The sequence below is a fragment of the Prunus dulcis genome, chromosome 6 (genome assembly GCF_902201215.1).
Source record: "Prunus dulcis chromosome 6, ALMONDv2, whole genome shotgun sequence".
Lineage (NCBI taxonomy): Eukaryota > Viridiplantae > Streptophyta > Magnoliopsida > Rosales > Rosaceae > Prunus > Prunus dulcis.
In genome coordinates, this window is record NC_047655.1 from 6,137,836 (window position 1) to 6,198,783 (window position 60,948).

Below are 60,948 nucleotides of genomic sequence, written 5' to 3' on the forward strand. Positions count from 1 at the left end.
AAATAAGCATTGATATTATCCTCAACTTAGTTACCTACGTTCAATGTATTAGGTGAGATGGAGATCCGATTAATGCACCCATTCATGTACGCATGGTAAGATTTTAATTCAGAAGATCTCGATACAATTAGTAGTGAATTACTCACTTTTAACTTGTAGCTCAATATGATATTTTTTAGAATGTCAAATTATGTATATCCACGTCTATAGCTTGTATCGATTCAAACTACTCCAGCCCTATATTTCAAAAAGGTAATGTCCTATTGTGTGTATTTTCAGATTTAAATTCCAAAAAAGAAAACATCATTAATGATTTTTTAAAAAAAAAACATGGCTGAAAACATAGATGGTACCAACCTTTACTATTTTTTATTTTTTTTTTGCATGGATAGAAACATCATTAATGATGAGCTTACCACTTTCGTGGCATTTGTATATATCATTAGCAAACTTTAATTAATGTATTTTAATACTTTAATTTCTAATTTTATTCAACATCAATGGCCATATATAATTATATATGCTTATTAATTTATATATGTTTCCTTTTTAGTAATTAAATCAAATTCGTGGGGTCTCATTTGTGCGAATGAGAGATCCTATAACGAAGTAACATGGATGCAATGATGTGTGCTGACCAAAAGCTGAGGCTCCGATGCTTTCTTTTTATATCATAAATCATATGGGACCTCATCTCTATCTTTTACCTTCCAAAGCAATTACAAACCATGTTTCTCGGTACACTTTCTTTTTCTCTGCCTTTTTTCTGTTTGTGTTGATCATCAATAGCCTTGAGCTTGAGGTATAATTAAGTTTTATATCATATGTTTTTTCCTTTTAACACATGGTACGTCCATATTTAAGTGCATTTTGCTCAAATAGGATTTCTCAATCATTATTTTGAAAACTTTGAAATCGTTGAGAATATAGGAACAAAAGTCTTTGCATTATAAGATCTCAGGCCCCTGTACTTATTATCAATGGATTTTGAATTGAATGTTTTAGCTCAATCATAATATTAGGAGGAAATAGTGCAATCTGTGTGTCAAGTGACACTGATATAAGATCTTGTGTGTCTCATTCACTAAAACTGTCGGTCTAAATTATAAATTGAAATAAAATCGCGTGTTATATACACCACATTAGTAGGCCTAGGCTACGTTGAGAAATCTTTAATTATGCCTGAATCTATATGTGTGAATTCAATATCCATCACAACCTTGCTAGTCTTTTTTTAATTGGAAGTGCAAAACTTTCCAAACACTTATTGAAGAAGGAACTATTTGGGGCTGGGGTGATTATGGAGTGTGTGAGAGGCGTGGTTTCGTAGTGGAAAGAATCCATAGAAACCTCCTTTTCAGTGTAAAATGTCAGTGGAAAGAATCGAAACCTCTTTCAAAGTAAAATGTGTAGTCTTCTTCTTGTTGTATACAGAGATGGAAGAGTGAAGTAAATCCCACGCAGAATATAAAGACATGGAGTAAGTCCCAAGTCAACACTTCCACTTCACTGAATGCAAACAAATTAATAAAATATTGAAAAGAGAGAAGGTGGGTATGATCCAATAGCCTTGATCCCACATGGGCTAGCGTGCGGGTCCAAGAATATGGGATTTTCCAACTGCTTAAGAATGAACTAGTACATATTTTAGACGCTTCTTAGTTTTTTTTTTTATTTTATTGTCTAAGATTGTTTAGCAATCTTTTCATTCATTAGGTGAGCAAATTTATGTATGGAAGTGAAGTAAGCACGTGCTTGGATAAAGTAGCTGGCTTATGAGAAAGTGAATTTGGAATTAGAGTAGACTGAGCTGGTCTAAAGAAAACGAAAGAAAAAAAATCACTATAAAAAAAAGTGGCAACAGTTATCATTTTGTCACAAACTTTGGTGACTGTTATGGGGGTTATTAAAGGTTTTAGTCACCTTTTTTGACTTTTTTGGTGACTAAAAAGGCTTTTAGTCACATTTTGTACTTTTTTTAGTGACTAAAGCCTTTAATAATCCACACAATAGTTACCAAAGTTAGTGACAAAATGTTAACTGTTGTCACTTTTTTTTGTAGTGAATTCATAATTCTCGTATCATTCATCGCCATTCTCATAAAAGAACAAAGAAATTTATTTAGGATCGTTCATGTATACAGTTGATGATTGTGAATACATATAAAATCACTCTAAGATTCGTACGCATTAATCCGGAACAATTGTGATTAGCATTCACATACATAAAACAAATTATATAATATCTTTAATTGGAAAGGGGCATGTATTGTGTACTTATGGCTTGTAGATAGCATATAAAACCTCAATTTTCGTATAGTTAGTGACATCATATGATAAAAATTCAAGTAACAAAGTTCGAAAGCAACTCCTTCCAATGTGGCATTTTTCTCCTAGTCAAATAAGAAATCAATAACTACTATTGCACCAACCAATTCCATATGGAAAAAAGGTAGGTCACCCTTCGGGTGACAACCCAATTATTCCTACAAACAATGACAAATATTCGTACACACTATAACTTCTACTTGGAAGCTTTAAACATAAAAGTGGCAAGAGGGGTCAAGTTAGGGAAAATGGGAGCAACTAGAATAATTTTTAGGGTTTGGGCAAGAATTAGGAATTGGAAGGTTTTCATTTGAAGTCACAAGGCATGCATTAGGCACCAATACCATGTGCCTCCTCACATCACTCTTTATCACGTGGGGCAACTTTGCCACCACACATACCCACACTGTCTTCCTTTAATCATCTTCGAATTTGTTTTCCCTTCCTGTCCCAATCTTTTGACGTTTTTACCAGTATGCTAGTGACTCGTTGTACTTCCTACTTCTCTAATCAAAATGGTTTGTTTTTTTTAAAATTTTATTTTATACAAAGCAATATTGAGGAAGGAGAGGGTTAAACCTAGGATCTCGAATGCAAAGATAAATGCTCTTAACTATTTGAATTACAAGCCTTTTACAATTACTGTTTCTGTCTTAGGAGGTCTTAGGTGAGGCCGTTGTATAAGACAACTCACTCACACGGGTGGGATAAGGTGGAGTTCAAATGCAAGGGGTCTCACTCCATTGTGAGTGAGTTGCGGCATAAGACAATCTCATTTAAGAATTTTTTATTTGTTAGACCCATACGCAATAGGTTTTTAAGTTTTATAAACTAACATTTGTTTGAAACACGCTCGTTAATTATCCATTATCTTTATGAGTTGTATCAATATTGATTTGCAAAATACATTTTGACTTGCCAATGAAGCTTGTTAGGCAAAAACTTAAACACCACCCTTGATTTTCTTACCACTCTTATTTTCATGTTAGACAAATCGTGACTACTTGTACACCAACCTAACTCTGATGTCCCCTCAAGCTGGAAGCAACTTTCTTTTAGACCAAATCAGACTCGGTTGTCTCTAATAAAATTCAAAATTTTCAAATTTAAACAAACTAAAATGAATCCCTTGTCTCTTTTTCTTGTTGATTGGGAAGCAAACGCAAAATTATAGAGCACTTCACTGAAATATTTGAATGGCCCATTAGATTGAATTGAGTGGAGCCCAGCTTTTTGGTCATTAACAAGAAACCCACTCTTAGTTTAAATGCAGATTAACAGTAATTAAAATAGGTTAGTAGCAAGGGGGGTATTGTTCGTAATATCTGGTAAAGGAAGGGGCAGTAATTTAAACAAGGGGTTCCGTTTCAAAATTATTTCAAAAGATCAGTGAGGTGAGGCCTTTTTGTCGATTCATAACGGTCGGAAATTACTCTCTCTGTAAACGAATCTTTTTTGTTTGACGGCGTTAACTGGACGCGTCGATGCCGTCCTCAGAATTTCAAATGCCCCGTAACGTCTCTTAAAAATTAGTCCAAATATATTATTTTAAATTTATTTTATTTTATTTTATTTTTAAGCTCTTATATCCAAATCCAAACTGAAAACAAAACCCACAAACACACACACTCCTCGTTAGTCTTTCTTTTCTTGTTTCTCACACCTCACTTTCTCTCAGCTCCCTCTCTCTGATTAAAATACAATACAATTGACACAGAAACAGTCTCACACACTCTCTCTCTACTCTACGACTTTCTCTCTCTACGAACCTCCATCGCCATTGCTTCAAGAATCTCTCTGTACTTGTAGGCAGGCCGGCAATTCGATTTGACTGTAAGTTTCTTTTTTTGAATATATATTTTTTTTATTGGTTCTGAATTTTGTTTGGTGTTTTGATCTTCTTCGGTATGAATCGCGCACATTCCGATTTTGATCGTTCATTTGCGATCCATTTCCGATTCATCGCCGCACGTCTGTGTGAATTCAGAATTGCATTGCTCAAATTTGTCTCGTTCGTTGACTCACAGATAATTAGTTACTAAACTAATATGTACTAATCTTGATTTTCTATAATTATATAGATATATGTATGTATATAGGCTGTTACTGATGAGTGAAGGTTTTTTAGATTCAGAGAGCAAGAGAGCTATGGATTCATCACAGTCACAACAGAGAAGAGGAGGTTTGGTATCGCTATCCCCGTCACAGACACCGCGGTCGAGCGACAAGTCGGTGCGAGATCTGCGATCCGGGGATTCGAATTCGATAAACAGGCATGAAAAGGACAAGGGTGTCAATGTGCAGGTGCTTGTGCGTTGCAGGTGAGTCGGAATCCGAGTTGGGTGTGTGGCCGAGTTCAGTTAAGTGTTGTTGTCTGAGTGAATGATCAGCTCATGAATTGGTTTGCCTTTGTAGGCCTTTGAGTGAAGATGAAATGAGGGTACATACGCCCGTGGTGATTTCTTGTCATGAGAGTAGAAGGGAAGTGTCTGCAATTCAGAATATAGCTAACAAGCAGATTGATAGAACCTTTGCGTTTGACAAGGTTTGTTGATTAGAATGCTAAAAGTCAAACTCTTGTGTTTCATCTTGTTCTACTTTAAAAGTGGCACTAAGGTCTTATTAGATTAAAGGAATTCATGGGTTTTAATCTGTTTTGGCTCCTGAAGTTCCAAAATTTGAATAATGATTTTTCCTCAATTTTAGTGAAGTAAAATTGAAATATGTTGCTGTTGTTGTGCTACCTGTTGTTACTTTCTTTGCACTGGGAAATGATCAGAAAGCTGGATAATGTTGTTTAGGTCTTTGGTCCCGCATCCCAACAGAAGGAATTGTATGACCAGGCTGTGTCTCCTATTGTAAATGAAGTACTTGAGGGCTATAACTGTACTATATTTGCCTATGGTCAGACAGGGACGGGAAAAACATACACAATGGAAGGAGGAGCAAGAAAGAAGGTTTGGTGTTTTCGACTTTCAAATAGACTTCAGCCTATGTATCATTTTATGATTTTCTCCGCATAGCTTGCTGACTGAATTTTGTGATTTTTGTAGAACGGGGAGTTTCCAAGTGATGCCGGTGTTATCCCACGAGCTGTTAAACAAATTTTTGACATATTAGAAGCTCAGGTTGCTGAGTATAGCATGAAAGTCACATTTCTAGAGCTGTACAATGAGGAGATAAGTGACCTTCTGGCCCCAGACGAGAGCACGAAATTTATAGATGACAAATCTAAGAAACCCATTGCTCTGATGGAAGATGGGAAGGGGGGTGTCTTTGTAAGAGGCTTGGAAGAAGAGATAGTGTGCACAGCAAATGAAATTTATAAAATCTTGGAGAAGGGATCTGCAAAAAGACGTACAGCTGAGACTCTTCTCAACAAACAAAGCAGTCGTTCACACTCTATATTTTCCATCACTATCCACATCAAGGAATGCACTCCAGAGGGTGAGGAAATGATTAAGTGTGGGAAGCTAAATCTTGTTGACCTTGCTGGTTCTGAGAACATTTCACGCTCAGGTGCAAGAGAGGTAAGGCACAGAAGTAGTTTATAATCAATATAATGATGGTGTTGTCTTACTACATGATCTTACTGCCATATTTCCAAAAAAGTTTGTGTTTTGAGTTTATTTTATCCTTACAGTGCGTTAAGAGTCACATATCAAAAAGCAAATGTAATTTTTATAATGGATTATGGTAGGACATTTTCTTATCTGCATCTGATTGAAAAGAAATTTTCACTTGCAGGGTAGAGCAAGGGAAGCAGGGGAGATAAATAAAAGCTTGCTTACTCTTGGCCGTGTCATTAATGCTCTAGTTGAACACTCTGGTCATGTTCCATATAGGTATAATTTAATAAATATCCCTTCGTGTTTTTCTTCCTGTATTTGCGAACCCCAGAAAGTAAATTTTTAATCACAATGATATTGTTTGGAATATCAGGGATAGTAAACTAACAAGATTGTTGAGGGACTCCTTAGGAGGGAAAACAAAGACATGCATAATTGCCACGGTATCACCCTCCATCCATTGTTTGGAAGAAACACTCAGCACCCTAGACTATGCACACCGTGCCAAAAACATAAAGAATAAACCAGAGGTCAGAAGTTTGCCCACTCTCTGTTCTCACAAATCATAAAGGGGAATTGTCTTTCTTCCTGACCCTTGTTATGGTTTGTTGTTGCTCATTGTTTCAGGTCAATCAAAAAATGATGAAATCTGCTCTGATCAAGGATTTATATTCTGAGATTGATCGACTTAAGCAAGGTTGTTAACTGATTTCATCGTTGCTCCTCTCTCTCCTCAGAAGCTTTTTCTAGTGGATAATATTATTTAATGATTTTTTGATAGTTAGTTTATTGCAAGCTAAATTGTATGACGTGTTTCTTATGTTTATTCAGAGGTATATGCTGCAAGAGAGAAGAATGGAATCTATATACCACGAGACCGTTATCTTAATGAAGAAGCAGAGAAGAAGGTCTGATTGTTGCCATTTAACTGAATGACGCAATTCTTTTCCTACATAAGTTCATACAATACACTGGTTACTGTCCTCATTCCCCTCTTTTTACCCTAGGCAATGGCTGAAAAAATAGAGCGGATGGAACTTGATTCTGAATCCAAAGACAAGGTATTTCCATGAAGATTGCATTCCTTTCTTTGTAAGTATTACAGACTACAGCGTAGGAACTAATATAATTGTTATGTGGTGGTGACCTAAGCGCAGCAACTGATGGAGCTTCAGGAACTTTACAGTTCTCAGCAACTTTTGACTGTAGACTTGAGTGATAAACTTGAAAAAACTGAGGTAATACATTTGGGAAATCAAATTACATAGTCTCCCATTGTTCTTTCTGCTTTCATCCTGATAAAATTCAACACTTTATACTTCAGAAAAAGCTTGAGGAGACTGGAAATGCACTGTTTGATCTCGAGGAAAAACATCGGCAGGCAAATGCAACCATTAAAGAGAAGGAATTTCTGATTGCAAACCTCCTCAGATCGGGTGAGCAAAGTACCTGCTACAACGAATTTTGTCATACATTCTACATATTCAGATCAGATATTGATACTTGCCATTTCATTTTACCTTCAGTTTATATAGTCGACATTTGATGGATCAAATAGCTTTTCCTAAGGACTTCCATTTTTAACTTGTTCGTCTTCTAGTTTGTGCACACATAAAGTCTCATGCTTTCCAGATGGTACAATTTGATGCCTCTGAATCTTCTTTACAATAATATGCACTGTTAAATTTCAGAGAAATCACTGGTTGAGCATGCATTTGAGCTTCGAGGAGAGCTAGAGAATGCTGCATCAGATGTGTCCAGTTTATTTGCCAAGATTGGTTTGTCTCATTATTTTGGATATTTTTATTGGGTCTTCCTCAAAACTTCTGGTGCTTTATTGCTAACCATGGCTGGTTTTCCAGAGCGCAAGGATAAAATTGAAGATGGAAATCGGATACTAGTTCAGAAATTCCAGTCCGAATTAACTCAACAGCTTGAAATCTTACATAAGACTGTCGCAGTTGCAGTGACACAACAGGAGCAGCAATTGAAAGGTATGGAGGAGGATATGCAGTCCTTTGTATCAACCAAGGCAGAGGTAAGATCTAGACAAGAAGATGATTGTCTTTGAGCATTCTTGACATTTGATTCTCAGTCTATAACTCCATACAACCTAATTATTTGCCATGCTTTTGAAGGCTACTGAAGAACTTCGAGGAAGACTAGGAAAGCTTAAAAATATGTATGGTTCTGGTATTAAAGCTCTGGATGGTATAGCTGGGGACCTTGAAGGAAATTCTCAGTCAACTTTTTGTCATCTAAATTCTGAAGTTTCTAGCCATTCTTCTGCTCTGGAAGATGTAAGTATTAGTTTAGTGTTTTTCAGTCTACACTGTTCTTTTACTCTTTCTGTACTTAACTTTGTTCATATGATTTAGCTCTTCAAAGGAATTGCTTCAGAAGCTGATGAATTACTCAATGATCTTCAAGGTAATCTTCACAACCAAGCAGAGAAGCTAAGTGCATATGCACAACAACAGCGTGAGGTTCGTAATATATTGTTGCTTTCATGGTTATTTGTTTTATTTTCTTCAAGAGTAAAATTCAAAAATCACTTTTTGGAGTAAAAAATTTGGTCATCAATTTTCTACAGGCTCATGCCAGAGCAGTTGAAACTGCACGGTCAACTTCTAAAGTTACTGTGGACTTCTTCAAGACTCTAGACTTGCATGCATCCAATCTGACCCAAATCGTGGAAGAAGCACAAACTGTCAACAATAAGAAATTGTCTGAACTTGAAGAGAAGTTTGAGGTGGTTGCAGTGTACTTTCTAAATTAAATGGGCCATTAAAAACCTTATTAACAAAATTTAGTGCTTGTTTTTTTAATTTATATGTAGGAGTGTGCTGCTAATGAAGAAAGGCAGTTGCTAGAAAAGGTGGCAGAGTTGCTGGCAAGTTCAAACGCTAGGAAGAAAAAACTGGTATGTCTTGTTCTTAAGCTGCAGCCAATTACTTATTCCTTGTTCCTAAGGTTTTATGTCAGTAACAACTTTTTTATTTAGGCTCAATTAGTAACATTCTTTATCTATTAAATAGGTCCAAACAGCAGTAAATGATCTTCGAGAGAGTACAACAAGCAGAACCAGCAAACTACAGCAAGAAATGTCAACCATGCAAGATTCAACATCTTCTATCAAAGCAAAATGGACAGTTCACATGGAAAAAACAGAATCCCATTACCTTGAAGATACATTTGCTGTGGAAAGTGGAAAGAAAGACATGGAAGAGGTTCTACAGAATTGGTACATATTCTGGATATTAGGAATTTAAACTTTGATCTGGCCATGATTCTGCTACCTGAATTTTTCTAGCCCATTACTTACACAAAAACAACTTTTGCAGTTTGAAGCAGGCAACAATGGGTGCAGAACAATGGAAGAATGCTCAGGGTTCCTTGCTCAGTCTAGAAAAGAGTAATGTTGCTTCTGTGGACTCTATTGTTAGGTATGCTCATTCCTTATAAGAAAGAAATATTGCAGGTTTTAATTGAAGATTATTCATTCATTTTTTTTCTCTTCAACTAGGAGGGGAACGGAAGCCAATCAAGCTCTACGTGATAGGTTTTCCTCTGCTGTATCAGCTGCACTAGAAGATGTAGACGCCGCAGACAAGAATCTCCTGTCTTCTATTGATCGTGAGTGTCAAGTTTCACATATTGATTTCACGTTTGTCTTGCTAGGTTATATATTGGATTGCATGTTCACTGAAACAAATACTTGCAGATTCATTACAACTTGACCATGAGGCATGTGGAAATCTTAACTCAATGATCATTCCATGTTGTGGGGATTTAAGGGAACTGAAGGGAGGTCACTACCACAATATTGTCGAGATCACAGAGAATGCAGGAAAATTTCTTCTGGATGAATATGTGGTAAGACTGCTAGAGTGGTTTTGTACAATATAAGTGTTTTTTACTCGATGACATTATGTTCTTTATTGAGTTCTTTGATTCTGCAACACTCAGGTGGACGAACCATCATGTTCCACACCAAGAAAGAGGTCGTTCAATCTTCCAAGCATTGCATCCATTGAAGAACTCAGAACTCCTGCCTTTGAAGAATTGTTGAGATCATTCTGGGATGGAAGATCTGCAAAGCAGCAGGCAAATGGAGACTTAAAACACATCGCAGCGGCATACGAGGCTGCCCAGTCCATTAGAGACTCCAGAGTTCCTCTCACTGCTATTAACTGAAGAGGGGGGGAATCAAAGATTTAGAGGTCAGAGAAACACGTGTGTACATAACATGTATGGCGTATATATGTACTCTTGTAGTCACTGTGCTACGCTACCTTATTCGTTAATTGTTTCTGGAGACAGTAGATGAAAAATGATTGTGGATGGAGAAATCTATATAGTTAGGCCTCCTGGGGAAACTTCAAAACTTGAGTTCATTGAATTTCCCACTTTGTAACGAACTGCAATTGGATTATTGATGAGGAGTTACCGAGTGTTTTGGTTTGAGTGCTTTTGAAGCTTCTTCTTTACAGCCGTAGTTCTTGTCAATCATGATACCTTCGATTTGCACCCAAAAGGATGCATCCAGCAGATTTATTATTTTTGTGTGGATTAGATTAATTAGAATAATTAGGCTATCAGTTGTATTTAAAAATAAAAATACCTTCTATAAATTATCACAAAGTCAATAACCTTAAACAGATCCAAACAGAAAACCAATCTATTCTGGTGCGAGTGAAAACCAATCTATTCATTAAACCAATATGACTCGGATATCATTCAGACCAAAAGCCACACCTTTTTGGGCGGATGGAATTAAGAACGGCGGTGAGGATACACTTTGGGTTAAAATGGTTAGAGTGGTGAGCAAAATATTTCCAAAAAAAAAGGCTTATAAAATATCAAGTTTAGGAACTAAATGTTGAAAAATAAAAGAGGCTAAAGAAAAATAACCAGAAGGTTGAAAAAACAATAGGAAAGGCTGAGAGACTTCAACTTGATTATTGTCCTTGATAGACTTGAATGAAAAATTACACCTTAAATAGAAACACCAAAGTTACTGCCGCAAGTAACTCACCCACAACTTTAAGATTTTGTGGAACTACATCCCACGATTAAAGGCAGGAAGAAAGACAAACTAACCATGACTCCTATAAAAGGTAAATTACTCAAATAGTTCTCAAACTTGCACGCGATTTACATTTTGGTCCCTAAATTAAATTATTAGTCCAAATGGTACATAAACTCTATTTTAATCGCTCATTTGATCCAACCGTTACATTTTCTGTTAAATGTAACCAAATTTTAAGGGTAAATACGACTTTTCATAATTAACAAATAAAATAGGGTTAAAATAAATACAAAATTAGAAAATAATTGAAGAAAAAGAGAGGAAAAAATCATGAGACCCAAACCCCTTCCCTTCGATTTCTTCTCCCCTATTCCAATTACTGAGTTTTTATTTTATTTTTATTATTTTTTTATTTTAACGTACGAAATGACCAGTTTACCCTCATATTTAACAACAATATTGATAGAATGTAACGGTTGGATCAAATGAGCGATTAAAATAGAATTTATGTACCATTTGGACTAATATTTTAATTTAGAGACTAAAATGTAAATCGCGTACAAGTTTAAGGACCATTTGAGTAATTTACCGCTCTTATAAACTAGGGATGGGAAAGGTACGACACATTTTATCGAAGTTTAGAAAAAGGAAAGTTTTTGTGGAATTCATGATAACACGGACTTGAGCTTTCTCGAGGAAACCAGTTGGAGGGAGGTTCGAGCGCCCTTTTACTCAGAGATGCCGAAGATGATGATACGGACTACAACTGCTGCTACTTCTTCTTCTTCTTGTTATTGCTGGAGCAGCAGAGGTATGAATTGTCTTCACTCTAACTCCACTTTTCTCCTTTTCGTCAACAATTACTTTGCTTTCTTTCACTCTCAACCTTCGAAACCGATCAAATCTACAAGAACCCAACTAGAGCAGCCAAAAAGAGACTTACCCAAAATCACAAATGTTGAGGATGCTTTCAATGTGTTCGATAGAATGCTTCAAATGCGCCCTCTGCCTTCTGTTGTCCGTTTCAATAAAATCTTAGGTCAAGTTGCAAAATTGAAACATTACTCGGCCGTCATCTCATTGTATAACCAAATGGGTGTGTCGAGGATTGGACATGATGTTTATACCCTAACCATACTCATAAATTGTTATTGTCATCTAAACCAAATGGGGTTTAGTTTATCTGTATTGGGGAAATTCTTCAAACTTGGTCTTGAACCAGATGTCTTTACCTTCACCACTCTAATCAACGGCTTTCTTCTCGAGAATAGAGTGGCGGAGGCAGCAGGAATTTTCAACAAAATGATTGCGGGAGGTAATCTTCAGCCTGATGTGGTTACTTATGGCACACTAGTAAAGGGCTTTTGCATGAAAGGTAACAACAGTGCTGCTATTCAGTTGCTTAGGAAGATGGAGGAAGGAGCTTGCAAGCCTGACCTAGTTGTCTATAACACAATCATCGACAGTCTTTGTAAGGATAAACTAGTTGATGATGCACTGAACCTCTTCTCAGAAATGATGAGCAAGGGTATTGCCCCAAATGTCATTACCTATACATCCTTGATTCATGGAGTTTGCAAATTAGGCGAGTGGAAAGAAGCTACAAGGTTGTTGAATGAAATGGTGAGTAAAAACATCTTTCCAGATGTGTGCACATTCACTGTCTTGGTAGACACACTTTGTAAGGAGGGGATGGTTGGGGAAGCAGAAGGCGTGGTCGAAATGATGATTGAAAGGGATATTCAACCTAATACTGTTACGTACAATTCACTTATGGATGGTTTCTGTTTGCGAGGAGAAATGAGCAAGGCTAGAAAAGTTTTTAAACTAATGCTTAGCAAGGGATCGATGGTTGATGCTATTTGTTATAGCACATTGATAAATGGATATTGTAGGCACCAAATGATGGATGAGGCCATGATGCTACTTCGGGAAATGTCTCATAAGGGACTGATTCCAGATATCATTACTTATAACACTCTTGTGGATGGTTGTTGCAAAGTGGGGAAATTAGGTGTTGCACAAAAGTTGTTCTCTGAGATGCAAGCTTGTGGCCAACTTCCAAATGTTCAAACTTATGCTATTCTACTGGATGGCCTGTGTAAAAACCAACAACTTTCTACAGCAATCCAACTGTTTAAAGAGATGGAAGGCAAGAAGTTGGATGTAGATATTGTGATTTACACTATTCTTATTAAAGGTTTGTGCGTAGCTGAAAAAATTGAATCTGCAAGGGAACTCTTTTGTGGTTTATCATCCAGAGGGCTTCAACCGGATGTAAGGACATATACCATAATGATTAATGGACTCTGTATTGGGGGCCGAACAAGTGAAGCAGAAAAGCTGCTTTTCGAAATGGAAGAGAAAGGTTGTTCTCCAAATGGTTGGACCTACAACGTAATTATTCGAGGGTATATCAATAACAATGAGACAGTAAGGGCAATGGAACTTATTCAACAAATGGTGGAGAAGGGTTTCTCAGCAGATGCATGGACTACAGAACTGATAGTTGATCTATTGTGTAAAGATAAAGTAGATCCTGCATTGTTGCCATTGATGCAAAAAGAGAATTATGAACTTAATTTGCCTCAGTTAAAGTTGAACAGATCTTCTGACCATCCCAAAAAACATTGAAGCTCTTCCACCTCTGGCAACCATGGATGTGTTATATTTGTTATCTCTTAATCCATGATATCCTGTGATCATGATAGAGAAATTTCAATGTTACTCGTTTAAGGTTGTTAAATTTATTAGAGAGAAGCAGGGTATGTGGACTGATATAATCAGATTTTTCAGCTGACCAAGACTTTGTAGTTTCGGCAAAAACCAACCAGCCTTTGATTAAGGGGCCTTCTACAATTTGTTTCCAATTTTTTTTATTTGTAATAATTTTGTGGAGGACATGGTGAAATTTGCTACCCTTGATTGGGTCTGAATGCTCATTTGGGAGTGATTTAAGATGAGGCAAAATTATTTATGAGTAGAAGCACCCCAGACGTGCTTATTGAAGTGATTATTGACCCGTCCAAAATCACAACCAAAACGCGCCCTTTGGCCCTTTGGTGTTGAAGCGAAGCTACATTGTGTTTCATTTTGAGTCTAGCTTTTCTGGTCAGGAGCCTCTGTGAAGTTGAGACTTGGTTTAATTGATTTGCCTATGGTTCTTTTATTCATCAGTCGATCAAATTTTTAGATAAAGCCAAATTTTTACCAAAGCTTCTATTTCTATTAGCCAAAAAGCAAAGAATGGTTGGGAAACCTTGGAAATGGAGACAATATTGTTGATGGGCCAGGACATGGTTTTTGTCATCATGGAATTATTCATTTAGCCGTTAATAAATACGAGGTTCTCTAATGAAGCGAGTTTTTGATCATTTCGCAAAATGAAAAGAAACCAAAGAAACCCCAGGGAGATATTATGCCTGCAATCTAAACCATATGCATAAACAACCCAAATATTGGATCGGCCATATTGCTCAATGTACATTATGAACTACTTTTCTATTTCCTTTTTTTAGCATAATCTACATATAAAGACCAAAAATATTTATTTATGGAAGGCAGAACTGTATATCGATATCCACCTGTATCAACCCCCACCATGATGAGCCTCAAACAAGACTAAATTTCTGTTCTGCATTTCCTGATAGAATCAATATATATGCAAAAATACTGCACCTTCAATGTATAACACACTCCTTGACTTGGAACGACAAGGCGATCTGATGCCTGCAAAACATATCAATTTTCTACTCTGTCAGAAACCCACAGGACGGATGCCAAAGTACAGCAAATGTATACATGAAACCTCAGAATATATTATATTTAAACATTTCAAGGTTCCAGGGTGCCAGTTTCGGTATTTGAAGTTATCAACCTCATGCTTCTTGACTGAAAGGATTTGAATTTAAACTATCTAATGTAATCCTTCCATCTATCAGAAAGATGTACATTTTCGTTTTTTACCCCCAATATAGAGCATATCACTTGATTACATGGAAAGACAAAAATCAAAAGAAATTAGGGTAACATCTTCTATTGATGTAACTGTTAAACTCAAGATCCCTATTGCAGATTATTTCTTACAGAGGAGAAAAGACAACTTTATATGACAATGAACTTTCAACTTATATTGCATAACACACTTTGATCATATTTTAAATATATATAAAAAACCATAAAGACGTGTGAAAAAATTAATAATACAGAAGGGACGGAAAGGGTAAATCGCTAAAATCAATCGAACCCAAAATACGTGGGGAAAAAACATGACTAGAAGTGACCAATTAGCTGATTTTTACAATGCTACTACCAGGAAGCCACAGTTCCATTATATGTCATGTGATCTGACACAAGTACGCAAGAATATGAAAAATAAACAATTCAATTTAAGTGTAAATTTCCAACACCAAAACACAAAGGAGAGCAACTGCATATCGGAGAGTGAATAATGCTATTGAAAACTACCTGAAGAAAACCTCATAGTAAGCTTGCACTCAAGAGCCCAACTGTCCTTTCTCTCCCAAACGTTTCATCATCAAAATCTTCATTCGTGGAATTTTCCTGACATAGCAATTTGTTTTCTCGCATTGGATTTAAGCCCAGACCCTCCTCCCAAAGAATTGGATCATCTTGGTGCATTTCATCTTGTTCAGACCCGTGATTGGTATCAACATTATCATCCACATCTTGTCTCACATCATCCAAACATGATGATGGCTCGACATTGAGATCAGAGCACAAATCATATCCAGCTTGTTCCCCAGTCCCATGATAAGCCACTGTTACTGCTCCTTGGTCAGGTTGCTCGGCAGAATCCTTTTTCTGCCTCTTCCATTTCTTTGTAGATGAAGTACCGTCATCCTCAAAATCTTCTTCTTCTCTTTCTCTATGCAAATAGACCCATAATTTTCTTTCACCATCAAATTGCACACAAGGATCACGTTCATAATGCAAACGGTCCAGGGCTCCACTAACAACTTGATTAACTTGTGCATCAGACACGTCTTCAACAATGTACTGAGAATCTCTTATCAAAGTACAAACATCTGCTCTGGTGCCAATACTTCCAGGCAATCTTGCAGCTGCATCTCTCACAAGACAAAGAATTGTAACATGTGGTGGTCGATCACGTTTCAGCATAAAGTGATCTCGAGCTTTTGATGTTGGCTTACCGCCACACCTTCTTAATGGGGCAACAATGGATTTTTTACCATCAGCTGCTGTGTAAGAGAAGGCCCTGTCTGGAATTGAATACCTGAGAACTTCCTCCTTACGGAAATAAGCTCTCACTTCTTCAGAACTTGGGTTAATGGTGTTAAGACTCTTTTGAGCTCTTAGGTCCCTGAACCGTTCTTTCTCATCCAGGTTGAGCTGCATCAACTCCAAGGGCGGTTCCGGAAGAATTCCGATTTGTTGAAGGGTCTCTTGCCCACATTTGAGCCAATTAGCAAACGAATCAACCAACTTGACAAGCATTTTGTGAGGAAGACCCCATGCTTCGGGAGATGTCACCTCATCACTGGTGTCATGATCGGATGAACCATGAAAAACTGGACCAGTCCATGACCAGCTTTTTGTAGCTTTTTCATAGGCGGCCAGTGTCTTCCAACCCTTTGCTCCTAAAGGTGCTGTTTTTGAAGAAAATATCTTTAGAACTCCTCTCACCAGATCCTGAAGTGGCTCTTGTGTCTCAAGAATACAAGGATCTCCTGGATTCGATCTAACACGGTTCACAATCTCCTGAACTGTTAGAGAAGGCATATTCACTTCTCCAGCAAGCTCTGAGTTATTGGCATCCACCTTTTGACGAGAAAGAACCCCATTTACACAACCCTCATGATTTTTGTTCTGCTCATCTATAGGTCCCCCAACATCAAAAGCATCTTCCGAAAGTGGAGTGATCATTGCCAAGCGAACAGCTGAAAGAAGATGTACAATCGAGAATGAGAAGCCAGTATGAACCGTAGGTGTAATTGGAATAAATGGTTTTTTCTGGGGCTTGGTTTCTGGCTCCATATCTGTCGCTCCCATTTCTGTAATTGGTGGATCAGAAATTTCTACATCTGAGCTGACATTGTCATTCTCCACCTTCCTCTTTGCCCTTTTTTTCGAGGAATTGGAATCAACAATACGTTGCAAATGGTTACACTGTAAGTCACCATCATCATCTCCTCTACCAGTGTCTGAATCCTCCTTACCTTTCCGCTTCTTTGTCATCAAATTGCAACCTAATAGTGGGACCTCAATTCGTTCATGGCGATCACTCACATATGCTTCAGTGTTCTGACCTTTCTTCCTGAATCTACCATGTCCACTACCATTAGCTAGTGATCGCATTTCAAGTGAGTCATCCTCCTCATCAACAAAATAACGAGACTCTGGTACAGAATGATCATGGCCAACTTCTCTTTTCTGCTTTCCCGTAGTAGGGTAGGTCTTCCATGAAGGTATGTGCAACCTTTCACCAGCCTCCCCTTCAAATTGGGCATTCTTGCCCAATTTGTAGATTTGTTTCCGTTCATCATAATCATCATCCTCATCATGAAACTTACCCAAGCCCGAGATATAGCGTTCTTCCAAAACTCTGGTCGAAGAGTTATGCATGGGACTATTGTCTCGCATCTTACCCTTTTGTTTTGCTTTGGCAGTATAGTTTTCTAGACTATGCATATGTCCATGTTCAACAAAACCACCCATCTTGTTGGAGGGGTAATTGATCCCATCAAGGGCCCGTAAACTATCTTTCGCCTCTTTCTTCACATATTTGCCCCTTTTTGCATCTAGAGCAGGCTTCAACAAAGAAGACGGTGAAGCCTCCATAACACCACTGGGATAAGCCAGCTTACTCCTCAACAAAGGGTTGCTATCCTCATCATCTTCAAATTGCTCTGATGAGTCTGATTCTGTATCTTCATTTTTAACAAACATTCTATTACTTTTCAATGCCGCCATGTCTGATCCTCCATTTTGTACTCGATTCCCTCTTATCTTCTCTTGAAATGGTTTTGCTTTAAATTCAGAAGATAAAAATCTATCATTCATCTGTGGTGGGGAAGCTCTATATGATTTGTAATTTAAATCAGGAGACTCCCTCCCAATCTTCCATTTCTTGCTCCTAACATTCCAGTCATCCGCTCTTAAGGGCGAATCCATAGGAAAAGTCTCCCCTTCATTCCTGTTATGCCAGAATAGTTCTGCGCGATCTGACGAGTCAGCTCGATCTCCTCTTAGTGGTGGTTGTGGAAGTCTGCTTTTCAAGGACTTCATCTGATCCCCAACTGTAAATTGCTGAACATTTTCTGGATACTTGGCCTTTTTACCAAAATCATAAGGGGTCCTCAAGTTAGGAGGCTTTGCTGTTATTACCTTTGACTCTGACAAAAGGTTTGCATTGCGGTTCCTACCATAGGCATGTACATCAGTCTTTGAGGAGACAGGCACACCCAGCAAGGTGTCAGTGATTAATTCATCACCTCTTAATAGGTCCAGCTTCTTTCCCACTTTGAAAACACCAGACTTGTCCATCAAGCTACTACGAGACACACTTCTATCTCGCTGGACACCAATTCCATATGTTGTGCCTTCAACATCATCACCACTTATCAACTGATCCCTCATTCTGAGTGTTGCCCTGGAATCATACCCTCCGGCCTTAATCTGCTGAGGAAGAGCGACTGCCGAACTGTATGGTCCAGAATGGCTTGCTAGCTCTTTTGCTGAAGAAGTCTTCGACCCAGCCATCTTCAGTATACCTTTTGGGTTCTGCTTCCCATATTTTGCCAGTTCCATAGCTGATGACCGCCCCCTTGATGCAAAATCCACATTTGTACCCACCCCGTATGGAGAATAACGAGCGATTTTCTGTGCAACTTTCCTGTCCTTGATCTTGTTGATCTGTAAGCCTTCACCCGACTCTCTTTCTGAGGAGTCAGTCTCCATATCTTCCATCTTCTCACCCATCAAACTCTTCTGGATTCTCATAATATTCAACACCCGGAGCCTCTCCTCAATACTATATCCCTTGCAATTAAGCCAAGCATCCCTTATCTGACAGAGATTACTAACCATATTATTCTGATGCTTCCTCAAAATATTGTAGTGTTGCCGCTTCTGAAAGAAATTCAAACCCTCCCGGTAAAGAGCAACTCTCGGCTCGCACAAACCTCCCTTCAACATATCAAACAACTTCTTAACAGGGCTCCCAAAATGGAAATTACAACCTGTAAAAAGCTCTTTCAAGGTAATCATAAAGGTCTCCTGGTCCAAATCAGGCAGATACTTAGTGAGGCCAAACTGCTCCTCCTCACTCAAGCACTCATTCCATACATCCACTGACAATATATCTTCAAGACTTGGAATATCATACAGCTCAAAAGGAATGCTGCAAGTCTGACTCCCAACTTGGCAAAACTCCACACCAGTTTCCCCCAATTCCAACAAATCAAAGTCATCGGACCCCGCCCCAGAGTCCGCATCATCAAATTCATCATCATCATCAGATTCAGCAGCAGAGCTACGCTGTTGTAGCTCATCCTCGTCACTAGACATACTCTTCCTACTACCGGGAGAAAACTCTGAATCAAACCTCGAAACCTTGAAGTTGTTCTTCTCAATCGCCATGAATTCTAACAACCAAAACCCAACCCGCCAAAAGCAAACAGATTCACAAATTTTACACTAGAACCACCTCCAAATTCACCGAATCCCCAAATTTCAAACCATCACCGAATAAAAAACCCTAATTCAAACAACAAAAACGAAAACCTCAAAATTTGTGACTACCAAAACGAAAAAAATATAAAAATCGAAGCAAAAGCAACGAGATTCGCAAACGAAACTAAAACTTAACATAATATAAACAAAATTACAAGGACTGAGATTTGAACGAAGAATAGTAGAATACCTGGAACAAGCTTCAATGGCGAAATTGACCAGCAGAGCACGAAGTCTGAGACATGAAGGGCTCGAGAATTTGAAGGTTCGTAGAGCGAGCGAGGGAAAGAGGAAAGAGAGATTGTGTTTGGGTGAAGATGAGAGAAACCCTAAGGCTAGAGGTAAAAGACGAAGCGGTTATTTTATGTAAATATATAATAAAATTATTATAGATGTATGTGTGTGTGTAGGAGAGGTCGCAGTGGGGATGAAGAAGACGATGGTGACGTGGAGGAAAGTGCGCCGTCTGATTTTGCGAGGAAGAAGATGGAGAGCGAAAAGACGAAAAGGGGCACCGAGCGGGAAAGAGAAAAGCGTAAGCGTGTGTGTGCAGCGCAGAGGTAGAGAAAAGAAAGAGAAGACGAAGGAAAGCAACAGCAGCCAACAGAGGGAGAGCGAGTTCACTCAGTGAGTCAAGTAACCGTTGCGACTTGCGAGTCATGGTCTTCTTTCATGCCTGGCTTGAGGGGCGGGCCCAAGTTTTGTAAAATTCCCGGGCGGGCCCCTTTTTTTTGCATCCGTGACCCACTTGCCTCTTACGACGTCGTCTGGTTATCGTTTTTTCTTTTAAATTCGCAGATGGATAAACTCATAAAACTGCACGCAGGGACCCTGCCGCTGTAAATGTGAACCCGGCGTGGTAACATAATTAACGAGCCACGCACATATACATTCGAATATTTTAAAAGTATAATTGTAGTTATATTTTTAAAATGTATTAATATTTTAAAGAATATAGTCGTTATAATAATAAGAGAATGGTAGATAATGAAGAAGATGAACCAAATTCATATGTGGATCAATCAAAGAAGAATTTAAAATTTTAAAATTTGGTGGGCTAAATTTACCTTATATATGCACTAGAGAATGGAATATAAAAGTGCAGCTACTGTAGCGTACCAATACGTTCTTTTATTTATTTAATTTTTTTTGAGTTTTTAGGTCTAATAGCCCCCAAATTTTGACTCGATTCGTATTTTGGTCCCTCAATTTCTAAAATCATTCTCGTGGTCCTTCAACATCAATTTCATTAGGACAAATGGTCATGTCATCAATTTTGTTATCTTTTCTGTTAAATGCAGGGGTAAAATGGTATTTTTGTATTATAAATAAATCTATCTCTCTCGCCTCTCTCTCTATCCAGATTTCTTCACAGGATTTATTGTCCCCCCCAACCCATATTCCTCCTCTCCCTCTATCAGGAACAAGGAAGCTTACCTGCATATTCAAGATTCAAATTAGAGGAAGAGAGAGCAAAGAGGGCAACCCACAACCGCCTTTCATCCAACGCGCCCTCCTCTTCGATTTTCCCTTCCCCTATGACCATTGGCCTCCAACCCCCAACGAACCCAAAATCCAAAACCCCAACCCAAATTCCCTCCTCCTCCCCTCTCCTCGATACCCTCTTTTGTGGGTTTCAAAACCCAAATTATGCTATTCTTCCTTGACCTTTGTACAAAAATTGAAGAGGGGCGATGGGTGGAGGGTGGCTGTGGGGGAAGAAATCGGGATAAAGGGAGAAGAGAGAGAGAGAGAGAGAGAGAGAGAGAGATTTATTTTTATTTTTATTTATTTTGGTTTTTTAATACAAAATAACTTTTTTTAATACAAAAATACCATTTTGTTCCTGTATTTAACATAAAAAGTTAACAAAATTGACAACATAACCATTTGTCCTAACGAAATTGAAGTTGAAGGATCATGGGAATGATTTTGGAAATTAAGGAACCAAAATGCGAATCGGGTCAAATTTCAGGGGCCATTAGACCTAAAAACCCTTTTTTTTCACTTAAAAGAAAATATTAGCAATAGACTATTCATTAAAAAAAATTATATAAATATAAATAAAAAGAAGTTGGCATTAGGCTAAAAAAGTAATAACAAGACGGAAATACTTTTCATTTTAGAGTGAACTTTAGAGAGACGTCCTACACAAGAATGTCCTGGAATAGTCAAAGAGAATTCAATTTATTAGTTTGTCTCATCTTCTTTTCCTTGATTGTACTGTTGGATGAACGATGAACCTGTGAGTCTTTGGATGTGAGCGTGGCATGATTATTATTAGTAGGCATGGTGGGCTAAATTAAATTTTAGGCTGATAAAATAACAACTCACCTGAGCTATGAGCAAAACAAAGAGATCACTTAACCAATAGTTCTTCTCTAACACCCTAAGCATAACCAACTTTACACAGCAAGAATCCAAATTTTGGAGGATTCTAGTATTTAAAGTACGCATCATGTGCTTATGCATGGAGATTAGTAAGACTATAAATTATGGTTGAGACATACCAAACTTCAAACCCATATTCCTCAAACATAACCCCTAAAATACTTAAAACCTTTATCATTGTGACTAAGTAGGAAAAAGGTTTCATCCCATATTGCCTTGTGTGCTTAATTAACAAAAACTGATGGCTTTCATACTCCTGTCTGTCTATCCAAACTCGCGAATTAATAGTGACATTATGATAGGCAACTGAGAAACAGTTGATACAAATATGAATATGAGGGCTTCTGATATGTAGTTGGAACAACTGAATTGGATTTCGTGGACGGATGAGCGAATGGACCACCCACAGGACACTTACTGGACACATGCATGCAACTTTTACCTTCCTCAACATATCTTCTACCTATACATATCTCACTTCGCATGCCGATGAATATTTGATTAAGCAAGAACATGAGAATAGAATGAAAGACACTAAGAACCACTAGCATCAATGCCATATGCATAAGCACTCAAAAGAAAGAAGAAGAAAAACTGGTTTTGATGCTTTACCCTAGCTGGGAATACTTTTTGGGAAGCATTGGTGCAACCTTCTCTGTAAACTGATGAGCACAAAAAGTCAGAAAAGGCCAAAAGAAGAACCTGATGTACACAAATCGTACATCTCATGTTTAAAGACATGATTAAGAACAACATCAAAACCTGAATAACAGGCCGGTATATAGATGTTTCTAGATACATGCCTTGTTCAAGCAAGATAGGTGCAGACCCATAACCTTGTTGTGATACATTTGAACCCTTCCTACTCCAGCCTTGATGAATGAGATCAACCCCCGCAGAATGGAAGATGCAGGCCACGATAACATGTTAATAACTAATAGAAATGTCAGACACACAACATGTTGAAAACTGAAAAAAAAAAAATAAAAATAAACTTGAGTCCAGAAGAATGTATCTTATAAAACGAGCAGCCTGTCGAGAGAAAGTCTTAAAACTAGAAAAGCACCCCTAAGAAAGTCTAAATAGAAACTCCAACTTGAGGAACTTGAGGACTCGTTGTGGCTTCAAACACCCCAAAGCAAATGATTTCGAAAACCCCACCTCATAACAAACTGACTCATATTTGTGGAAGGATGGGCAAGGACATCTTTCTTCTTTATCTTATGTATCTTCAGTTACAAACAACAAAGCATTTCAATCATATAAGATAAAGGTGAAAGTGATCTAAACAATAAGGTCGCTCTATGCAATATTTGGGGTGATGAAAAAACACTGATTTATTGTTTGCAAAATTCACCATTGTATACCCCATGGGAAACATCAGCAAGATAAATGACAAGATATATTCAGCAACCTTTAAAATGCATCAAACAAGCTCAATAATCAGCAAATACCATATCAATCTATTGTGCCTATCATGAAAAACAAAAAACTTTATTAGGACCTTAGAAGTAAAAATCCTCTGTCATCGGATTTCTGATGTGAATTTTATGCTTCTCATATACATAAAAAGTAGTTCATCAACTAACTATGCAAATAGAGCTCATTTCCTAAGGAGTTCGTGCAATCACATATGTTACATGAACTTAGGTATGGGAGTCAGGCGAGGGTTGATGCCCAAGTATATCAGGGTTGTCTTTCTTCGAAGGTCTTCTATGCATCTGCAATTCCTAGTGCTCCTTACCACTTACTTGTGTCATGTCTTATTGACACATGTATAAGCAACAAGATGAAGTGAAGAGTCCAAAGTAACCTTGCAACATTCATATCACTCATATTTAATTATTTATTAAACCATCACTTACAGAGAAATGCCTTTAAATTAAACGACTCTTAATATTGGATTAAGTCAATCATTACCTTAATTGTTGTTATTATACTGCTTTTTATATACTTAAATAATTCTAACTTTTAATGTTGTGTAATGTTTTATGGGTTCGGATCCTCTGCTCTAGTAGGATCTGCTTGACTTTTATTATTTACATGTTCGAGCCCAATATGTAGTCCTTAGTATTCTAAAAATGGATTTTAGCCTCCAAACCCTAAATTCAAGTGACAACGTGATTGGATAATATCAACTACTTGATAGAGTTTGAATGAAGTACATGAACTTGAGCCCCACATTGGAAAAGAAGACAAAGTATCTACTCCTTATAAGTGGGAGTCTTCCTACATGTGCCGTATGGAATGTGGGCCTAGTGGAGTGACACTTGGGCCTCACCTTTTGATTGGTTTTGGATTATATACACATAATAAGACATATTTAATAATTAATATAATTAAATATTTGTATAAAAAAATAAAAATTAAAGTGCACAAAATCATTTAAAATAATTAATTACTATTTATTAATTAATTTATGAAATTAGTAAAATATTTAAATACTAATTATTCACTCAAGAAATAATAATTAAAACATAATTACAAATTAAAGTAATTAAAAAAGGCAATAAGTTAAAACCATTTTGTGTAGTCTAGCCGCGCGGCTATACTTTTAAAATATGCAAATATATTTCACGAGTATAGCCGTCCGGCTATACGTTTAAAATATTGGTATATTTAAAGAGTATAGCCGCTCGGCTATACTCTTTAAATTTTAATATGTAAGAGCTATCACAATTTTACAAACAATCACACCAATTTATGAAAGATTGTGATATAATTGTAATTTGCTTGAATATAAATCCAATTAAAATAGGCAAGAGAATTATAAGTTAGCTTTAAAATAAGTAAATATAATAAATTATAATTTATTAAGTAATTTATGAAATTAATTAAAATACCTAAAAACTAATTATTCATTAAATAATTGATAATTAATATAATTAAATAAGGCTAAGATATTACTTAAGTGCAATATTAAACTAAACAAACTAATTTTGTATTAAAAAAAATAAAAAATAAACAAAATCATTTAAAATAATGAATTACTATTTATTGAGTAAATTATGAATTTAGTACAATATTTAAATAATAATTAAAACATAATTACAAATTTAAATTAATTAAAAAAGGAAATAAATAAAAACCATTTTGTGCAGTATAGCCATGCGGCTATACTTTTAAATATTCAAATATATTTTGAGGGTATAGCCTCACGCCATTATGTTTAAAATATTTGTATATTTAAACCGTATAACCGCGGGGCTATATGGGTTAAATATTAATATATGTTAACAATATAGACGCACAACTATACGTTTAAAATATACAAATATATTTTACGCATATAATTGCCCTGCTATACTCTTTAAATATTAATATGTAATTCAATATCACAATTTTACAAAAAATAACACCAATTTATGAAAGATTGTGATAGAATTTTAATATGCCTAAATATAAATTGAATTAAAATAGGCAAAAGAATTATAAGGTATCTTTAAGATATGTAAATATAATAAATTATAATTTATTAAGTTCTTTATGAAATTAATTAAAATACTTAAAAACTAATTATTAATTAAATAAAGAATAATTAATATAGTTAAATAAGGCTAAGATATTACTTAAGTGCAAATATTAAACTAAACAAACTAATTTTGTATAAAAATAAATAAAAACTAAAGTACACAAAATCATTTAAAATAATTAATTTCTATTTATTAAGTAATTTATTAAATTAGTAGAATATTTAAATACTAATTATTCACTCAATAAATAGTAATTAAAACATAATTACAAATTAAAGTAATTAAAAAAGACAACAAGTAAAAACCATTTTGTGAGGCTATACTCTAAAAATATGCAAGTATATTTCACAAGTATAGCCACCCGGCTTGACTCTTTACATATTAATATGTAATTCACTATCGCAATTTTACAAACAATGACACCAATTTATGAAAGATTGTGAGAAAATTTTAATTTGCCTGAATATAACGAACTGAACCTTCAATTACTAATTGATATTGACTTCCTATTATTAGACAAAGAGCTAACAAAACGAACTGAACCTTCAATTACTCTTCCCTCCTTGCAACACCCATTTGACCCTTTCAGCTCTGTCTTCTCCCCACAACCCACCAGCGCCTTCTTTCTCTGTCTTTCCCTTTACTCAGATCTTAAGGGACATGTAAATCTTTGAAGGTAATAATTTCATCTTGGCAATGAACCTCTCAGAAAATGATGACCAGCAAGACCCAAACAAATGGATGCTTCAAAGAATTGATATTGACCCCATGGTGGATGTGCCTTTAAATAGCAATGACACAGGAGGCATTGCAAGCAAAAGTTCCAATGAGACTACATTGAAGAGGAACAACAGCAGTGTAAGGAAGAGAAATGGGGCTCAAGGAAGCAGCCATGGTGGCATGGGACTTAGGGTGGAACCAGGAGGGAAAGAAGGGATTAAGAGCCTGCGATTTCTCGATAGGACTGCTACGGGGAAAGAAGGGGAGGCATGGAAGCAGATTGAGAGGCGGTTTAATCAATATGGAGTTGATGGTAGGCTCTCTAAGGACAAATTTGGAGCCTGCATTGGTAATTGAGTCTTTTGCTTATTTACCCCTTTGTAAGTTGTTTTTTGTGTATTATGAAATGGAACATGGAACACAATGTATGTGAGGTTTTAGATGCTTTTGTTTCGTAGGAATGGGAGGAGATTCGAAGGACTTTGCCAGCGAATTGTATGATGCATTGGCCAGGAGGAGAAAAATATGTGCAGAAGACGGCATAACTCTTGAAGAATTGAGGTTGTTTTGGGAAGACATGACAAATGAAGATATGGAAGCTAGGCTTCAGATATTCTTTGACATGTAAGGAAAACTCCTCTTTCTTAAGCTCACATGCTTCAACACAAACTAGAATAAGCAAAGCTGATGATTTTGTTAGGTGTGACAAGAATGGTGATGGGATGCTCTCAGAGGAAGAGGTAACAGAGGTGAGCACAGAGACCCCGTTACATGTTATTTATCGTTTGTTTTCCATGTTTGTGAATCAGATTTCTAAAATTTCTTATGGAAAAGGTTATAGTTTTGAGTGCCTCCGCGAACAAGCTGGCGAAATTTAAGCAGCAAGCAGAGTCATATGCAGCTTTGATCATGGAAGAGCTTGACCCTGACCACCTTGGATATATAGAGGTGAAGATAATAGCTTGTTCATGGCTTTAGCTATTGCTTCTCACCTTCATCATCTTCTTATATTCTATTTTCACAGATGTGGCAGTTAGAAACTCTACTGAGGGAAATGGTTGTGTCCGAAGAAAATCAAAAGTTGGGCAAGAGAACCCAAACCCTCACAAGAGCCATGATCCCCAGAAGATACAGAACTCCTGTTAGCAAATTCCTATCTACAACGGCAGAACATCTACATGAAAACTGGAAGAAAATATGGATTGTCACATTGTGGTTAGCAGTAAACATAGGCCTCTTTACTTGGAAATACAAGCAATACCAGCAGAAGGGATTATACAAAATCATGGGTCAATGCCTCTGCTTTGCAAAGGGTTCTGCTGAGACTCTAAAGTTCAACATGGCTCTTGTTCTCATTCCAGTTTGTAGGGGAACTCTTACCAAACTGCGATCGACATTTCTCAGCCACTTAATCCCTTTTGATAACAATATCAATTTCCATAAGTTGATTGCACTTGGAATAACAATTGGGACAAGTATACATGTAGTCTTGCACATAACTTGTGACTTCCCAAGATTGATATCATACCCACAAGATCAATTCTTCGACATTGCGGGGAAATATTTCTTTTATAGGCAGCCAACTTACATGGACTTGGTTAACAGTATTGTAGGCATAAGCGGGATTGTGATGGTTATTCTTATGGCTTTTTCCTTTGTGCTTGCAACGAACGCAATGAGAAAAAATGTCAAGTTACCATGGCCGCTCAACCTTTTGTCAGGGTTCAATTCCTTCTGGTATGCACATCATTTGCTGGCAATGGTATATATGCTATTTGTTATACATGGTTACTTCCTAATTTTCACGGATGACTGGCGCAAGAAGACGGTATGTATGCTACTTGATTGTGATCAATAAACTAGAGAATTGTAAATAGACCTGTCATCTGTGACATCATTGTAAAATATTTTATACTTTTTTTTTTTGCAGACATGGATGTATATCATGGCTCCAGTATTACTGTACACAACTGAGAGACTTGTTATACTCATTAACGAAATTAATCACCCTGTCTATGTTATTAAGGTCAGTACAAGAAACTTTTATCTTTCACTAAAATATCTCGAAAACTTGATCAAATTCATCATGTTCCTGTCATACTTCAGGCAGTAATATATACAGGAAATGTTCTGGCTCTGTACATGAGCAAACCTCCTGGATTCAGGTACAAAAGTGGAATGTACCTCTTTGTGAAGTGTCCTGATATATCAAGTTTTGAATGGTAAGAAATTATATAGTTCCTGATCATGATCAGAAATTGTAATATCTTTATACTCAAACACTTCACTCAACACAGGCATCCCTTCACCATCACTTCTGCCCCGGGAGACGACTACTTGAGTGTCCACATTCGAAGCTTGGGAGACTGGACGACGGAGCTTAGAAACAGATTTGAAAAGGTGGTATATTTACATCAGTAGTATTGTGTCTAAACCATAATACTTATCAGACCTTATGTTCTAATTTATGGTTTCTAATATCATAGTTGTGGGAGCAAATTTCCTCACGAGAATATTCGGTTTGAAAGATTCCCTTTTCTTCTTCGCCGTCTCTTTCTCCCTGCAAAATAAAACAAATAAGAGGACCACACTTGGTGGGTGTTGGCCAAAGACCCTCCGATGCCTAAGTCAGTTCAATCGATCCGTAGAGAAACAATAGCTAAAATAGGGTACATGATGTGTTTAATGTGTAAACCGAGCAGCCGGAGCCTTATGTAAAAGAGAGAGAGAGAAATGAGGTGGCTAGGGTTTGAGAGGAATTTTCTGTAAATATTTTAGATGTACCTCAACCCTTGTGTGTGGCCATGCTTTTATAGAGCCTCGTAGGGTTAGGGTTTGGAGAAAAATAATCCTTGTTGGGAAAGGAATTATTTTTCTGATTTTAGGAGATTTAAATCAATTAGGGATTTAATGCGAATCAAATCTCTAATCAAGGCAAGAATTCCCAAATCAAATAATCCCCAAATGGAAGGAAATATTCGACCTAGGGTTTGCTTAAAATTAGTTTCCCACAATAGTCATACTAGTCTATTTTCTTAGGCTACTTGATAAATCATTTCTTTTACATTGTCTTGAACACACTTTTCCTTTTATCTCTTCTGCATATTTAATCAAAAATTTGCAGGCCTGCAGTGAGCTTCAAAGTACACAAACTAGAAGGGGAAATCTTGTTAGGATGGAAACTAAAGCGAATTCAAACTTTCAGCATGATCAAGCAGGGTGAGCAGAATCTTAGCTAAAACAGCTTCACAGTTTTACTGTAGCATCATATATCAGTAAATCCTTTTTTTTTTCTTTTCTGGACAGATATCCAAGGATCCTCATAAAGGGACCTTATGGAGCCCCTGCTCAAAACTACAGGAAGTTTGACATCTTGTTGCTCATAGGTCTGGGAATTGGAGCAACTCCCTTCATCAGCATTATAAAAGATATCATAAACCAAATAAACCACAGATTTGCTTCTCCTCCTGTGAGCCAAGAACCAAAAGACTTAAATTTGTTGGAAATGTGATGTAAATGGTAACTAACACTTCAAATTAGTTCATTCATGCAGGATTCAGTACACAGCAATTCAGAAAAATCCACGGAACCCCAATTAAAGGGCCATCCAAGGGCGGCTCATAGAAAGAGTCCAGAAAGAGCGTATTTTTATTGGGTAACAAGGGAACAAGCTTCCTTTGAATGGTTTAAAGGTGTCATGGATGACATTTCAGAGTGTGACCACAATGTGAGTTTCAAACTTAAAGTCAGATATTCAACTTTACCTGATCACTTGTTCATTCTTTCTGTAACATGAACCACATTTACTAACATATGCTGCAGCATATGATAGAAATGCACAACTACTTGACCAGCGTGTACGAAGAAGGAGACGCTCGGTCTGCTCTTATCGCCATGGTGCAGAAACTACAACATGCTAAGAATGGAGTTGATGTTGTCTCCGAAAGCCGGGTACTCACTAGGCCACATTACCACACAAAGCATTGTTAATGGAGTCACACTAGTTCTGTATCTCATTTCTGAGTTTAACTGTGGCAGATAAGAACACATTTTGCTAGGCCTAATTGGAGAAAGGTGTTTTCAGACTTGGCTGCCAAACACCAATCTTCTAGAATAGGTAAGGCTAATTCTGTTGAAGTCTTTGAAGCTACAAAGTTTGGGACATTTTAAGCATAAGAGATGGTTATGTTTCTCTTGTTTGTTGCAGGTGTCTTCTACTGTGGAAGTCCAACACTTACCAAAACACTAAGGCAGCTCTGCCTAGAATTTAGCCTAAATTCATCAACCCGCTTCCAATTCTACAAGGAGAACTTCTAGAATAACTTGATATCCACATTGCGCCAATCTTTGTAGAAATACTACTCTTCTTTTTCTTTACATGCTCCTCTTGTTAATTCACCATTGTAAATTTAGAAGAAAAGGAAAATTATATACATTAATTATATACAAAAACTGAGAAATTTTTTTTACCTCCTACTTAAATTGTGGTTTCAATATTCCATCTTCCTTGTAGCCATGGAGAGTCATCTCACAAATCTTTTTTTCTGGTGTTAGTTTGTTCACAAATGTCAACCCAAACAAATGGTTAGTGCTGCTCAAAACCATTCAGTTAACCGGTTAGTAAGTTAACGTGGCAAGACGTCAAATTTCTTGTTAGTATCAATCAAACCCATTTAGACGCGATTATATTTAATCACACGGTTCTAAATAATAATCAAGCAACAAAACATATTTTCATAAATGTAATTTCTCATTGTCATTTGTCTTCATCGTGGTTTATCATAGAAGGTACTCGAATGATTATTTAATTGACAAGGAGGTGTCTTTCCACTCAGATTGAAGATTCTTTCCATCACATATCATTAATTACGGGTCTTTTTGCCACTGTCTGTTTTGTCTCGTTTGGGGTCATAGGATATATATCATTTTGTAGAGTCGTTTAGTCCATTTCGTCAAACACGCCCTTGGTTTCAACTTCATTATGGTATTAGTATGTCGTCTTCTTGTCTGACACAGTCGTTTGGAACATTGTGACTTAACAAACAAGGATTGTCGTGGTCTTCATTAGTTACTAGCATTTTCTTTTTTCTTTCAATTAGATTTCTATTAGCAAACGTGGATTAGGCCAGTTGGTTCAAATCTCTCTTCTCATAAATTAAGGGCATGTTTGATAACTATTTTCATTTTCATTTTGTGTGCTAGAGTATAGAGGAAAAAAAGGGAAAATGGAAGTGAGAATGAGATTGTAGATGGGATTTAGAGGGAAGATGAGAGGGAATGATAGGAAGGAGGAGTAATAAAAATAAAAATTTATTTGAAATAATTTTCACTTTCGAGTTATTGTTTTCGCTTTTGTTATCCTCCCATCTCATTTTCCTATATACACAAAAAATGAAAACTAAAAACTAAAAATTAAAATTGAAATGGTTATCAAACGGGCCCTAAAGTTTAGACTATCGATTGTATAAAATAAAAAATTCCTATTAAGAGTACTTCTCTCTCACAGTGCTAGTGGTGATCAGATAAATTAGATTGAGCTGAATCACATTTAGAGGGAGAAAAATATGGTTGCTGATAGGCTTGCGAAGTTCAACAACTCTATGGACCCCGGTTGTATGTTCTTTGAGGGGCCTCCCTTGTTCTGTTGTTTCTTCTGTTTTAGATTATCTTGCTAATCTTTCTAGTCCCCGTGACTAAATGTGAGACTGGGATGAATCTGATCATCAAGAGATCTGGACAATTTGGACAGTTGCCAAACCCAGAAACAATTAATATGGTGGTTGTCTTATGCCTGAGCTTAATCAAGGCATGAGACTCGATAATATATGCCACAACAGTGAAGGCCAATAGCTACCAATTAAGATTGGATCTTAAGTACCCCCCCCAAAAGAAAAAGGTGAGCCCCCCCTCCCCGACAAGGTTCAAGGTCCACTTGATTTAAAAAGGAGATGTACTTGAACATATTTTTCATGGAGTTGAGATGTTTTTGTGGAAGCTTGACTGGTTAATCTTGGAAATAAATGGAATAATACTTAACCCATACAATATATTGAATTCATTTCATAGAGTATGTATTGTGAAATATTTGAAGACACGTACCATATTTACTAATTTACATTGATAATTGTATCTCTTGTAGAGCTACAAATTTATTTGAATGTGGTGTCTATTATCTATATATAAAAAGCAAAAGACAAGAACGGTAAAACATTTAAAATACTAGAAAATGCCCTTGGTTAATACAAACATTAAGAATTGAAATTATTAATTAAATGAGGATAATATGGTAAATTCACACTTTTTCATATTAAAAGAAAATTCAGATAATATAGATCCTATTTTTATGGAACACAACTACGCATTATCTTTTTTAATTCTAAATTAAAATTAAAAAAATTTAAAATTATGTAAATACTTTATGTTATTCGAATTTTGATTTAAAATGGAACCTTATGATATACCCAAAGGCCTAGTTCTTACATTCTAACATGAGTACTACTAGGGGTGGATCACATAGGGGCAAGAGGGGTCAATTGACCTTTGCAATCCCGAATTCAACCATTAGAGGTGAAGATGTTGACCCCTGTAACCACAAACTGCTTGATGAAATGCTCCAGATGGCGTAGCACACTAGCACAGCAGTTAGGCGCGCGTGCTACTTGCACACAGCACTTCCTTTGTTTTTGTTTTTCTGACGTCAAAACGACGACGTTGTACATATTACCTTATTTCCATTACTTTGTCCTTTTACTTTCATTTATTTTATATTACTCCATTTACTTGAGTTTATAATGTAAATAAGGAAGTACCCCCCATTTGGATTCAAATAAAAATACTTAAAAATAAAATTCTCATCAAATCAAAATATGAAAAAATCGGTTTTAGTGCAAAATACGATATAGGCTAAAAATGAGGGCTCATTAGGTCAATATATACTTCATACTAAAATCCCATAAAATCAAGTTTACTTATTTGGCCGCCAAAATTTATCTTGAGAAAATGATTATTCCGAAAAATCATTTTTCATACTTAGCCAATATTTTTACATAAAATAATTTTTCAAGTATGATATGAATGCATGAAGGGACCTAAGGTCAATATAGGTAAAAAGCCTTAGATGTTCAATCCACAAAGAGTTTTACAAGAATAGCCTAACTCTTACATATTGAAGAAATATTTGCTTGTATAAAGCACCCCTTAAGACAGTACTCATAAGGGTCCAAAGTTTGAGAACTAAAATCAAAATGACGACGGACCTCAAGAATGACGTAAATGCCCTAAAATGAGCAGGATTGTCCTAATATATATATGTCAGCTCTTACGTCGAATAGGACGAGACGCCTTAGAGGCGAAGAGGATTGCACTAATTTTTTGGTTTATTATCACATTCTTAGAGATATTTCTAGTTTATTGCAATGTGTGTCTATTTTTTGAAGTTGATGCAGTTATGTTTGATAATGAACATGAGTATTTTGTATAGTTTTCTCTCTTAACTATGAATTAGAATATTATTGTTTCATTTCGATGTGTCTAATTTGTATAGAATTTTTTTTAACCTTTTATATGTTGATTCCCGGAATGAAAATTCCTGGATCCGCCACTACATACTACAAAGGTTTATAACACCTGAAAGTAGAATATCAACCGAGTTTGAATTAAGGATTAGATCATGACAGTTGTTTTAGTGACAATTGCTTTTTGTTATATAAAAAAACATATATTATTAAAGGATTTCACAAATAGGCACATTCTAACCTTACATATTATACAGTTTGCCTTACTGTATCATTATTTTCTTAAAGCAGTTTGCCTTTCACGGCGAAACAAAAAGAGACTATAAAAATAAAAAAAAGTCTTTAAAAATTTAAAGATAATAGCATTCAGAATGTGTTGCGTTGCATTGACATGTTTCGAAATGTCCAAAAGACCAAGTAAATACCAAACACTAAAAAGCTGACTTGTACATGACTACATACATTCATACAACAGTTCAAGTACTGAGTCTGGGTCTGGGTGTGCAATTTGTCAGCTTTAAGCTTAAACACAAGAGACAAAGCCAATGCTGGCCGCATGCGATGCATACACTTCTTCTAGCATTGCCAATAGTAATAATAGTACTAGCTAGTGGGGTTTTCGTTTGAAAGGTTAGGTATAAATATACATAAATAAAAGGGCATTCCTTTAAATATATATTTAAGTTGATAGGCTGATAGGCTGATAGGCTGATAGACTGAAACTGAAGGCATCCCACCCTCCCTCTATAGGACCCAGAACCTACTACTACTCATTAGACAATTGAGATCTTTCATATCACAGAGCAGAAGAAGAAGAAGAGCCCAGAAAACACATAACAGAAACCAAGACACACACTAAACAAAGTCACCACACAGAAAAAGAGAGAGAGAGAGAGAGAGAGAGAGATGCATGCAGCAGAAGAAGTGGCTTGGCTTGGGGTTTTTAGTAATTTGGTGTGGGGGTGGTGGGAGGAGAGAGAGGATTGGAGGAGGAGGGTGAGGAGGGTGAGGAGGATTCTTCTTTGAGATTGGTGGCAGTGATGGGGAAGAGTTGAAGGGTCTTGAGGGGTTGTCTAGTAGTAGTGGCTCTTGTACTAGTACTACAACATGGAGAGGGTGGGCCCACATCCTCCATCATCATCATCATCCAATCACGGCCGTACATACTCATCACGGACTTCTCCATCTCCACCCTCTGTGGGATCTCCATCTTCCACGCCTGGTTCATCAAGGCATCTTCAACTCCCACCTTCAAAGCCAAAAACAGAGTTTCAAGCCGAAACAAAGAGCATTCAAACAAAATAAAATTAAAAAATCAGCAGCAAAATAAGATTAACTTTAGTTTCTGTATTTTTCATGAACTTGTATGTGGGCTGAGGGGAATTAATCCATGTTGGCCTGCTCTTAAGTTGTCATTCATGAATTTAATGCTCTTATAAAAATTTAATTAATGCCAATGGGACCAATGAAAAATGCCATTGGTTTACAAACTAGAGTAGTAGTAGGTTCGAACTTCCATGAAATCATAGTAGTGTGTGTGAGAAAATCTCTTTCATATAGTTTAAACTATCGCTTGTACTATAAAACAAAACTAATAAAACAAATTTGTTTCCATGGCCAGGTAATTAATGAAATTATAAGTTAATGTCACGTGCTATTACAGTATATTTATATTATAATAAATATATGAATATTTCTTTGTTCTCTATTAGTGTGACACTCTTACTGCAAAATCAACTTGTGCTGGTCTTTGTATTGTAGGGCTTCCATAAAGTAATCACTTATACTATGTCATGCTAATGTGGTGTTAGTAATCTATTTATGATAAGTAGAGCGCTTTGTAATAATTTTGGAAGGGGGAAGAGACCTATATATAGGACAAAATATCTATATTTGAAAGAATTAAGCTAAAACATTACTCAAAACCCAAATGGTAGAAACAGACCTATGATATATGCATGCATAAAGTAAAATGATTCCAAGGAAGAAAGAAGAATATTCTCTCTCTTTCCCCAACTAGAACATCTCTCATCACTGTGTAAATAAAAAAGGAAAATAATAATAAATGAGAGATATATATTATTTATAATTATTTAATTAATTAACCTGAGGAGGAGGAAGAAAGCCAGCTGATGAGTAGTTATGACAGTTGGAAAGTTGTTGAAGAGCAGAAGAAGAAGCAGGAGGGCTGAGATGATCAAGGTACCCAAGAAGGCTCTGCTGCTGCTGCTGCTGCTGCTGCTGGTGATGATGATGATGATAAGGGTTATTATGGTAATTATGATAATTGTGGTGGTGATTATAGAGAAGTTGCTGTTGCTGCAGTTGCTTACAAAGCTTCCTCCTGAGCTTCTGCCTGTCCCTGGCCTTGTGGTTCTGGAACCAGTAAAATACATTTTTGCCCTCAATCTTGCCATAGAGGGAGAGCTGGGCAGTGATGTGTTGGATTTGAGAGGCATTGGGGGTTCTGATGCCAGCCCTGTACATCTCCTCAAGGATCATCAGTTGCTCTGGGGTTGGGCACCATCTTGATGAAGAATTTGCTGCAGGAGACATTTTACTAATTAGTTTCCCTAATTTCTTTGATAATATTAATGTTTGAGAGATTGAAGCGGTGGAGCAGCTGGTTGGTGGTGGGTTTAGTGGGTTGAAATAGAAATTTTTGAGCAGGGTTTTGATGTTCTGGAGAGTGAAGGGGTTGAGAAAGCAGGGGAGGTATAAATAGTGGTGAGGTTAAGAGAGAGAGAGAGAGAGAGAGAGAGAGAGAGAGGTTAAAAGAGAATAGTGTGACGTACCAGGAGTGAGGGTGGTCATGCTCTGCTTCCCTGAGAGGGGCATTCAAGTGTAGGTTTTCAGTCCTCGCAGAAACACACACACTCACAACTGAGAGAGAGGGAGAGAGAGGGGTACTTGAATGATTATGTCATCATATCAACATATAATATTTACTTTGTCTACAGAATGGATAAAGACACACCATGTATGTTGGATTCTTGAAGCAGAGAAAGCTAATTGCCTGGAGTAGTACTATAGATTTAATTCAGCCAAGTTGCAAATGGTGTGGGTGATGGACACTCTCCTCAAATGCTTGGGAAATTTTTGAGTTCACAAACCAAAAAATTGTTATGAAATTAGGAAACACTCTAAAAGGATTCATTTGAATGTTACGCATACAAACTCATAAGTATAAATGATAAACGTAAGGTTTTCTTTACTCTAATGAGACTCGATTTATACATATCATATTTATTAATCACATCGCTCATAAAAGTGAGACTCATTTGTCATAACCAGCTTTTTTGTAAAGAGCATGCATGCATGCAGCTCGGAAGAATATTCTTATTATTTTCCAATTCTGAAAAGAATCAAAGCATTTGGAAAAAGAGCTCAAGTAAATGACTTTCCCCTAATTTTATCACCAGATTCTTTTCTGGGGGGGTTTCCAATTAGGATATATATTTATATTCATTCCCAAATTCTCTTGAGATTTTTGCTTCCCAAACTGATTGAGCTACCATTAACCGACAATTCTCAATACTGTGGTAAACGTAAGCTTTCCATGCCACAAGAAGACATACAAAATAGACAACTAAAAAAGAAGCAGACATACAAATTTCATAAATGCATGCTGCTTCGATTGCCATGTGGTTTTCTTTGACTTTCTTGGCCTACTTCACCCTGACAACATTCCCTCATTATCCCAATACAGACAAATTCAATCAACAGTGATTTTATCTTTCTTCTCATGAAAAAGTTCAAAAGTGAATCATTTACCAAAAGATAAGTTTAATAGTGAATATATACTACTACTACTACTTTTTATTTTATTTTAATGATTAATAGAATAATAATTCTTACTCCATACTTCTTATAGAACTTATTTATAGAAGTTGGCGACTTGTTGGCCTCAAAATTTGTTGTTGCAACATCAAATCTAGACACGAGTATGTCGCTGACTAAAAGAAAGAGGGAAAACGTTGAGAACGTAAGGTTCTGTTTGTTATTCAATTTGAATTCAACTTTTTAAACTCAAAAACAGAATTTGAGTCCAAAATAAAGAAAACATGTTTGGTAGCCCTATTTTTAAAAACTTAAACTCAAGAACAACTATAAAAAAAACTCCAATTATTAAAAACAAAAAAATTTCTATTTTTTCAGTTTTTTTTTTTCTAACAACTCACGAGTTCTCAAATTTTTAATATTTGAAAACAGTTTTCAAATTGCATACCAAACAAGTTTTTGAATCTTAAAAATAGATTTAAGAACTCCTTGTTTTTAAATTAAAAAAAAAAAATCAAAGTTTTTGAGTTTCTTATTTGAATAGGATACCAAACACCCCCCTAACATACCCAGGAGACAACTCCGAATTGTATTTGAATCAAATTTACAACCAATCAATTTCAAGAATTTTTCTTTTCTTTCATTTAGCTCTAAAGCTAATTAGGGCATTCAATAATAAGGAAAAGCTCATTCAATTCTGGGATTGAATGCCCCATATTCCCCATTTTGTAGGAATGGACCCTACTTTAGAGTGAATAACTAATAATACCTTCCACCATTCATGCACAATCTTACAAAACAGACCCCAAATCTCCACACTTTCTTCTTGGACCGATAATCAGATCTCCCTCGTTCTGTCTCCCTTTCCCTCTACTCCTGTCTCACTCTTCATTTAATTCACCCCGTTGAGCAAGCTTCATACATAGTGCAAGTCACTGTCTCATTTTCTTAAAGAATTATGATATGATGATACCAGAATAGTATAGGTAGATATGTTAGGTTTTCTTGATTTTGCAATTTTCAAATCCTTCATATCACGCAATCATCATTTTTCAAACTCAAACAATAAGAAAGATAAAAACTAGTGATGTCTATGCACAGATTGAATTGATATTTTTCAAATACAAGGTTCACATTTGTCTCGGACTACTTCTGTAGGTGTTTAGTAAAAAATCTTAAAAGTGTTTATGAGTCATAAAATCGGTTTTTGGAAAAACACTTGCTAGTGTTCTTCAGTAAAAACGCTTGGATTTGTAATACAACGTGCTTCCAGTAAAAACACTTTGAGCATAAATGCTTCCTACATAAGCAATTCTAAAACATGCCTACAACATTATCTTCCACGGTAATCAAATTACAATTTTAATAGTTTTTCCAAGATGTGAAATTTAACTACAAGGGAATTAAAAACACTCAACAATTGTCCACCCCCCACAAGAGCGTCCCCGCGCGACAGCGCCCAACTAACTATAAACACATCTGAAAAGCTTTTTTTTTTTTCCCACATCAATGATGTGTGTACAAAATTATAGCTAAGGCAAAATGAATGAGTTAGATAATTGTGCAAACACCAATATGCATGGTCACATTTATTTCTGAAGCATATTTATTAGAGGAGTGGCAGCAGATGTTTCTTATCCAAAAAGAAGATAAAAAGGACATGCACATGCACTCATGCGCAGTAACTACTTGCCAACAGCCCAGAAAAGCTCTGTGGATGATTCGCAGTAAAAAAGTTAAATTGTGAATTCAATTACTGCTGGATGGGGGGATGGGGTGGAAATCGAGAAAAAACAAATGAATAAATATGGTTTAAGGCTACCATGCACTGAGATACACGTACGCTTTGTGTAGTGAAAGGTCTACGCGTATGTACAGGTTCTTCTACCGCATCGTACCACATAAATGAAGAAGTACTGGCTAGCTACCAACATAAATGTTGTTAAATAATTATTTATCAACTTCAAAAACTTGAGCTTTTCGGGAGCTCAAAGATACGATACCATCATAGGCAAAGCTAGAATTTTAAGTTTAGATGTCCAAAGTATAAATAATTTGCTGCAATGGGCACGTTATTGTATATGTGTTTGAAAATTTGGGACGGCGAGGGCCATTGGTGACCGATGAGTGGCTCCGCCCTTAGATACGACGTTAAATAACCATGAAGCTTAAAAAAGCTTTGAATAGTTAGAAATTTAAAACAATGTTTATCCTATCACTGTCTTACTTTGTAGCTATATTCATAGTAAATTTGGGTTTATGTGCCTCTCTTCAAATCGGATAGGAGATTGAAGAAAGGTAAGGAGATAGGAACAGAGGGAGGGCTACCTTAAGCAGTTAACTGGACTGTCTAGTCACTCATCATCTTCAGTACTTGGTCGATAGCAAAACATAATAGTGGAGTAGTAAATCAAGTCAAAAGAGAATCAGACAAAGCTTTGTCTGATCAAAGTTGATGGCGTTTGAGATTTTGCTTATTTATGGTAATTATTGTAGAGCTCAAGTCATGCAAGGATCACATTGATGAATAGTGTGTGACTCATGACACCTCCTTGTGTCGTTGCAGCAATTGGTCATATCATGTCTCCTCTCACCCTCATCATTTCTTCATCATATTTCGTAATAAAAAAGAAATAATAAAATATGTGCCAAGGGATTTTGGATCTTGTAGCAATATAGCTTGGCTTTTCACAAACGCAGGGCATGGAAGAGCAAAATGTAAGCTGACTGACATGGGTGGCCTTTTTATTCAAAGAAAAGTCAAGAAAAAAAATCCCACACATTCACATGTTATGTCTTCTTTTTTCAGTATTACTTAGGGTTATGACACAATATTCCATACCCTCGTATTAATGATAATTCTTTTTCTTTTTTTGACATGTTTAGCTTCTTTTTTTCTTTTTTTGACTGCCTTCGTTTCACAAAATAATTTAAAAGTGTTATCATAAGAGCACTTCTGGAGAAGCATATTCCTGTTTTTCCAAGAAGCAGTTGGATTTTTAAGCAAAATCTGTTGAGCAAAAGTACTTTTTATAAAAGTCGCCTGCAATACAAGTAAAACGAAGAAAAAAACAAGGAAAATACTTCCCTCCTTATTATGTAAGCATGACCTCCTACACTCCTGTCAATAACAATATAGCATGCGTGCAAAAATTCTTTTTATATTTTTAATGAATTATTTTTGCATATATGTTAAACTGTAATGCACAAAAAAGACTAATATCTCCTTATCGAGAATGAGAGAATTCCAAAATTAGTTGTAGTATTTTGACCAGTTAAATCGCAAAGGAATTAAATTGGAAACAGGGGAGTATAGTATGTATAGTGGTGGCTTAAAAGGCTATAATATAAATTATTGCCCATATCTCAAAACACTGCCATTGATTGAGTGAGGCAGTGAACAAAACACTCGTACGTCACATATTTAGGAGAAGACAAGACACCGCAGGCCATGTCCCTTTTAGTCAACATATCCACACCTGGGCAAAATGTGATGTTGGATGGAGAGTTAATTAAACCCAATGCTCTCTTTTATTTGACTTTTCAATGACTTCTCTGATCACCTACGAATGTTACGTTGTGTGGTGTCTGAACCCTAAATCATCATCACGTGACCAAAATTATGCAGTTTACATACATCGAAGAGATAAAGAAAAACTGAAAGCCTAATCTGTTTGGATACTCAGAAAATTTAAGTTGGAGAGAAAATGTAACGTTTTTTCCTTTCTTTTTTTCTCATTGATTGTAGTAACGATTACGCATTTGTATACGGTAAAAAAATAATGATTTCTCTTTGAACATCGGTCAAATTGAATCCCACATCTTATAAGCCTCACACTTGTAGAAGAATTATAAACCACAATATCTTGGATTGTTTTTTAATTTAATAAGTCCAGTCATAACACATTTATAAAATACAAAAAATGTTGATGCATATGCATGCAGACTATACAAACTCAATGTCCTTTTTCTTTTGGTCGAAAATACAAAATGTGGTGGGAACACATAATTAATAAATATATCCAGTACTTATTTTGTATTTGTACCAGAAAGAAAATTATTGATCCATCTTTTTCACTTTTTGATTAGTACTGTATGCTTCTCTGTCTTCAAAACTGTACTTGCGCGCACTTTCTGCCTAAATATTGTAAGTTAAGTAATTTGATGCATTTACATGTACTGGGCTACCAACCGAAATTCAAGAGTTAATTAAACCTACACTATAAATTATTTATTTATTTATTGGTACAACCGTGATAATCTAAATTATAGGGGAGTGAGATCTCTCTCACACACATAACAATGATGTCGTGGGAATTCAAATATGAGATTTCTGGTATGCAATTTACTGTGAAGTAATTAAGTATATCATGAACGAGAAAAAAAATGCCAAAAAAAGGTATAAAAACTTCTTGTTGACTGACTGAAACACCATGTTTCTGAAAGTCGAATCGATAACATGTAATACAAGAGTCATATGAGAATTATTATTGAGAAAATAGTGCAAATACAATTGACCCTAATGCTAATGCTAGAAATTCAACTCTTTTTTTTCTCACACAGCTTTTATTGTTATTTTTTAATGCAATGAAATGGTTATAAAAATTTGAGATAACTTGTAATGAACTATATCATGGAACTGGCAATTTTTTCACTTGTTTTTTCCAAAACACTTTCCTCTTGTGCTTGATCCCAAAAGGAGTAACTTCTTTATCATCGCACGCATCCAAGCCATGCCAAACATGGCGTGGCAGGTACCTTCGAAAGTAGAAGTACTCAGAGCTGAGATGAGAGCGAGAGCCCTCCAAAACATGGACTTGTGCAAAACCAGGTCTCCAGTCATCAGCCCCGCTCAGTTTGAGATAGAGGTAGCAGATGGGCGACTCCACGCATGCACCCTTCACTTGGAACTCATCCACAACACAAGCTTGAAATGGTTTTCTCGGCACATCGTCCAGGACCTCAGGCTCCAAAGGATCCACCCTTCTTATGTGCTTGGAATTTAGGTGCCTTACCACAATGTCATTTGAATTTGTGTCACCAAATCTTAGGCTGATGTGGTTTGAGGTCTCGGCACCTTTTGTGCATGTTGTTTCAATTGTAACTGCGTAGGTGCAGTTTTCCTGTAATGTTGAGATAGTGAGAACATTTTGAATACAGCAAGTAGTCCTAAGAAATGTGATCAATAATGTGATTTGTAAATGTGGTGTAGTTTCTCGATGCAAAATGTCTTAGCAAGTTTTCGAAGTTAATAATAGAAAAATGAAATAATTTAAGGGAAAAAAAAGGGCCGACATGTTGATCAATAACATGAAATCATGTTCGACCATCAAGAATCCAATATATGTTGTTGATCACACCATTCAACTCACAACAAGAAGCTTGTTATTCACAAACATGCTTCGTTTCTACATATTAATCCACCATAAAAGACACACACATATTCACAATGACATACACATATAATTACAAAATTAATTTACTTGATCATTACCTTGTTTCTTGGCGTGTCACTTTGACCTCCGGCCATTAAAGCAAGAAGAAGCACACAACATATTAAGAAGGGTCCTCCATTTCCCATATTAATTATCTTTTTGGTGTGCTCAAATTACACATAAAATCTCATTTCCAGTAGCATATTATCAGATCTCTGAGTGCATGTAATTTATAGACTACTCCAAGGCTTCATTCTTTGCTTGGCAAACTAAGGAAGGCATATTCTTAAGCTGTATACATGTGATGTGACACAGATGATCCATATATTTATATATATATTTATGTATGTAAAATTAGACTTATGGATCAGGTTTCTTGACGTTTACTTATACCCATCTGCTTTAACAAAGCTTGATTTCCTGGATATTAGAGCAAAGCATCTTTTATTAGAGATAATCCTTTATATCCTGACACAATTAATTCTATACATCACTTTTTAATACATACGTATTAATCTAGGATGCCTTTTTTTCCTTCTCTTTTTCTCCCCAAAAAAAAAAAAACTTTATTGATATATTTTATTCATCAAACGGAGAGCAAATGGTTGGTTCTGGATATTCATGAACCATTTCATGGTTGGTTCTGGATATTCATGAACCATTTCATGGTCGGTTGGATTAAACTGCAGACTGCATTGAACATAGACCGTGGATGAGGTCCATTGAATTGGAGGAGTTGGCTTTTCCTCCTCATCATCAACATGAGCTTCATCTCCTTCAACTTGTTCAATTTCTTCAACTTTGAGTATATATGGTGGCGAAGCCAACCTTCCTCCTCAATGACCCGGTCAAGCAAACGGAGTATACTCCATCTCCAATCACCTCCACATGATCTCTGTCTGCTCCTTCTATAGCCAATTTGCTCACACCTACTTAATTAAAGATGGTCATTATTTATGTAGAAAATCATGCTATTATCAGCCTTTAGATGTTTAAAATACATGACATTCATGCGGTAATAACGTCCGAACGTCTGTATAAGAGAATTTATATTAATGTACTTATGTGTACATTCATAATACAAAACTGAACACAAAAAATTTAATTCAAAATCCATATGCATATATACTTATATAGCTTATAAATTTATTTTTTATGTTGTTTTGGGGTGGACTAGGCTAGCTAGGGAGGGAGTCCAAATTATTTTTTCTAGGACGTGCATTACTTATACCTCTATATATTTATGTAATGTGTCACATGAAATATCAGAATATATGTGCATCTTTTTTTGGATAATAAAATATATGCATATTAGAATATTAATTAAGACAAGATGAGGAGGAGTGTGTCCTTTTGAAGCCATGTGGCATGCTGACCTTGATTGTAGGAATATGCTCGTTTATGGGGCTTTGGATACTAGGGTAGGGTAGGTCGGGTTACCATTAAACCATTTGGTTTCGGCCCTCTTCGGCACAAGGCACGGAACCAGATAGAGACTGATAGCCCGGCCCAAACTCTAAAGAAAATATAAAAATTTGAATGCATATATTTCTAAGCCCAGCCAGCCCACAGACCACCATATACTTTTTAGCCCACTCAATTCAAAAATCTTGTCTCACCATTCCTCACGAGCCTATTGTGAGAAAGCAGTTTCTTTGATCTCTTGGACTAAAGGTTCAAGAGATTTGTGGTCACTCACCATATGAACGACTACACATCTAAAGTGTGAGGCATGGTATGTGTAAAATGTCAGGTAATCAGTACAACATATATATTACAAGTTAATACAGCTAAATATATCTGGAAAATAGGATAATATTTTCTGATCATTAAGAACATGAAAATAATAGGGATCGAAAAGAAAAGGGAAATTATTTATAAAATAAATACATGAAAAATAAAATAAATGAACTGCCCAGTTACAGATAAGAGAGTAGAGAGTAAGGAGAAGAGTAGGTGCAACTACAGGGGTTAGGTTTTGTGAGCCTCAAGATGACATGAACAGTACAATGAAATCTTACCTCCCACATCTCCATCTCCATGACAGATTTCTTTCCTTAAGAGAAAATTATGTTCATATTGAAGTTTCCCAAACCTACTATTTATTAATGACACAATGTTCTTTAAAATCGGCTGCTTGATGGCAACCCTTCAATGATCTGCTTGTCCTTACCATTAAACAGTATTTGATTAAGCTGCATGCATGTAATTAATGTTTAAAACTATTGGGTTTGGAATATTGAACTTGAGCTCAGAGAGACATGGAGTGATCGCCAAACAAACGATATATATATATATATATAGTTGGTGCTGGTGCAACATAGGCATCAAATCTCATTGGGGACTAGGACAACTTCATAGCGATCCGATTTGCTTTGTCACCAATAACTCACTGAGGTTAACGGTTGAGAAAGCTGCATTTACTAGACAAATCATGTTTTGTACAAAGCACGCCAAAATGAGAAAGAGGAGATTTGAATTCCAATATATGGGTAGCTCAAAATCATCTACGTGTATATTGTTTCTGCAATATTAATAATTCATGACAATTATATCTCCAAACACATGAACGACTGTACTTAGCATAACTCAATAAATATGTTGAATGTTAGGGTTTATTATGCCTCCCATCTATATAATTAGGTCATTTCTATATAGAGACGTAACACAATAAATATACTCCCACACTTCGAAGGGGTGCCAGCAAGAGATCATCTCCATTTCAACATATATATACTATGTACTACAATATTTTTTGCTCTCTTCGGACAATTTCACATTCTAGCACTGAAAATTTGGTGAAACCTAAATCTGCGGCTTATTGCAACATGCATGGTGTAAACAATTTTCTCATAGAGTTCATTAAAGTTGCCCCATTTTCTCTCTGCACTTGAGAGCATGCAAAGACTTGTATATGCGTTTTGCTTTTTCTCATAGACTCATAGTTGTTGCTATGCGCCCGGAAATAAGTAGGTCAAAGTCACGTCCATTTTGAGTTCAAAGATGCAGAGGGACGTGGGGAAATACTTAAAAAAGGTTCGACTTGAAAGGAAAGGAGGTCAACAGAAATTGATTGTCTTTGACACCACTCTAAAGTTATTGTTCTAACAACCATGCATCGTATTTTAAAATAGCTAATTCATGAGGCTCATCTTCTAGTTAAATTTCTCCTCTATAAACTCTATATATTTCTAATCTCCATGACCACCAACTCAACCAAACTCACTTTCCTCACCATCTCTATATATACACAACCCAAAAGCTCCATTCAACACCCACTCAATTGGAGCAGCTTCAGTTTCACCCACATTTGAAATCTCTCTCTCACTTTCTTCCAGAAAAAAAAAACAAAAGGAAAGGAAAGAGAGATCACATAGTGAAAATGGGTGTTCTTCTTCTTTCATCACCAGCATTTCCTACACTCTTTCTTTTCTCTCTCGTAGCATTATGTCTCATTCCTCAGTATGCTCTTGCAAGCATAACGAGGCACTACAAGTTTGAAGTATGTTGTCACAAAGTTTCAACATATATGTATTGCTCAAGTCAAAATAAATTTTTTATACATACAATGTTAACATGTTATATTGTGAAACTGTCAATTTGCACGATGATTTTGATTTGGTAGATTCTTTGAATATGCAGTCACAGTTTGATACTATAGCAGTCAGTTATCTGACAAGAGAACATTACCGAAGCTAATCTTACCACAAATATAAAGTTTGTGCTTTCACATGCATTTTCTTCTTCTTTAGGTTCTTCATTGTCTTTTCTTTACAGTACTTTTGAATAATTTTGCAGATCAAACAGCAAAATGTGACCAGATTGTGCCACACAAAGAGCATTGTAACAGTAAACGGCCAGTTTCCCGGGCCTCGAATTGTTGCTAGGGAGGGTGATCGCCTCCTTATCAAAGTGGTTAACCATGTCCAACACAACATCTCTATCCATTGGTAATAATGATTAACTACAACTTAATCATGCAAAATTAACCTAATGCACTGGAAGTTAATTAACTAATTTTTTTGAATTACCAGGCACGGCATTCGACAGCTTCGAACAGGGTGGGCTGATGGGCCTGCATATGTGACCCAATGTCCCATACAAACAGGCAACAGCTATGTGTACAACTTCACCATTGTAGGCCAAAGAGGCACTCTTTGGTGGCATGCTCACATTTCATGGCTAAGATCAACTCTTTATGGCCCCATAGTCATCCTTCCCAAGCTTGGTGTGCCTTACCCATTCACTAAACCCTACAAGGAGGTTCCGATCATCTTCGGTAACATCTGACTATATAACAGTCCAAACCAAACTAAGCATGTATTTTTCTGCCTATTTATATGCTAACTGAAGCTACACAATTTATACATAAATTACAGGAGAGTGGTGGAATGCAGACCCTGAGGCAGTCATTAAGCAGGCCTTGCAAACAGGAGGAGGGCCAAATGTTTCCGATGCTTATACCTTTAATGGACTTCCAGGGCCCTTGTACAACTGTTCTGCCAAAGGTATCAAATTACATACATACATCACAGCATTTTACACAATTTATAGCTTGAAGGACAGGGGCCTTGTAAAACAAATCGTCAGAACACATAAAGTAACTTTTCATTACCTTGCACGCAAAACTCTCAATAAAACGTACTCAGAAATTTCATCAGTACTCTCACAATGCTTACAATGGATTTCAAAGATATTTGATATATGCTGCATGGGTCTCTGGCAGATACATTCAAGCTAAAGGTGAAATCTGGGAAGACCTACCTTCTCCGCCTAATCAACGCAGCACTCAATGATGAGCTCTTCTTCAGCATTGCAAACCACACCCTCAAAGTGGTAGACGCTGATGCCGTTTATGTCAAACCCTTTGAGACTGACACAATTCGCATTACCCCTGGGCAGACTACAAATGTTTTGCTGAAGACCAAGCCCCATTTCCCAAATGCCACATTTTTCATGACTGCCAGGCCATACGTGACTGGACTAGGCACCTTTGACAACTCCACTGTTGCTGGTATTTTAGAGTACGAATCACCCTCCAAAACCCTCCAGTCAACCCTCCCAATGAAGAAACTTCCACTATTTAAACCAATTCTGCCCGCTCTAAACGACACATCCTTTGCAACAAAGTTCAGCAACAAACTCCGTAGTTTAGCCAATGCACAATTCCCGGCTAATGTCCCCAAAAAGGTTGACAAGCACTTTTTCTTCACAGTAGGCCTTGGAACCAACCCCTGCAACAAGCATAACCAAACCTGCCAGGGACCTAATGGAACAATGTTTGCTGCTTCAGTGAATAACGTTTCTTTTGTAATGCCAACCACTGCTCTACTCCAAGCCCACTTCTCCGGGCAATCAAATCGGGTTTACAGCTCTAACTTGCCAAGCAGTCCAGTGATCCCATTTAACTATACAGGAACCCCACCAAACAATACTATGGTGAGCAATGGTACAAAGCTAGTGGTACTTCCATTTAACACTAGTGTGGAGTTGATAATGCAGGACACAAGCATTCTTGGTGCCGAAAGCCACCCTCTTCATCTGCATGGATATAATTTCTTTGTTGTTGGCCAAGGGTTTGGGAACTTTGACCAAAATAAGGACCCTGCAAACTTCAATTTGGTCGACCCTGTCGAAAGAAATACCGTGGGTGTGCCCTCTGGTGGATGGGTCGCTATACGATTTCTAGCAGATAATCCCGGTACGTACAAAGAGCAGTAATATTAGTATTATATAGTATTGACAATCTGACTATATCATTCGTATGCATTAAAGTTATGTATATCATTGTTAATTTAAGCACGAAAGCAATATAGTCATGAAGTATTAGTCTCACTTTCATATAATAATATTAATAACAACGAAATAAATATGCTACCTGCAGTCATCAATGAAGTTAATATTTATGTAGTAAAGTGACTGGAATTAGTAACCTGAAGATTTAGATAAAAGAAGAAAGAGAATTAAGAATGACACTTAACATTAAATTTTAATCAAAGACCTTAGCCTAATTAACTATTTACTTAAAAAAATATTTACAGGTGTATGGTTTATGCATTGCCACTTGGAGATCCATACTAGTTGGGGCTTGAAGATGGCTTGGGTAGTCTTAGATGGAAAGCTTCCCAACCAGAAGTTGCTTCCTCCACCGGCTGATCTTCCCACATGTTAATGTTGGAATCAACTCAAGCTGCATTTTTTGGACGAGAAACTGCTGTCATTATTTTGTGACCCATTTTTTATTGCTGACAACTTAAATTTGTCTTATGTATTGGCCAATTAATTAAGTTGAAATAATTCTTGTACTGATTAATATGGATGTTTTTGTTTATTCAAATTTACCCATATGGAGTTGAGTGAAGAAAAGGGGTGAGACCACATATCCTAATGTAAGAGGCTCAATATGAAAGTATGGATTCTATACAATTTTTCTCCAGGCATATCTGATGGATACTTATCTTTGATTTCTGGGTTATTCTATTTCAATCAATACAAGAAGTTACAATTTTAAAAAACTCTGCAACAAATAGTTTATACTTTCATAATAAAAATGCCCATTTAAAGAAGAAGAAGAAAAATGAATTCATCCCATTGATGCATCTTTAGATGCACTAACATAGGTGTCTATCTACAACCGTATCCAAAACCAAACAAAGAAATTAACAAAAAGAGCACCAAACTACCAGAAATAATTGTGCTCCCAAATTGATCCTTCCTAATATATTTACAGCAGAACCCATCTGGATTGAAGCTCAATTCACTGGTAGCAGAAGCTCAATTCCTAGTATAGATAGTGCACAAGGTTTCTTTAATTATTGAGAATTCATGCAAATGAAGAAATGGGTCAAGTGTACCTTAAGCAGCATTGCATACTATCAGTATCAAATCTTCATCTTTGACACCAAGGGCACTCAGCTCCTCAGAATTCCTCATATCCCTCCCTTCCATCTCACATGGCGGTTGCTGTTTCTGAAGCAGCAACAGAATCTGCATTTGCCTATCTACATTGTAAAAACAAAAATCAAATAATTCAGAACACATTAATCTATTAATTAATTGTTTAACTGAAATATCAAGTAGCTTTCAACACTAAAAAAAATTATGTTGAATGTCAAAATCATGTATTTAAATTTCGGTTCTTCCCTCGTTCCTCTAATTCCCCAAGTAAAGAAAGACCTAAACTTTACTTCAATTGAAAAATAACAAACAGATTAATTAAACAGAAACAAAGCAGCAACACGAATCGTATGCATACCTTCACAGAGAGAGATATACGCATGCATTGCAAGTGAGTGAGGTTTGTAATGTAAAGCTGAAATTAGGGTTTTACAGTTTAGTCAGGATCGTCATGCCGGTGATCTTCATCTTAAATCTGTTCCTTTGATTGTATCACTTTCTACTTCGTTTGCTCTCGCTCAAAAATTTGCTATTATTTTTGTTCTTTTTCTTGGGTTATATTGGGCCTGAAGCCCAAAAAACTTTGTAGCCCATAAGATAGGTAGCCCAAATCATGCAACCATGAAAGATTGCAAATTTTTTTTTGGGGGGGGGGGGGGGGGGGGAGGGGAATGTTGTTTTGTTGATGTATTTGTCTGCTAATATTTGTTGAGTGAATTTGCTTAATAATTAATCCTCCATGAAAGATTGGGCAAAAAACCAAATAAATCATTCAAGACCAAATCAAAATTAATTCAAGCGGTTTGGTTCGTTTTGATTTCAATGAACCAAATCAACTAGTTGGTGCAGTGATACTTTTATTTTCAATATTAAAACAGTATTAAATTCGAATAAACCTCTTCCCTTATAATATACTAGCCTCTCTGCAAGTGCTTCCGCGCCTGCAAGAGGCTTTTTTTAAAAAAAAAAAAAAATTTATTTTAGAATTAAAAAAGATAATGGATAGTTGTGTTCCATAAAAATAGGATCCATTATCTGAATTTTCTTTTTTTTTTTATTTTTTTAATACGAAAATTTTTGAATTTACCATATTATCCTCATTTAATTAATAATTTCAATTTGTAATGTTTGCATTAACCAAGGGCATTTTCTGGTATTTTGAATGTTTCACCATTTCTCTGCCTTTTGCTTTATATATATAGATATGCTTTTTTATATATAAAAAGAATCTCTTACAAATAAATGTCTTTGTCGGGTTTGTAATTGAAGGGTTGTTAAGTGTTAGGAGAGTAGTTTATATGGAACTTCAAAGACAAAGAGAGATGGCCAAATATAGCTGGTGCAACAACAAGAAGCTCGACCTTTAATTGCGTCCTTATGATTGAATGAACACTGAACTGTAATCAGTCTCATCTCCCGACATACTAATCAACTTTTTCATTATGAAGGTTAACGGTTGAGAAAGGTGCATGTGTGCTGGGAAAATCATATTTTTTATCCTTCACTTCACTTTTACATCTTACTACAAGAGATTAATTAACTACTTTTTTTCTTTAATTTCTTAACATTAAGTGATGGTGAGGAGAATTGAATTCTTTCTTTTGTAGAAAAACTTATATATATATATATATATATATATATATCGGGAATGCCACTATGACGATATTCTGAGTTAATCACGTATATATTGTCATGTATTTTAATTTTTTCACGTAACAGTATGTGATTGACTTGAAGTATCGCCATAATTATATCCCTGTTTCATGTAAGTTCTTATCACTACAGCTAGAAACCCCCGCACAAATTTGCTGATACTTCAAGGCACATGCATGGTGCCAATACTTTTCACATCATTTATTATTAGTTCCTTCATTTTTTTTATGCACTTGAAAGCATGCAAACAGTTGTATATGCGTTTTGCCTTTTCCCATAGACTCATAGTTGTTGCTAAGCCCAGAAATAAGTAGGTCAAAATCACGTCCATTTTGAGTTCAAAAGATACAGAGGGACGTGAAAAATGCTTAGGTTCGACTTGAAAGGAAAGGAGGTCAACAGAAATTGATTGTCTTTGACACCACTCTAAAGTTGTTCTAACAACCATATGCATCGCATTTTTAAATAGCTAATTCATGAAGCTCTCATCTTCCAGTACAATTTTCTCCTATAAACTATTCAAATTTCTATGACCACCTACTCGACCAAAACACACCTCTATATATAAACACCCCAACATTCTCTCTTCACCACACACTCATTTGGATTGGAGCAGCTTCAGTTTCACCCACATTACACTTTCTGAGAGAGAGGGAGAGAGATAATGGGTGTTCCTCTTATTTCATCACCGCCATTTCTTACCCTCTTTCTCTTATCTTTCATGACATTGTGTCTCAGTCCTCAGCATGCTCTTGCAAGCATAACAAGGCACTACAAGTTTGATGTATGTGCTTATATATGTGTGTTACAAAGTCTCATCATGCATACATAGCACCCACATACAGGAAGAAATGTTCTCTTGTCAGACAGTTTGATATGTTATATATAAATATATATGATTTAGTTTAAAAATATGCACGCAACCCTATCGTTACATATGTCTAATTGTAACAAGATAAAATTAGCCCCTAGGCGAAATATTCTTGTCATATATGATACGTAGTTTTTCTTTTCTTATTACTGGGTTCTTCTTTATTGCCTTGTTTAACCTGTTTTGTTTGGTTTCACAGATCAAACTGCAAAACGTGACAAGGTTATGCCAGACAAAGAGCATTGTAACAGTAAACGGACAGTTTCCTGGGCCTCGAATTGTTGCTAGGGAGGGTGACCAACTCCTTATTAAAGTGATTAACCATGTTCAAAACAACATCTCTATTCATTGGTAATTGTGATTAACCACAACTTCATAAGCAATCTAGAGTTCATTCTTGGACTTAAATTTTAAGAAAAATTAGGTTTTAGACATAATTAACTTTATTAATTAGTTTGTAAGATATTGGATATTTTGGTTTTAGTTTTAATACCTAGAAAAAACTACTATTTTGGATTAGCCCAAAGAGAGGCCCAGATTCGTTGGGCCAGGTAAAAAATAACAACTGATAAGACAATTCTACCCTTCTGATAAGACAATTCTACCATTCTGGTACAATTCTACAATGGCACATGTAGTAATTTTAGGGTTGTTGGATGTCCTTTTGGTAAAATTAGGTGGCTTTAGTTTTATATTAATTAAGCAAAATTAATTATCTTTCTTCCAAATTAGTTAAGTTTTTTATGGATTAAAACTAAAGAGCCCTAAATTTTATTGCCACGCATAATTAGCCTAATGAACTGGAAGTTAGTTAATTAATTATTATTTTTGTTAATTACTAGGCACGGCATTCGACAGCTTCGAACAGGATGGGCTGATGGGCCTGCATATGTGACCCAATGTCCCATACAAACAGGCCACAGCTATGTGTACAACTTCACCATTGTAGGCCAAAGAGGCACTCTTTGGTGGCATGCTCACATTTCATGGCTAAGATCAACTGTTTATGGTCCCCTAATCATCCTTCCCAAGCTTGGAGTGCCTTACCCATTCACTAAACCCTATAAGGCGGTGCCGATAATCTTCGGTAATTAGTCTTTACTACTCCTAATTAATTAATTAATTAATTCATGTAACCAAGCATGCATGTTTTCTGGCCTATTGTGTTGTCATATGCTAATATGGCTACAACATGTATGTTTAAAACACAGGAGAGTGGTGGAATGCAGATCCTGAGGCTGTTATTAGCCAGGCCTTGCAAACAGGTGGAGGCCCAAATGTCTCTGATGCTTATACCCTTAATGGTCTCCCAGGGCCCTTGTACAACTGCTCTGCCAAAGGTATCAAATTAATCAAAATAAGATTGCATTCTAACACCTTATATTTTTATACTATCATGCTGAACTTTAAAAAGTGACCTTCGTAAATGAATAGGAAGTTTAAATTGACCGTTTGACAACATAACATCTCAAATATCTAGTCATGACCGTTTTAACAACTAGCATGCACGATTCTGGAAAATCTCCTTGTTACAGCTCAACACCTTGTTATTCGAGTTATATGAGGAAAAGTTTGCTTCTATGGATCCTTTTTGCAGATGCATTCAAACTAAAGGTTGAAGCTGGGAAGACATACCTTCTGCGCCTGATCAACGCAGCACTGAATGATGAGCTCTTCTTCAGCATTGCAAATCACACCCTCAAAGTGGTAGAAGCTGATGCCGTCTATGTCAAACCCTTTGAGACCCACACAATTCTCATTGCCCCTGGACAAACCACAAATGTTCTTCTCAAAACCAAACCCAGCTTCCCAAATGCCACATTTTTCTTGACTGCTAGGCCATATGTGACTGGCCTAGGTACATTTGACAACTCCACAGTTGCTGGCATTTTAGAGTATGAATTCCCACCCAACACCAAAACCCTAAAAATGAAGAAACTTCCACTCTTCAAACCCAATCTCCCGGCCTTGAACGACACATCGTTCGCAACAAAATTCAATGACAAACTCCGCAGCTTGAACAATGCACGATTCCCAGCTAATGTACCACAGAAAGTTGACAAACATTTTTTCTTCACCGTAGGCCTTGGAACCAACCCTTGTAGCCAACATAACCAAACATGCCAAGGACCCAATGGGACAATGTTTGCAGCTTCAATTAACAACATTTCTTTTGCCATGCCAAACACTGCCTTACTCCAATCCCACTTTTCTGGCCAATCAAATGGGGTTTATACTCCTGACTTCCCAACCAATCCTATAATCCCATTTAACTACACAGGGGCCCCACCAAATGATACTATGGTGAGCAATGGGACAAAGCTGGTGGTGCTTCCATTTAACACCAGTGTGGAGTTGGTGATGCAGGACACTAGCATTCTTGGTGCTGAGAGCCATCCTCTGCATCTTCATGGGTTTAATTTCTTTGTTGTGGGTCAAGGATTTGGGAACTTTGACAGAAATAAGGACCCTGCAAAGTTCAATCTGGTTGACCCTGTTGAGAGGAACACTGTGGGTGTGCCCTCTGGTGGATGGGTTGCTATTCGGTTTTTAGCAGATAACCCAGGTAATATATTGAAGCTAAGATATAACAGTAACAATATACGTATCATATTATTGATCACATCTCTCTCTCTTAAAACTAAGTTTTAAGTAATTCTCACTACACAGAGATGTGATTAGTAGTGTGATCCATGTAAATGTGGTAAAAGGAATTTACTGATGAAAACATAAACCATATATTTCTGATCATTTGATGTGTAATTGGTACTCAAACTCTATTATCTTGGGTTGATTTTGATGACTGATATTGAAGGTTGATGTGTCAATATACAGGTGTGTGGTTTATGCATTGCCACCTGGAGATCCACACAAGCTGGGGATTGAAGATGGCTTGGGTAGTCTTAGATGGAAAGCTTCCCAATCAAAAGTTGCTTCCTCCACCTGCTGATCTTCCCAAATGTTGATCTTATTCACTTCTATTACCTCTAACCATAACTTGTCCAAAGAATTTTGTGACCCATTTGTTTATTCTTTGGTATCTTTTGGATTTACTTGGCCAAAATTGTTTTGGTTATGCAGAGTTGAGGGAGAATAAAAGAGAGACAATAACATATCTCTAACACTCAAATATCATAATGTAAGAGGCCTCAATATTCAAATAATATATCACTGGCGGATTGTTGCTGTTCTTTTTCAGTTCTTGGATGATTAGAAATATTCTCTCTTTTTTAATGGGCTGCTCTGCTTTATTTTAATCTCCACCCAAGTACACTCTGGTACAAAAAACAATGAAGTTATGGCGGATTGTCCGGCTAGGTTTGTTTTTGTGTTGCACGAGTTCAAATCCTAGTCCAACAAAGAAACCAGCCAACCCAACATAAGCATATATCTATGCAACCAGCCGTCCAGGAAAAGATCGTCTGAAAGTTACACCATTGCCGCCTGAGGAGTCTTAAATTTCTAGGTGTCTGAAAGTTACTCCATTCTCATAAAAATGATAAATGAATAAGAAGTATCAAGGTTTCTTTTACGTGTAGACAATGGCAATGTCATGGTAGAAGAATGATCAATTATCAAATATATGACATGCTATGCTACTAGACTGAATCGTAACCATGTATTCAAATTCCACCTAATCAACAGTTTCAATTCACAGTTTTACATCAGAATATGCAGGGACTGTCACAATATAAGTTATATTATGTCAACGTATACGACCAGGAAAAACTGGCATAAATAAAATGAAAAACAAAGTATAACTTATTGTTTATCAAGATAGATTAATAAGGGTTTCCAATTTATGGAGCACTCCAATTGATTGATCGGTAGTAGAAGACATGCATTCAAGTCAAAATAGCTGCAATAAGGGTTTCAAGTTAATGGAGTCTTCTGATTGATTGATCGATCAGTCGTAGACATGCATTCAAGTCAAATAGATGATACTTCTATACAATATGCTGAATACTAGATTCCATATCGAGTATATACCTAAGATAAATCATGAGCATCCAAAGACTAAGGTATGTTTCTAATAAGACATTCCACATGGGCGCCTGATTAATCAATTCAAGGTTTTGTATCCAAATGATACACGTTGGATTCCTAGCAAACAAAAATGACATCTATTTATGCATCTAGTGGTTGGTTGGTGACATCTGCCACTGCCAGCAAAACATATTCCCTTGTCTACATACTTGACGGAGAATCAAAAGAGTTTGGTTTGTAAAGAAGCAATATTATGCTTTCCAATAAGAATGAGACACCTGCCCCAAAACAGATATATTGTAGAAAAATAAATATTCAATCTATAACTTACTTTTATAAGTACCTCGCTCAAGGTTCCACAACTGCCTCTCAGAAGTACAGAACTTCAATATTCCCACTTTCAGTAGCCATGACCACGTTTAAGCTGCTCATGTTTCTTTCTCTTCAAATGTTCTTCACAACAATGTCATCAATCCAAGCAGCAAATTCAAAGCTCTTCAGAGAATACATCGGAGCTGAGAACAACGGCGTCACTTTCGAAGAAGTGCCCGTTGATTCCAAAGTTGAATTTCACTTCATTCTCTCCTTTGCTATTGACTATACACAATCCAATCATCCTACACCCACTAATGGCAACTTTAATGTCTTCTGGGACACACAGAATCTTACCCCTGCTCATGTATCCGCCATTAAGGCTCGTCATCGAAATGCTAAAGTAGCTCTGAGTCTTGGAGGTGATACCGTAAGCAACAAATATGCATACTTCAGTCCTACATCAATCAATTCTTGGGTTAGAAATGCTATCGACTCAATAGTTCAGATAACGAAAAAATATCATTTGGATGGAATTGATATTGACTATGAACACTTCCAGACAGATCCCAATACATTTGCTGAATGCATTGGGCGACTACTCTTCTACCTTAAACAAAACAAAATTGTGTCGTTCACATCAATAGCACCATATGAGAATGATGCAGTGCAACCATATTACTTGGCATTGTGGAGGAAGTATGGGCATCTCATTGACTATGTTAATTTTCAGTTCTATGCCTATGATAAAGGCACAACTATAAATCAGTTTTTAAAACATTTTGAGATCCAGAGCTCAAATTACAAAGGTGGAAAGATTCTAGTGAGCTTTGGAACAGATGGAAGTGGGGGGTTGTCCCCTGAACATGGGTTCTTTGAGGCTTGTGCTAGGCTTCAACGTCAGGGCAAACTTCATGGCATTTTTATTTGGTCTGCCGATGACTCCAAGAAGGCTCATTTTCGTTATGAGAAGCAATCACAGACCTTTCTGGCTAGCATAAAATGAACTGTTTTTTTTTTCTCCTCCCTTATTTGTATTTGCTGTTATGTTATTCTTAATTGGAAAGAAGGAAGCAAATAGGATTGTTGTTGATTTGTCTTTAACACAAGTAAACATTCTAAACAAACAAGTGTTATGGAAAAACATTTGGAATCTAACGCCATTAATAAATAAGATAACACTTCTCTGAATGTAATTGCACGATGCAGCGGTGGTGCCTAGGTGTGGTACATATCAAGGGGGTGAGGCAAGGTTGCATAAGTGCACCTCCTTTGGCCTTTCAGGGCCTGGTCAATTTCAAAACAGATCAGGGAATTCTACCATCAGCTCACCCTGGTAACATATTAGTACTGGTAAAAATATCAAACCTTCTCTACTGCTAAACATTTTGGCGAAAGCAAAGTAGGAAGGGACTTCAGACCTGGAAAGCAAGAACTAGAATAAAAAGCAAATTAAAGGATTCACATAACAGCCATGTGTAGTTTCCATAAATTGATTAAACTGTACTTTATCTGAAACAGAAGAAATTCAGTAAACATAATATATCTAATGAATTGGTATTGAGGAGTGAGGACTCTCTAGTTTTTGCAGTACAGTGTTGAACTGGTATTATGTATGTATGTACCCTTGTTTTTGTTTTCAATTACATGAACAAACATCGATAGAATAAAGTAAACTGAAAGAACTAAAAACTAACCGAGGAGAAAGTATGATGATTACATATTAAATTTTCAATAGAAAAACAAACAAAAAAGTACTTCATGCATCCCACAAAGTTGGTGGAGACAGTTTTGTTAGATTAGAGGAAACACGAACATGGAAGAGCTGATAAGGAGACCTCATACCTGATAGTGCTCTCAAACACATGTAACTGGGTGCCATTTTATCTGATGGTCCACCTGGTTGTATATGCCTTTTGGAAACCACGGTGCAATTGAACATGTGGATCTCTATAGTTTCACTCTATTGTAAACCCACTGATCCAGGTAGTAAAGGAACTGGAAAATACTATGTTCTGGCACATTATTGAACAAGTTGATGGAGCACTTCGTGGAAAAGCAAAGACTCCCCCCATTCAACCTTGGATCATTATATCCAAGAGCAAAGGAATATCAAATATCCATCAAAGAACAAAAATGCAGAAATTAGAAAAGAAAAAAAACACATATCTATAGAGAATTTAAAGTTGTCACATCCAATTACCAAAAGCAGCACCCTTATAAGTGTGAGTAAAGCACAGTTTTTTCCATTTTCTATGTTCTTTTTCTTTCATAGGGCATTCTTCCATTAGCCCATCTACGACATTGCAATTGATACAATGGGTGTTCTTCAAAATGCACAAAACACAAACTGAAATAACATTTGTATTCAGAATCAAAACTAGGATGACATTAATCAGAGGCCAAATTTGCATTGCAATCAGCAGTATCACCAAAAACAAACAAGGCATCCCCTTAGTATTACAAAGAAAAGAGTACCCATTACAGAATTACCTGGAAGAAAAAGAAAAAGTTTTCATTACTAGTACTGAAAGTAGCACACTTAATTTGTTGGAAATGGGGATCAACTACAGTTTCCCCCATTAATTAAAAAAATCCTCCTAAGGTGCTTTATATATCCATTTTACTTACATAGGCCATCTACAACATTGCAATTGATACAATCTGTGTTCTTCAAGATGCATGAAACACAAAATTGAAATAATACTTGTATTAACAAATTAACAGTGAGATGACATTAATCAGCGGCAAAATTTTCATTTCAATCCATAATATAACCAGAAACAAACAACAGATCCTCTTAATAATTGATATTACATAGAAACCTCAAAACCTGAACCTCCCTGAACCTGCTCAGCAGGGATCCTCTATGGAATTGAAATTGTGACGAAATTCCAGAAAACTGAAACCCAACAAAAATGACAACCATTTAAACTTGGTTATCTTCTCAACTTTTCCTCCTCTTCTTTTTCTTATCCAGATTTTCCTCCATAGCATCTAACACCCCACTCTTCCTCTTCTTTCCCTCTTCCTTCTTTACCTCTTCGTTTCTGATCTTAGCCTCACCATCTCCCTTCTCAATTTGCACTGCATTCTCATCCGAATTACCAACATTATCCTCCTTATTTTTCTTCTTCTTCTTGTCATGCATCTCTACTGCCACGGAATTACCAACAGTGTCCCCCTTCTTTTTGTTCTTTTTCTTATTATGCATCTCTGCTGAATCAGCTGCCTCTCTTCTTTCAACGCCCTCCCCTACCCCCTCTGCAACTTTACCCCCGCCATATCCCTTGTCAAAATGATCCCCATTTTCATCAGAATTACTAACATTGTCCCTCTTCTTTTTCTTCTTCTTGTCATGCACCTCTACTGGATCAGAAGCCTCTCTCTTTTCAGCACCCTCACCTCCCCTCTCTGCAATTGCACCTCTATCTTCCCTGAAATTAAGAAACTCACCCTTCTTCTCCTTCTCGTCCTCCTTCCTCCTCTCAACAGCATCCACTACCGGACGATTGGGTTCTTCATTCTCAAGCCTCCCATTGCTATTACTCTCCTGTCGCTGCCTTTTGGGCTTGGGCTTTGTTTCTAACTCGAGCCCATGACTCACTTCCTGACTCACCACAACACTCCGAGTCGGATTCTCTCCGACGGTCTCTGCGTCGTCATTTTCAGCCTCCGACCTATGCCGCGATCGCCTGCGTTGGGACCTCGGCGCTTTGAGCTCCTTATGGAGCTGCTTCAGCTCCTTGAACGATGCCAAGGCGCGTTGGAGGTACACGCTGAACTCTTGCGACGCGCCGGTGTCGCTGGAGACGAAGGAGGACAAAGTCGAGGTCGCTTTGGAGAGAGAGATTGGCTTTGTGGAGAGGACGGTCCCTGAGACCGTCATGGTTGATTGAGCGTTTCTAGGGTTTTAGGGAGAATGGGAGGGTTTTTATCTTAGGGTTTTCAATTTAGGGCGGATATTTAAATAATAATAAATAAATAAAGAATGCTGTTAAACGAACCTTAAAATTAACTGAATACACCCTACTATCAAATTTGCATTGCAATATATAGTTTTGGTGCTCACAAATAACGAAGCGAGTACTAGTTTATGATTGATATTATGAAATTAAAGATTTTGATGAAATCCAAAATCTGAAAAGGTGGCACAAATTCATGTAAAAAGAGAAACTTGGTTTAGGATTGGTATTAGAGTGTTGTACTATGGCTATTTTTGGTAGTTAAATAGGGTGTACTTAGTTAATTTTACATTTTGATTAAAATATT

General features: G+C 36.5%; 10 protein-coding genes and 1 long non-coding RNA gene across 16 annotated transcripts; 6 read left to right on the top strand and 5 right to left on the bottom strand.

Annotated features, from left to right (window-relative positions):
* Positions 1–3,912: 3,912 nt before the first annotated feature.
* LOC117630206 (kinesin-like protein KIN-5D) lies at positions 3,913–10,367 on the top strand. 2 transcript variants are annotated; one of them, XM_034362948.1, is made up of 23 exons: positions 3,913–4,160; positions 4,462–4,648; positions 4,743–4,872; positions 5,129–5,284; positions 5,381–5,857; positions 6,075–6,172; positions 6,270–6,426; positions 6,524–6,593; positions 6,728–6,804; positions 6,904–6,957; positions 7,054–7,134; positions 7,221–7,332; positions 7,588–7,674; positions 7,759–7,934; positions 8,035–8,196; positions 8,275–8,382; positions 8,490–8,648; positions 8,736–8,819; positions 8,935–9,140; positions 9,241–9,342; positions 9,423–9,532; positions 9,621–9,772; positions 9,866–10,367. In XM_034362948.1, exons 2-23 carry the CDS (start codon positions 4,476–4,478, stop codon positions 10,091–10,093), a joined length of 3,159 nt encoding a protein of 1,052 aa, XP_034218839.1. In that variant the 5' UTR covers positions 3,913–4,160; positions 4,462–4,475; the 3' UTR covers positions 10,094–10,367. The 2 variants fall into 2 exon arrangements, with proteins under 2 accessions (XP_034218839.1, XP_034218838.1); XM_034362947.1 differs by having other exon boundaries at positions 3,950–4,160; positions 4,456–4,648.
* A 1,209-nt stretch (positions 10,368–11,576) lies between these two features.
* On the top strand, positions 11,577–14,025 carry LOC117630210 (putative pentatricopeptide repeat-containing protein At1g12700, mitochondrial). The gene has a single exon (XM_034362955.1). The coding sequence runs from the start codon at positions 11,667–11,669 to the stop codon at positions 13,560–13,562; it is 1,896 nt and encodes a 631-aa protein (XP_034218846.1). The 5' UTR covers positions 11,577–11,666; the 3' UTR covers positions 13,563–14,025.
* Positions 14,026–14,347: 322 nt separating this feature from the next.
* On the bottom strand, positions 14,348–20,318 carry LOC117630205. The gene is made up of 3 exons (XM_034362946.1): positions 19,834–20,318; positions 15,396–19,668; positions 14,348–14,657 (listed from the first exon to the last, which is right to left on the bottom strand). The coding sequence occupies exon 2, from the start codon at positions 19,548–19,550 to the stop codon at positions 15,408–15,410; it is 4,143 nt and encodes a 1,380-aa protein (XP_034218837.1). The 5' UTR covers positions 19,551–19,668; positions 19,834–20,318; the 3' UTR covers positions 14,348–14,657; positions 15,396–15,407.
* Positions 20,319–26,083: 5,765 nt separating this feature from the next.
* LOC117631525 (putative respiratory burst oxidase homolog protein H) lies at positions 26,084–30,668 on the top strand. Of its 3 annotated transcripts, XM_034364742.1 has the most exons (14): positions 26,084–26,576; positions 26,686–26,851; positions 26,928–26,976; positions 27,062–27,175; positions 27,252–28,055; positions 28,158–28,253; positions 28,334–28,449; positions 28,525–28,627; positions 29,352–29,446; positions 29,534–29,696; positions 29,781–29,954; positions 30,050–30,178; positions 30,266–30,344; positions 30,435–30,668. In XM_034364742.1, the coding sequence occupies exons 1-14, from the start codon at positions 26,204–26,206 to the stop codon at positions 30,542–30,544; spliced, it is 2,571 nt and encodes an 856-aa protein (XP_034220633.1). In that variant the 5' UTR covers positions 26,084–26,203; the 3' UTR covers positions 30,545–30,668. The 3 variants fall into 3 exon arrangements, 2 of the variants coding, with proteins under 2 accessions (XP_034220633.1, XP_034220634.1); XR_004586333.1 differs by lacking the exon at positions 30,435–30,668 and having other exon boundaries at positions 30,060–30,178; positions 30,266–30,342; XM_034364743.1 differs by lacking the exons at positions 30,050–30,178; positions 30,266–30,344; positions 30,435–30,668 and having other exon boundaries at positions 29,768–29,934.
* Positions 30,669–34,082: 3,414 nt separating this feature from the next.
* LOC117631604 (WUSCHEL-related homeobox 3-like) lies at positions 34,083–36,916 on the bottom strand. Of its 3 annotated transcripts, XM_034364852.1 has the most exons (4): positions 36,719–36,916; positions 36,537–36,624; positions 35,848–36,284; positions 34,083–34,990 (listed from the first exon to the last, which is right to left on the bottom strand). In XM_034364852.1, exons 2-4 carry the CDS (start codon positions 36,577–36,579, stop codon positions 34,685–34,687), a joined length of 786 nt encoding a protein of 261 aa, XP_034220743.1. In that variant the 5' UTR covers positions 36,580–36,624; positions 36,719–36,916; the 3' UTR covers positions 34,083–34,684. The 3 variants fall into 3 exon arrangements, with proteins under 3 accessions (XP_034220743.1, XP_034220742.1, XP_034220744.1); XM_034364851.1 differs by having other exon boundaries at positions 36,537–36,916; XM_034364853.1 differs by lacking the exons at positions 36,537–36,624; positions 36,719–36,916 and having other exon boundaries at positions 35,848–36,482.
* Positions 36,917–42,025: 5,109 nt separating this feature from the next.
* LOC117632320 (embryo-specific protein ATS3A-like) lies at positions 42,026–43,154 on the bottom strand. Its single transcript, XM_034365762.1, has 2 exons — positions 43,016–43,154; positions 42,026–42,644 (listed from the first exon to the last, which is right to left on the bottom strand). The coding sequence occupies exons 1-2, from the start codon at positions 43,100–43,102 to the stop codon at positions 42,153–42,155; spliced, it is 579 nt and encodes a 192-aa protein (XP_034221653.1). The 5' UTR covers positions 43,103–43,154; the 3' UTR covers positions 42,026–42,152.
* A 3,032-nt stretch (positions 43,155–46,186) lies between these two features.
* On the top strand, positions 46,187–49,398 carry LOC117631095 (laccase-17). Its single transcript, XM_034364045.1, has 6 exons — positions 46,187–46,458; positions 46,755–46,906; positions 46,991–47,235; positions 47,336–47,464; positions 47,683–48,657; positions 48,998–49,398. The coding sequence occupies exons 1-6, from the start codon at positions 46,339–46,341 to the stop codon at positions 49,126–49,128; spliced, it is 1,752 nt and encodes a 583-aa protein (XP_034219936.1). The 5' UTR covers positions 46,187–46,338; the 3' UTR covers positions 49,129–49,398.
* LOC117631096 lies at positions 48,836–50,360 on the bottom strand. The gene is made up of 3 exons (XR_004586291.1): positions 50,212–50,360; positions 49,811–49,953; positions 48,836–49,146 (listed from the first exon to the last, which is right to left on the bottom strand). It is a non-coding gene; the product is annotated as an uncharacterized LOC117631096 (long non-coding RNA).
* A 1,795-nt stretch (positions 50,361–52,155) lies between these two features.
* Positions 52,156–55,548, top strand: LOC117631117 (laccase-17-like). The gene is made up of 6 exons (XM_034364074.1): positions 52,156–52,290; positions 52,577–52,728; positions 53,220–53,464; positions 53,589–53,717; positions 53,975–54,943; positions 55,213–55,548. Exons 1-6 carry the CDS (start codon positions 52,171–52,173, stop codon positions 55,341–55,343), a joined length of 1,746 nt encoding a protein of 581 aa, XP_034219965.1. The 5' UTR covers positions 52,156–52,170; the 3' UTR covers positions 55,344–55,548.
* A 1,209-nt stretch (positions 55,549–56,757) lies between these two features.
* LOC117632219 (chitinase 2-like) lies at positions 56,758–57,682 on the top strand. The gene has a single exon (XM_034365653.1). The coding sequence runs from the start codon at positions 56,774–56,776 to the stop codon at positions 57,680–57,682; it is 909 nt and encodes a 302-aa protein (XP_034221544.1). The 5' UTR covers positions 56,758–56,773.
* A 1,689-nt stretch (positions 57,683–59,371) lies between these two features.
* LOC117631750 (axoneme-associated protein mst101(2)) lies at positions 59,372–60,638 on the bottom strand. Its single transcript, XM_034365039.1, has one exon. It carries the CDS (start codon positions 60,563–60,565, stop codon positions 59,624–59,626), a length of 942 nt encoding a protein of 313 aa, XP_034220930.1. The 5' UTR covers positions 60,566–60,638; the 3' UTR covers positions 59,372–59,623.
* Between the last annotated feature and the right edge of the window lie 310 nt (positions 60,639–60,948).

Excerpts from the sequence above, each read along its gene's own strand:
- LOC117630206 (XM_034362948.1), top strand. The coding sequence starts at position 4,476 with ATGGATTCATCACAGTCACAACAGAGAAGAGGAGGTTTGGTATCGCTA. Across the intron at positions 7,333-7,587 it reads TGCAAACCTCCTCAGATCGG|AGAAATCACTGGTTGAGCAT; the intron begins GTGAGCAAAGTA and ends GTTAAATTTCAG. Across the intron at positions 8,197-8,274 it reads ATTCTTCTGCTCTGGAAGAT|CTCTTCAAAGGAATTGCTTC; the intron begins GTAAGTATTAGT and ends CATATGATTTAG.
- LOC117630210 (XM_034362955.1), top strand. The coding sequence starts at position 11,667 with ATGCCGAAGATGATGATACGGACTACAACTGCTGCTACTTCTTCTTCT.
- LOC117630205 (XM_034362946.1), bottom strand. The coding sequence starts at position 19,550 with ATGGCGATTGAGAAGAACAACTTCAAGGTTTCGAGGTTTGATTCAGAG.
- LOC117631525 (XM_034364742.1), top strand. The coding sequence starts at position 26,204 with ATGAACCTCTCAGAAAATGATGACCAGCAAGACCCAAACAAATGGATG. Across the intron at positions 28,056-28,157 it reads ATGACTGGCGCAAGAAGACG|ACATGGATGTATATCATGGC; the intron begins GTATGTATGCTA and ends TTTTTTTTGCAG. Across the intron at positions 29,955-30,049 it reads TTTCAGAGTGTGACCACAAT|CATATGATAGAAATGCACAA; the intron begins GTGAGTTTCAAA and ends CATATGCTGCAG.
- LOC117631604 (XM_034364852.1), bottom strand. The coding sequence starts at position 36,579 with ATGCCCCTCTCAGGGAAGCAGAGCATGACCACCCTCACTCCTG. Across the intron at positions 36,285-36,536 it reads CATGACCACCCTCACTCCTG|CAAATTCTTCATCAAGATGG; the intron begins GTACGTCACACT and ends TGTCTCCTGCAG. Across the intron at positions 34,991-35,847 it reads GCTTTCTTCCTCCTCCTCAG|GTGGGAGTTGAAGATGCCTT; the intron begins GTTAATTAATTA and ends TTGGCTTTGAAG.
- LOC117632320 (XM_034365762.1), bottom strand. The coding sequence starts at position 43,102 with ATGGGAAATGGAGGACCCTTCTTAATATGTTGTGTGCTTCTTCTTGCT. Across the intron at positions 42,645-43,015 it reads GTGACACGCCAAGAAACAAG|GAAAACTGCACCTACGCAGT; the intron begins GTAATGATCAAG and ends TCAACATTACAG.
- LOC117631095 (XM_034364045.1), top strand. The coding sequence starts at position 46,339 with ATGGGTGTTCTTCTTCTTTCATCACCAGCATTTCCTACACTCTTTCTT. Across the intron at positions 47,465-47,682 it reads GTACAACTGTTCTGCCAAAG|ATACATTCAAGCTAAAGGTG; the intron begins GTATCAAATTAC and ends GGTCTCTGGCAG. Across the intron at positions 48,658-48,997 it reads ATTTCTAGCAGATAATCCCG|GTGTATGGTTTATGCATTGC; the intron begins GTACGTACAAAG and ends AAATATTTACAG.
- LOC117631117 (XM_034364074.1), top strand. The coding sequence starts at position 52,171 with ATGGGTGTTCCTCTTATTTCATCACCGCCATTTCTTACCCTCTTTCTC. Across the intron at positions 53,465-53,588 it reads GGCGGTGCCGATAATCTTCG|GAGAGTGGTGGAATGCAGAT; the intron begins GTAATTAGTCTT and ends TTTAAAACACAG. Across the intron at positions 53,718-53,974 it reads GTACAACTGCTCTGCCAAAG|ATGCATTCAAACTAAAGGTT; the intron begins GTATCAAATTAA and ends TCCTTTTTGCAG.
- LOC117632219 (XM_034365653.1), top strand. The coding sequence starts at position 56,774 with ATGACCACGTTTAAGCTGCTCATGTTTCTTTCTCTTCAAATGTTCTTC.
- LOC117631750 (XM_034365039.1), bottom strand. The coding sequence starts at position 60,565 with ATGACGGTCTCAGGGACCGTCCTCTCCACAAAGCCAATCTCTCTCTCC.